General features: G+C 33.7%; 4 protein-coding genes across 4 annotated transcripts; 1 reads left to right on the top strand and 3 right to left on the bottom strand.

The window, feature by feature from the left end:
- Window positions 1-1,734: 1,734 nt before the first annotated feature.
- Window positions 1,735-14,576, top strand: LOC142537640 (vacuolar protein-sorting-associated protein 33 homolog). The gene is made up of 22 exons (XM_075643141.1): window positions 1,735-1,851; window positions 1,948-1,987; window positions 2,095-2,175; window positions 2,627-2,824; window positions 2,912-3,022; window positions 3,136-3,201; window positions 3,391-3,498; window positions 3,598-3,642; window positions 8,298-8,354; window positions 8,760-8,854; window positions 8,984-9,035; window positions 9,181-9,237; window positions 9,814-9,876; window positions 9,953-10,059; window positions 11,025-11,147; window positions 11,238-11,319; window positions 11,407-11,477; window positions 11,997-12,077; window positions 12,988-13,045; window positions 13,125-13,186; window positions 13,972-14,065; window positions 14,193-14,576. Exons 1-22 carry the CDS (start codon window positions 1,799-1,801, stop codon window positions 14,283-14,285), a joined length of 1,797 nt encoding a protein of 598 aa, XP_075499256.1. The 5' UTR covers window positions 1,735-1,798; the 3' UTR covers window positions 14,286-14,576.
- Window positions 14,577-14,774: 198 nt separating this feature from the next.
- On the bottom strand, window positions 14,775-18,322 carry LOC142537632 (U-box domain-containing protein 14). Its single transcript, XM_075643133.1, has 4 exons — window positions 17,815-18,322; window positions 16,874-16,990; window positions 16,360-16,785; window positions 14,775-16,098 (listed from the first exon to the last, which is right to left on the bottom strand). Exons 1-4 carry the CDS (start codon window positions 18,094-18,096, stop codon window positions 15,028-15,030), a joined length of 1,896 nt encoding a protein of 631 aa, XP_075499248.1. The 5' UTR covers window positions 18,097-18,322; the 3' UTR covers window positions 14,775-15,027.
- A 2,048-nt stretch (window positions 18,323-20,370) lies between these two features.
- Window positions 20,371-24,326, bottom strand: LOC142537625 (pentatricopeptide repeat-containing protein At3g22150, chloroplastic-like). The gene is given in 4 exon segments (XM_075643128.1): window positions 20,371-21,347; window positions 21,436-21,499; window positions 21,701-24,268; window positions 24,270-24,326. Coding segments are annotated over 2 exon segments (2,508 nt in total). The 5' UTR covers window positions 24,312-24,326; the 3' UTR covers window positions 20,371-21,347; window positions 21,436-21,499; window positions 21,701-21,802.
- A 9,241-nt stretch (window positions 24,327-33,567) lies between these two features.
- LOC142517119 (uncharacterized) lies at window positions 33,568-34,511 on the bottom strand. The gene is made up of 2 exons (XM_075619902.1): window positions 34,275-34,511; window positions 33,568-34,187 (listed from the first exon to the last, which is right to left on the bottom strand). Exons 1-2 carry the CDS (start codon window positions 34,407-34,409, stop codon window positions 33,699-33,701), a joined length of 624 nt encoding a protein of 207 aa, XP_075476017.1. The 5' UTR covers window positions 34,410-34,511; the 3' UTR covers window positions 33,568-33,698.
- Window positions 34,512-51,168: the final 16,657 nt, after the last annotated feature.

Below are 51,168 nucleotides of genomic sequence, written 5' to 3'. Positions count from 1 at the left end.
ATGCCCAATAGGTGGTAAGTGGGAAATGTCCCACATAAAAAAATAAACATAGCATTTGTGAGCTTATATTGAGTCGCACTTTATGGAGATGTAACAATGATTGGTCAAGAGGCTCTCTCTCGCGCACACAGGCGCAGGGGGTGCAAATCATGGGCCCGATTTGCAGTGAAAAAATGCGACTTGTGTGTGTAAGCGTACGAGCGCGACTTTGGTGCGTCGAATGTCGGACCGATCAAGGCAAAATTTCCCACCAAGGTTCACCTGGCTTTTGCTATTTTTATTTTCGAAAATTTACATTATGGATCAAGACCTTTGGTATTTCAGCTGACCGTTGGTATTCCAAACTGAAATGACCTTTGGTGCTCCAGCTGGACTGACTTTTGACTTTTGGTGCTCCAGCTGGGCTAACCTTTGGCCTTTCAGATGGCCAACCGTGACTGTCCATATGGAACCATAATGCCTATATATATGGGCAGCCTCAAGTCCTTCAAACACACCCAACACACTCTCCTGCATTCTGATATTTTCGAAGCTGTGCTTGTTTTGCTGTCTCGGTTGCTGCTGCTTCCACCGGCTGTTGCTCCTTTGTCGTTACTCTGTCTCGTGATAAAGTTCAGGTACATTTCAGTTCGCCGCAGTGGTACCTCGTGTTAGGGTATTGCTGGTTGTTCCGTTGTATCCTGGGAAACAGACGTCCAAGTTCATCCTCGAAGCACGTCCCGGAGGGGATGAATCTGTTTTAAGGACACTGTATTTCATACAGGCCTCGGTTTGCTTTATTTTAAGCATTTTCCTACTGTTTTGTTCACGATACTATCTCCCTGGTTTTTAGTACACCTTTCTGTCTCCTTATATATTTTGGATAACAAATATGACGATATATATAAATTTACGACGTATCAAATAATTATTTTATGGGTCATGAGATATTTTTATAAAGACATATCAGTGATCTTTTGATGTCGTTTTTTTTTCCACTTTAATACGTGTATGTCGTTTGATTTGATTGATCAATTGATTTGTTTGGTTGCATAATTAATTTCCATGTGTGGTAAATGAAGTTCGATATATGAAAAGCAACATCTCAAAAGCTTAAACCTTTCACATAGCCTTTTAAATTAAGTTTGTTCATGGTGGTTCAACCTCTGGTTTGCCATAGATCCACCATTGGCCATCATCTTCACTTAGCCTCAATTCAACACCTTGACTCCACCAATTCAGTTTGGCCTATGAGAGCAAAATTTGAACAACCAAAATTAATTTAATGGTAAATTTATGGGAACCATCACAAAAATATGTCTCTTTTATTTTAAAAATATATAAATTTTGAGCATGAATATTTATTGGTTTTTAATTTTTTAATAAGAAAAAAATAAAACTATTTTCCGAGTCAATTATAAAAAAAAAAATTTCATTTTTAGTTTCTTATTTATTTATCAATTGGGCAAAAACATAATATCCCTTATATAAAGTGACACGTAGGTCGTAACGCTTTCTTTGTTGTATGATTTAAAATATTAGAGTCATAATATTATTGTTTACTATATATTTTAGTAAAACGTTAAATATTTGATTGCATAAAATTATCACGTAATACTTAAATTTTATATATTTAATACGTTTAAAATATTACATTATATATAAATTTGATCAAGTAATAAATATTTGAATTTAGGTAAAAAAAAATTGGAAATCGAAATTTATTTTTATTAAATAATACCTAAATCCACATTTCAAGCAAAAACCCATAAAAATTAGCAAAAAAGAAACTTTGTTTGGGAAGGTCGAGTGTGAGATAATGTCTCAGATTCCGAACCTCGATAACGCGCCAATCAATCTCAACTCCATAAGGTACAATCGATGGATTTCTTATGCGAAATTCTACATCATGTTCGATTCTCGTGGAAAAAATGGCTCATTTTTTGTTTTCTTGATCGTGAAATGCAGAAGCAAGGCTAAGAATGAGCTGCTAAACATCGTTAAAAATGTAAACTTTCAATCATCGCGTGGATAATAATTGCATATTTTCTGGAGATATTTGCATACTAATTTGATGTGGTAGTTTGCCCAAAATTTGATTTTGATTTATTGTAGATACGAGGAAAGAAGTGTTTGGTGATTGATCCGAAGCTTAGTGGATCGATCTCTCTTATGGTACAAACAGCAGAACTGAAGGTATTTGACCATCTTTTCTTCCCAGTGTTGTTTTATTTTACTAAATTTATTTATCTCTGTTGGGTGGTTACAATATTCGGCATTTCAATTCCGGTGCTTGTGAAATAAATTGTTGGAGTACATACAGAAATGAACCCTCGCAACATGTTGGTTTTCCAGGCTTTTATTATGTAACGTGCGTGTGAAACATACCGCTGTTGTGAGGACAACTATCAAAATTACAGTTGTTAATGAGTTGTAATTTTTAGATGGGTTTTATCAGTTGACCATTCTTGGTCTTTGTATCTTTTAAGTTGTTTTAGGAAACACATATTCGAGTTTAAAAAGATCGAGACAAATATTAACGGTAAATAGCTTATTATGGTGGCATAAATATTAGATTACTGATGTTTCGTTTGCTAATTTAGAAGTGATAAAATCACCAAGGAAAAATCTTGCTACCTATTATCAGGATAATGGAGCTGAAGAACTGCGATATCTGACAGCTGAGCCAATTCAGACAGAATTGACTAAAATTATCTACATTGTTCGATCTCAGCTTGACTTGATTAAATTCATTTGCTCACACATTCATAACGATACATCAAAAGGGCTTCACAGGGAATATTTTCTTTACTTTGTTCCTCGTCGTGCAGTTGCCTGTGAGAAGGTACGAACAGATTGCTTAAAGAAATCAATAAAATTGAAAAATTAGTTGGTTAGTGTTGATTTAAATCTGTGTACATTGGTTGTGCAGATACTTGAGGAGGAAAAAGTATATGAATTGTTGAGTATAGGGGAATGCCCGTTATATCTGATTCCTCTGGATGAGGACATATTATCATTTGAGCTTGATCTTGCTAATAAGGTATACATGCTTTAGAGTGTTTTGGGAATTTTAGTGGAAATATTTAATACCGTACGGTTATTTCTTCATTCTTCAGTTGATTTTGTCTAAGGGTGAGTGGATCTGCCTGACAGGAATATTTGGTGGATGGAGATGCAACCTCTCTCTGGCATATTGCAAAAGCGATTCACAGCATGGAGGTATAATCAGTCTTGAGGTTGAAAAATTTCATTAACAGTGGTGAAACCTGTTGGTCCTGTTCACTTAATCCTACAATCATGTTTTGATGGGATTCCATGTTGCTGTCAAAATATGTTTTGTATTCCAATATGTTCTGCTTCCTTGTATCTGTTAGCTTTTGGATGATTCCGTGTTGGATGATCATGCAGTTCTCTTTTGGAGTAATACCCAATGTTAGGGCTAAAGGGAAGGCCTCCACACGCGTTGCTGAAATTTTGAATCGCATGCAAGCTGAAGAACCCGTGGATACATCAGATGTAAATTTACATCTTAAAAAATATATAAATACTATTTATGCTTGTGAATGTTCTAAACCAACCTAATGTATTCACAGTATTGATTATGTTTTTTCACAGGCTGGAATTCCTGAAATAAATACTCTTATTCTTCTTGATAGAGAGGTATACCTTGGTACCTTCTTGTGTATGTCGATCCATTTCTGGAATATTTTCTTCAGAGTTCAGACGAACAGTAGTGTGTGAATTTTACAAGCTGACTGTTTATGGTCAGTTTTTCATCAGTGAGAATAAATATCAATGATAAATCAGGGCTCATGGTTCTCGGTTATTTGTAACTTTGGCTTTGGGAAAAAAGTAGGTTGCAGGAAACATGATTTTAGGTCTGCATCTTTTTTGAGATATAGAGAATGATGAAAGCACTATAAGAGGGAAATATCGGCAAACTAGAAATAGCTGTGTACTTATATATAAGTTTATCATCAAGGTTCAGCTGTATTGAAAGCAATTTGATTTTTGTAACTTGGGAATATTTGGCTTATAAATATTAAATAAAAAACTATTGTTTGAGTCACTTCATGATCTCAAGCTTTTGGGGCAAGTAATTTATAATATTGTATTAGCGTACGAGGTCACAAGTTCGAATCGTATAGATTTATATACCATCTAATTGATCTTGAGCGTTTTTTTTGGGATTTTGTTGCCCAATGCATTTCCAAAAGCTAAATCCTCAGAACATTATACTGAACTACATTCCTTGTTCTTTATGCTTCTCCTCCAAGTCGGAACATGTTCCATTTAAATAGGACAATCATACATGTGAATAGTAAAGCATGGCAGTAATAACGTAACCAAAAGTGCATCACATAATTGCAAATGATGCAATCAGATCAAGTTGTATTATATCAATGTCAAACCATCATAGTTCAAGGTGTATCGAGTATGAGAATTGTCAAGTCACTGTTCAATAGAATCAGTGTATAGTGGATATCCCCTATAGTACATAGTATTCTGATCTGTTGGCACAATGGAAAAGTCGATCGCTGACCACATCCACCAATAGCTGATACAAAAATAGTATTATAGCGCTCTAGCCCATGGCTTACCAATACCGGTATATCAAATGAAAGCATACTAAGTAGTCCTTGACAGGTATCAAGTGTCATCAAGGCTTGCATTTAAAAAATTCAAGGTTCATACATGTATAGACATCATTATTCATGTGAGCAATTTACAATTAGCACAATACTTAGTACTTAAACGTCAATAACAACTCATGGACCGTACGCAAAAATCATCATTATTTGAAATTAATGTTGGATGTATGTACCGCTAAGACATGATGGTACGTTGTTACTGGGTAGGATTTACGTCCACTCTTGTTATCTAAACAAAATCAGAGTATTTATTGATTATTCTTCATCACAATGTCTTTACCATGCTAGTTCTAAACTTATAGGCTCCAAGCATAGAGATTGTTGTACACTTTTACTCTATGTTGTATAACCTCTACTAACATCTAGTGAAATTTCGGAAAAACCTCTACATCAAAAGGAATTAAAAGACTTGGCTTGAGTTAACACTGAGATGTAAAACCTTGACTTTTTGGGGAAGATCAACCTATTATGCCAAAGTAACTTTTATCCGCTGAACGACGAACCTTTCACTTGGTGCCATTGAATCACTAAGACCGACTTTTGTCGGTTTGAAATTTCATAATTAATGCTCAATTAAGGCGTTAGGGAATTGTGCCTAAGGTAAGGCTTCGGAAGTCCAGTAAGTAGAGAATTTGGCATACATGGATCTGAAAGGCCAGGGCTCATTATTTACAGGCCAAAATTCAGGTATGGATCTGACATTTGGATCAAGGCCCAAACCATCGTGCTTTGTGTCGATGTCTTTGAATTGGTTTGGGCGATATTTACTATTGTGGCCAATTATGGTTAGTGACTCATAGGCATCTTGTCCAGTTGCAAGAGTGTTTTGTGTATGATTCGAGAGCACCATACTTGCCATTTGGAGCATCTTATCCATACAACGTAAGACACGAGCATTTGAGAGCATGGTTAGGTGGTTACCTCCCTTGGTTATCTTTATGCACGGTATCTCATCTGCTAGATTTGACTTGCTATTTGGTATTTTTATGTTTTTGTTCTAGGTTCACTTGAGGACTTGTTTTTGTAATTTGATGACATTTTGACAACACTTTTTGACTTATGATGGATCTTAGTCATTATCATCACATGTGCTAATTATGGGTATGGATTCCGAGTCAGTACAACAAGGTCGTATTGTAATCAACACATGTAAATCTCAGGGCTCTGAGAGCTCATCTCAAATCATATACGTAACATAGTATGGCCTCAAAAGAATTAAATGACGTAAAATGTAAGGTATAAGTTAGCAAGTTAGAAGAAAGTTTGTTTGTTTTTTTTTTTTTGTCTGGAAGAGAAAGATTGACTTTGATCTCAGTAGTGCTGAATATTTTGTCAATGCACTTCATATCTTTATTTAGGATTCCTCGGGGAGTAGCCGTTGCCATGGAAAAGATTATGAGAGATTTTTTGTATGATGTATCTGACGGGGATCAACATTGTCATTTGATACCTTAGGACTAGGTATGTAGACCGAATAAGCAATCGGGCCATGGTATTGGTAACATTTGTTTAAGGAATCTGGCTTTACTTGGTATATGGTGATGAAGAGTCTCCTGTGAGAGAGAGTCATTATGGAAGAAGATAGTTGTTAGCAAATGCAACTATAAGATAATGGGTGAAATACGGGTCTAGCAAGGAGTGCAACTTTTAGGAGTCGCTGAAAATTTATTTCTAAGATTTATCCGGCTTTTCTTCAATCAGCAACGGTTGTGATTAGAATGAATAATAAGATTAGCTTTTGGGAAGACAGATGGTGGGGGGATTTCTCTTATATTCATATTCATCATTATTTCAAATTTCTACGGCTCATAATCAGCCTATGTCCCACTTTTTTTAGTCTGAACCTTAATCCAACTCTTACTTTCTTTTCATGGAATTTGCATATTCATTGGGATTTGACGGATGAAGAAGTGAACGTTTTGATTGTTTTGCTAGGGTCCTTGGATAGGGTTAGTTTGATTGAAGAAGCCGCAAATATTAGAATTTGGGTTTGGGACTCTTCAGAGGTCTTCTCAGTTAAATCTTTCTTCTGGTCGTTTTTCACGGATACCATTTTTCACTTCTTTCCTCCTATCATACCATTTGGAAATTGCCGATCCCATACAAGGTTCAAGGGTTCTTGTGGATTGCAGTGTTTGGACAATTACCAACTTGCGAGATGATGCAAATGAGGTTTCCACTTGTTCCCTTTGTTCGAGTTGGTGTTTGCTTTGTCGGCAACAGGTGGAAACTCAGGACCATTTCCTCGTTCATTGCCTTTTTACGAGCTGTCTCTGGTTCAAAGAAGAGTTGGGACTGGTTTGGGTATCTCCGAGAACTACGAGGGATTTACGCAGCAGATCTTGGTCACGACCTAGGCACGAGGGGTAGAATTTTCTAAGCAGTGGTAGTTCATTAATTTGTTTGTTAGTTTTGTTGGAGAGAAATATGAGGATTTTTTACAATCAAGTAGACTCGCTTGAAGATTGCTGGAAAAAAAAATTTAAATTTCAGGCACCATGCTGGATCTGGAACCACAAGGAGTTTGAAATATTTTCAGTGTAAGATCTTCACGGAGATTGGAGTCATATATGTTGTTAATATGATCCCGGGTTTTACTTTATTTTGTGCGGATCACTTGTCTGCCCTTTGTAATTTATAAGCTTTTACTAATATAATTTCGTATCTATCGAAAAATTTCTTAATCTTTATCAATCCCTTGTCTAACTAAAAAGAAGTAATAACATTGTCAAAACTTATCGGTTTTTGAATTTTAGTTGATAATCTTTGAGATAGGTGTTATAGTGACCTAGGTTCGGACCCTTGAGTTTCCCAGCCTCCAGTTTTTCATTCCGAAGTTCATGTGTTATTATTCGAAAACTAAAATGTTTCCTGTTGTGCAATTTGTTCTCTTATTAGCTCTATTCTCTAGCATGTTTCCATTGATGTTCTCTTGATGCCTTTGTCTATGTATTATGCAATTAGGCTGAATTTGGATGGTTATCACGTTGAGTACTCCCCCATGAGTGAGAAAGCACATCCTATGCAAATTAAGATTCCCTTTTATGATCTTCTATTGGATTGCTCTTGAGAGCTGGTTTATGTATTAATGGTAAAAGAGTGTGGAACAGGAGCTGCTTGGCCTGGAACATTCTTGGATTCTCCAACAATACTGAGATCTTTCATTTTCTTGCAATCATTTTTCCGTTATCATTCCCCCTACCCTAGAAATTCTGCTAGGAAACAAAACTTTGCGTCCCATCTCATTCATCCTCTTTATGGTTTTATTCTTAAATTTTGGGCCATGATGCTGAATAAGAATTCTATGGTTGGGATTAATGCGATCCAACCTGAGAGTTTGTTGCTTCAACTCTCTTCATCCCTCTCATAAATGCCTCCTCTATATATTATTCATTTATTCTTTAAAGATTTGGCAGGAGGTTGGCTGGGCGCTACCACATAATCTCTTGTTTAGCTGAAGTAGGCTTATATCTTCTATCTCTATTATGAATCTTGTTCCAATTTTGAATTTCAATCTCAAACCTCATCTATATTATTTTCTGAGTGAGTAATCGTGCTTACGCTCCCTGAAAATAGTCATATCGCACTTAATATGTGCTTACATATTAATACACGACATAGAATATATTGATTTTTCTGATTTGGGTTATCTCTCTCTTGTAGGTGGATATGGTCACACCAATGTGTTCACAACTGACATATGAGGGATTACTAGATGAGGTAATATCAAGATTAAAGAAAAAATCCGTGTTTCTTCCACACTGTCTTGTGCAATTCAGTCTGTCATGTGAAGATTAGTCTTTCTTTGATGAAATACGTTTTATATGTGGGTTTGCTTGTCCTACAGGGGTATGATCCATCACTAAATATCATTTGAAAATATAAATGTTTTTTATCTGCAGAGGCTATCTGAAAATTTTAATGCATTGTACAATGTGTAGATCCTTTTATCAGATTATCCTATGTTCTTTATCTTGCTAGTCTGTGATCAATGTAATGGTGTGCTGGCTGTGTTTAAGAAGCATGGTATGCCACCACTCACTTTTCTGTGAGCTGATAATAGAAGTACTTCTCTATTTTTGCTCATTTTGTGTTTATAATCTAGCTCTCATGGGTTTCATGCAGCTTCTTGGTGTCAATAATGGTGCCGTGGAGCTAGATGCTCCCATTATGGGCATTCAGCAAGAAGGGAAGAAGATTAAGGTTCCCCTAAACTCTAGGTAACCTATTCATGATAAGAGGATTTACTCTTTTTCTGTGGCTATACTTAAGTGAATGTCCGAAGTACCTATGACAGTATTTTTTCTGGCTCTTCTGTTATGTTGTCTAATCGTTCATCTTAACTGCAGTGACAAGTTGTTCAAAGAGATACGGGATCTGAATTTTGAAGTTGTCGTGCAGGTTGATCCATTTATGCTTTAGGTCGTGACAATTGCATGCAGTTATTCTTTTTCGTGCATTGCAGTTCCAGTTTTTATCCTGGCAGTTTTTTTGTGTTTTTCTTTTGAAACTGGTTTAATTAATTGCTAGTAGCAGCATGTTACAGGTTCTACGTCAAAAAGCAACATCCATGAAGCAGGATTATACTGAGATATCGACCACTGTAAGTCGTCTAAAAAACATGCTACTGATCTTGTCTTTTGTCGAAATACATTCTCAACTGGTATATCTTCATATCACAATCACTTTGTTATCCTTGGAAGTGTTATGAATTTCATTAACAGAGCTAAAAATGATGAAGTTGGATTGGCCAAATGAAGGTTAAATGTCATTATCAGTGCCCCTCAAAGCATGATTATGTTGTTCTGTACTGAGTAGATCATAAAAGTTCTTCAACTCTTTTCAAAATCGGAGAACTTCCTGAAATATTGATTACGGTTCGTGAAATAAAACCATCCAACGTAATTATCCTGTTTCATGTCACATGATTCATGACCCGTTCTCAATATTATGTCATCCTTTGAATTGGTGTAGATTAGTGAAGTTTTACTAAAAATTGAAAAACAGAATTTTCTAAAACAGATTTTACCTTCTTTAAAAATATGTTTGAAAATTTTAAATGTCCACCGTCAGGTAATGCCTTAAAGAGTATTCAAATAAAATTTTAAAAATTTGCTTATCAATATATTATGGAATCCCATTTTATCGTGAATGTCCTGAATGTCTTCCATATTTACAGACTCAGACGGTCTCTGAATTGAAGGATTTTGTGAAGAAGCTCAACTCGTTGCCAGAAATGACTGTGAGTTTCTTTAATTTGCGTAATTTCATTTTTATCCCTGTGTGAAGCACTAATATGCTATCCTTTATCCTTTCAGAGGCACATCAATCTAGCTCAGCATTTGTCTAGATTTACATCGAAACCTTTATTTCTTGGGAAACTCGATATGGAACAAACTCTTGTGGAGGCCCAGAGCTTTGATATGTATGTTTTGAACTTTAGAAACTGTCGTTTATTCATTAATGAGAAGTGTGGAATTGATCTATTTTCATACGTTCTTTTAGTTTTGAGGGTGGCAAATGATCGAATTGGTGATTAAAAATGACCGTGACTCAAATGACTAAATAGTCAACTGGTGCATTTATCTCCCTAGTCTAGGCATGTTAGATTAATACTGAGTTGACTCAAATCTGTCAATCACAGTCGGATCATATTAACAACATATGAAACTATGATCCCTAACTAAATCTAAAACTGAGAATGTCTTAAAGTCCTTGCCAAAAAAAATCTTGATCTATCTCAACACTCTTTAAACAATTTATTCTATATTATAAAAAATCCTTCTATTCCTCTCCAACTATCTACCATATACCTCAAAATTCTGTTTCCATTTCTGATATGTCCCGTGTTACAACTTACAGTTCATTGCCTCCATTTTGTCTTAATGCATGAAAATAGCTTCTTGAACATAAATTTTCCTGTGAATGTAATTAGTAAAGGATTTTCTGAAGCAACCACATGAAGTTGGTGCTCACGAGAGTATGGAAAGAGCATGTGCCTTTGGAGAATTCGAATCCAAGGCAAACTTGTCATTTGAGTTTTTAACTCTTTGTCCAAGTTTGAAATTTAAAATAATATATGCTTCAGATTAACGGGAAAGTTGGAAAGGATATCATCCTAATCTGTAATACTTACACGTACTTGGTAAATGTATTTAGGATCTCACTAATAATGTTAATTTTTTTTATTGTTATGTTTTCTGGTTTATCTAGAAGTTTTAATCTGTAAACAGACTTCTATCGTTATCGTATATATGCCAACTATAAATCTGATGGGCAATTCTATATTTCTATATTTGTTACAAAATTTCATCCATAAGCCTAATAAAAAATGTTATAAATATCTTCTATGTGCTCTATTAAGTGTGATTAAACTTGTCTATGGTGCAGTTGCTTTGATTATATTGAAGAAATGATTCATAAGCAAGAGCCCCTAATTAATGTGCTACGTCTTCTTATCTTGTTATCCATTACAAATTCGGGATTGCCGAAAAGGAATTTTGACTACTTGAGGCAAGTGGAATTTTTTTTATACTATCTTTTTTGACTAGTTGGATTCAAAAATTTTTTAAATCTTGATTGACCTTCGCTTTCCTGGTTCAGGAGAGAATTTCTTCATAGCTATGGTTTTGAGCATATTGCTACACTTAATAACTTGGAAAAAGCAGGGTTGTTCAAGAAACAGGTTAAAGTTGCATTCCATTGTATACTCCACCAAGTCAAACCGAACAATACCTTATTCAACAATATTAGTTTTTTGTTCATCTCGCAGGACTCAAAAAGCAACTGGTTGACAATCAAACGTGCTTTGCAACTTGTGGTTGAGGACACAGATACCGCAAAGTACTTTTCTTTCTGTTCATAAAGTTTCTTTTGGCATTTTCACCACCACCAACACTTGAAATATGTTGTCGGTAAAGTTGGTTGTGTAGTGGAGAAAACCAGCAATGTTCTGCTTTTGTACCGAGGATTATGCAGAACTTCGTAGAGAGCAACACACAATTTACTTTGTTCTACATGTCAACAAGCATTTTTTGTCAAAACATGGGGCACTAAACTTCTAAATTACGTATATGTCTCAGTTCTGTCCATATGTTGTAGTTGTGTTCTTGTTTCTTGATTGTGTTTGATGTAGAAATGCTTGTGACAAACTACTTTTGGCTTCTAACGGGGTTAACCAATTGTTATTGAAATCAACACTTAATGTAACAGTCTGCCTCTTATCTTTTTAACTGAATTTATGATGTGAATGCGAATTTTGTTTAAGAGCAGGACTTAAACTGCACAATATTATGATTTCTCTCTCTCCCCTACCCCTCTCTCCCTATTATGCTTTTGTCTTACCATTCTTGTCCTTATCAGTCCCAATGACATATCCTATGTCTTCTCTGGATATGCGCCTCTCAGCATTCGACTGGTACAGCAGGCGATACGATCTGGATGGTGAGATCACTTCCAAATTGTTTTGTTGTTCTAATGCATGGACAGTATGAATGTCAGATGCCTCGTTAATTATACTGGATGTGAACCTTTCCTTATGTTGGTTATGTCATTAAGCTTTTCATCTCTCCTGTGTCTGCTGATAAATAAGATATGTTGACGAGGGCAAACCGTTATGTTTTCACTATTTCATGTGCCAGATGTTGGGTAGCCAGTGAAGATATATGATTTTATTTTCTACCATTAGTCCATACTTGTAAATGTGTAGTTTCTCCTGATTAGTTTTCCTTAAGCCTGGTGAGTAGCTGACTGGAGAACAACAGCAATGACATAAATATATTTTCTGAAGCAAATAAACTATTTGGGTCTATTTCGTTTCTTGGGGAGAAACTGGGCCTGCATGATGTTAAGTTTATAGTATTTACATTAGGTTGTCTTAGGGATGACTTCTACTTTGCTGCTCAAGTATGAGAAAGTCTGTGCTGTGTTCCTATTAAAGTAACTTGTTCTGGCAGATGAATTACCTTGTGTGTGTAAAACTTTCAACATTTGCATTTTACACATTAAAAACATAGGGCATGTGTAAATATGTGGTTAAGAAATGAAGATGACATATGAGTGGAATGTATTTGCATTGACACAGTTCTGTTTCAGATCATTAGATTGGATGGTAATATGAAGGCTACTTAATTAATTTTTTTAGTGATGACTTCGTCTGTGAATTTAAGCCCAACATTCAGGGCCAGTCCTTAATTTTGCTTTTTGCAATCTTCTGCCTAGAGTCTCATCTGTCAACCATGTACTCTTTTGGAAGCCTTTTAGAATAATTAGTATTTATCGAAATTTTAATTGACTTTTTGCAACTGAAGAACAGATTTTAAGGTTACCATATGGCGGTAAATTTGTTTTGTAGGCGTCCCATTGAAGAAATATTAAAGCTGCTGCCTGGGCCACACTCAGAAATGAAGAAAGTTAGTGATTTTATACCCTTCCATTTTTCATGCAACACTACAAAGTATTGACTTATGCTGATGTGAAATTTGTCTACAGGGTCGATTTGCTAGCATCCCCTCTTATGACACACTCTCAGGATCTCTTAACACTTCAGAGAAGTACTTATCTCTAATTTCTCAGTTCTTAACTATTTGATTATGTGTCTGCTTTCTAACCCTCTCCACACCAAAAAAGAAAATCAAGCTCATCTGCAATCTTAATGTTTAGAATCAACAGTGTTACTTATAAATCTTAAATTTATGACATCCAGTTTGAAGACTGTTCTCTATCAGTCACAATCATATACTCTTTATTTGATTTCGGGTTAAAGCCAGAGAAAATCGTCTATCTTCACAGCTTGGTCATTGTTTCAAAAATAAATAGCAACAATGTTACACTTCGTGCGACCTTCTTTCTCATAACTCCGCTGCCTAGTCCTTTTTATATACTTGGCTGTTTCTCCCTACCAAAGTGAGGAGGTCAATGACTAAAGTGAGAAAATCACTGTGATGGTCGTAAAAAAAGACTTGTATCCTTTTCCCCTGTGTTCCATTTGCTAGAAATGACAATTTCTATGCATTCTAGGACTTGGTCTTGCCAATTGCTGAGTTGAGATAGAATCTCCAAAATAAAACTGACCGACAAAATTGGTGGTTAAAATGAGCATGAAGGTGGCATCTAGACCGCTGACCACATCAATTGTCTCGAAAATTAAGTGTGTCTACCAAGTATGTCAGTGTGAACCTTACCATCTTCCATGTCTCATGTCATCCACCAAGTAGTGGCACTCTATATCATAAGGCTGTCTTCAAATACCAACTGTTGACTACTTGGTGCTCATTGTACAGTTGAAGATGCCCGTCTTTTTCTTTTTAATGTAATCTTTCAATTGGCAATATTTCAGACTTGCAGATGGGAGACGCTCTTTAGTCCTTGTAGTTTTCATTGGTGGAGTGACATTTGCTGAGATTTCTGCCCTTCGTTTCCTGAGTTCCCAGGTACACCCGTGATCTTCCTCCATACGTTAATCCATGTATTATTCACTTCAACATTGCCATGGACCACTTTAGACGCCACCATATAATTGCATTTACAAACTTTGCATCTTGATAAAATTTTCTGCAGGAAGGAATGGCATATGACGTGATCGTGGGAACAACAAAAATTGTGAATGGAAAGACCTTGATTGAATCCTTTTTCGACAAGCTGGGCAGTTGATTGGGAGCGGTTCCTCAGTTGCAAGAACTGCATAATTTGTGTCTGTAGGTGAAGTAGTATTTGCAGCAACGGAATGATTTCTTTGATGGCTGTATAGAGGATCCTTTTTTGGTGTTTTTGGTTTTTGTTATTTCCTTGTGCAGTGGATTCAAGATGTTATTCTTTCACTAGGATTGCAGCAGTTCCCATTTAAATTTTTGTAGATCCATGTTTGTGTAATGTTTTTGGTGTTACATGAATATAACAGCTACACGAATTGGTGGGTCACAAAAATTCTTCAATTTGTTTCCATTGCTTCTGTTGAACGTTAGTTTTAATTTAAAATATTCAGTTATTCAAAAATTTAATTGACTTGATAAATTTTGCCATAACATAATGTTTATATGTGCATAGATATACCATTTTTTCCAATTTAATCAGCATCATCGAACTTATTAGCTTCCAAATAAAACTCTTGACACCATTCCATTTCTCACCAAATCGCATGCATTCATAAACATATACTTGAAATATATCCATATCAACAAATCTTTCCCCTCCCCATTCCACTCCAATCTCAGAACATCCAGTGTAAAATAGTTAAAGAAAGAAAAGGTGGATACTGCTCTTTATACACAACTACGACGTAACATTGTGAATATGATTTTGAGTTTTCAAAATCTGCCTTGCATTGCCAAACTACTCACAAATGGCAAAATCAAAGACGAATGCTGGAATTCATCCCCATTCGACCAAAAGAATTTCAAGAAACAATTGCTACGTCAACCCGTTCGAGCTGCTCCAAAACACTTCCAGCTTTTCTTTTAGCCCTGTCAGTGCCATTCTCCAACAATTCCTTCAATGCTTCCTCCGCCCCAAGATTTCGAGCGACCTTTAAATGATCTTGGTTACCTGTGCATAACGACCACAATATCGCAGCTGCGTTTTCCCGGTTACGTGGTGAACCTGTCCTGATTACCTCTACCAAAAAGGGGATTGGCCCAGCTTTACCGATCGCGGCTTTTCCTTCTTGATGACTGGCAAGTATAGCCAATATCGCAAGTGCTTCATCCACCATTCCTCCTCCAAGATCCTTCAGCAGTCTCACTAGTGGTGGCACTATTCCAGCTCTTACAGCTCTCACTTTGTTTCCTTGGTAAATTGAAAGGTTAAATATAGCGGTGGCTGCATCTTTCTTACCTCTTGGAGTGCCTTGACAGAGCAAATCAATCAACGGTGGTATGGCTCCTGCTGCCCCGATTTGTACTTTGTTTTCATCAACAACTGATAAACTAAAAAGGGCAGCCGCTGCATTTTCTCTGGCTTCCATGCTGCCATTTTTCAGCACATCAACAATTTCAGTAATCGCACCGGCATTTACGATAGTTGCTTTATTTGCCTCATTTATGGAGAGGTTGAGAAGTGCTGTGACGGCATGTTCCTGAGTCCTCTGATCGGTGGAGGATAGAAGTTCGACTAACAACGGTATGGCTCCTGCTTCGGCTATGCATACTCGATTATCGGCATTTCTTTTAGCGAGTAAACGAAGCTCACCGGAAGCTGCTCTTTGCTGCTCGGCGTTGCCATTCGCAAGTTTTTGCAGCAAGACATCTATAGCCGCACGATCACAGTCTAAACCCCCACCCGATATTTTGTTCCGGCCATTGCCTTGTTTTTTAGGAAGCTCAATACCGTTAGTTTCACACCACAGAGCAATGAGACTTTTCAACACATAGTTGGGGGTTAAAGCAGTATGCAATAATGACTGCTGAGTCTTGGGGCAGGTCTTATGCCCCGCATCCAGCCATTTCTGAATGCAGGACCGTTCATAAGTCTGCAAAGAATCAAACGAGCCAAAAAATTTTTTTCAACGTGAATATAATTTCCAGAAGATACGAACCACATAGGCTATGTAATAAAACTTTCATTTTTTCCCAGTGAGAACTCTGAAATACCTTTGCCTTCATATAAAATGAAAATTTTCCTAAGAAAAATATTTCCTTTGGTTTATTGATTTTACGAAATATCTAAGACACATACAATTCTAGTACGAAACAGAAATTGTAATTTATCGAGGGAACTTGAGGTTTCAAACCTGCCCGGTGGACACAATCACGGGATCTTTCATCAGCTCTAGTGATATTGGGCAGCGGAAATCATCCGGAATGACCGGAGATCTATACCGGAATGAAGTCTTGTCACTTTCAGTAGCATCAGAATCTGGATTACTCATCACTACACAATCCTTTAACTTCCGCAGAAGAAATGACATGGTCTCAAAGTACTCCTCCGAAACACCATCAGGAACTCCACCGCTAGTGATAACCATTTCGTGGATGGCAAGTGACTCCTTCTTTATATCATTCATAGTCATAAGATTTAACTTCTCCGAAAGCCTTCTGAATACTGTGGGGTCAGGATCGTCGTCCATTTGGACTGCAGCTAAGTCCATCACCATTTGCAAATCAGGAGATTCCATTCGACCTACTGCTCTTCTAAATTGTGCATGTACGAGTTCAATCTAAAGAATGAAACAGATTTCATTGTGAAAAAAAGATTACAAGGGAATCGACTTTTTAAATCTCAGCAACCATAATGATGTAAAGCACCTGTTCTCGAACTTCATCAGGCATTTTGAGTTTAGCATAGGGAATCTGGTCCAATGCTGCTACGATCTGTTCAGTTACATCATCGAACCTGCCAGCAATCTTGTTAATTTGTAGAGCCTGCATCACATTTGAATATTAGACAGAAAAACTTGAGCACAAAAATGCACACACTAGAGATAAGTCCAGAGGTTATAAATATAAATGAATCACATCATTAAGGGTCAAATAAAATCAACGACTTCACAGCCAAACAATTTCCATTAATATGTAAACTTAAAGAACTCGATAACTTTTTGCCAGAACAATAAGTATGTCATCCAGCAGAATTATTTTTCAGTTTCAGCACATTCAACCTTTAAATGACTGGTATTTGATCAACAAGCATATAATGCAATTTTAGATATAGTAAGACATGATACTTAGAATCCTAAAACGTCAATGGAGTCTCTTTGAAGTATACAGGTCTTTAATTCCAACATATACACAAATTAACTTAACAATTGTGCCGAACAAAATGATATACCTGGTAGGCTAATATCCAGAAGCTAATTCTTTCCTCGTCACAGAATCAAACCCATAAACAAAGGGACCCATAAATTTTCTTGCTTGTGGCAACCTTTACGCTTTCAGAAATATTACAAGACCCGTCTAATTTTTTTTTTTTTTTTTTTTTTTTTGTGGTGGTCCAGTAAAAATAAACGTTTGATCAATGATCCTTAATCATCAATAACCGTATACTCTAGAAAATCCAAGGAAATTAGCAACAATCCCCTGAATAAGCCATCAAATTATAACTTTTTAAGGCTCATAAGCTAAACTTAAATCCACATAATGATAAAGGATAAACAAAAGAATAAAGAGCAATACTTAGACCTCTCTCAGCAAAAAAAACAACATACTAACCAAAAAATAAAGAGAAAATCTTTCTACATATAAATTACCTGGAAAATCTTACTGCCTTCGTGGACCGATTTAAGAAGCTCAAGAGCCGATTCAATGGCAGTTCTGAGGGAGGCAAGCCCCTCAACGGCGTCGCTTCTGATTCCCTCCTCCGCACCACCCTCCTTCAACTCTTCGAACAGAGGGCTCAAGAGCTTCACCCGCCTCACCAGATTACCGTACATCTTCTTCGAAACCGTCCTGCAATCTGGTAACCCATAGATAGCATCGACCAACTCGCAGAGTTGACCCAGCACATCATCATCCTTGGAATTTTCCGCCATAGGAGAATCTCAAGAAAAAAAACGCGTTTTTTTTTTTGGAGGTTTTGAGAGAATTTGTGAACGACCCGGATGGAAAACAAGAATCGGGAGATCAATGGGAGACACTTCGATTCAGGTGAAAGTGATTGAATAAATAGTTTTATCGAGTGGGGATTGGTGAAAATTGAATTTGTGAAGGAACGGAGGCTCGTTGAATTTGTAGTATTCGAGTCTCCGTGGCGTTGCGTGCTTATTATCCTTTGATTAATTTAAATTTTTATATTATATAAAATATGGCAACTTATCATACAACAAAGACAACTATGTGGTGGTTACTATAATTGTTTTTATCGATAAATAAATCGAAACATGACGTTTGAATCACGTATAATTTAAAATATTTAAGTTATATTTATAATTTTACGTTTAATTTCTTTTTAAATTTTGAAATTTAATTAAAATTAGAATTTGAGCTTTCTGTGCAGAGTAGTTCTCTTGTAAGACGGTCTCACGAATCTTTATCTGTGAGACGGGTCAATCCTATCGATATTCACAATAAAAAGTAATACTCTTACCATAAAAAGTAATGTTTTTTCATGGATAACCCAAATAAGATATCTGTATCACAAAATACGACCCGTTGGACCGTTTCACACAAGTTTTTGTCTTCTGTGCATTATTATTGAGATTTAATTAGCCGATTTATTAATTTCTTTATCGTTTTGATTTATTTGATTAGATTAGTAGCATAATTAATAATTTAATCAGATTGGAAGAGGTCAATCTTGAACGCATGTTAGTTTTGACTTTTTAGAATAAATTATTTTTGTATCCCTTCTCTTTACCTTACCATAGATTTGATCCTTTTGTATTTACAACTTTCAGATTTGATATTTCGTTTGTTCCCCCAAATTTGATCCCACATTTTTTTAATGGATATGATCTATATCACCAACTTTTATTAAAATTTAAAGCTTCCCTAAAAAAAAGCTTCTTCTAATTATGAAGAGTTAATTATATTTTTGGTGCATCTTTCATTTCCTTCTCATTTATTTCGAGGAATCTATCGATCAGTTCTTTTTTTTTTTCATTTTTTTTGAACATAAAAAATAAAATAAAATCAATCCAGGAGATCCCGAAGAACGACACAAGAAAGACAAATCCGGGAGATCCGGGAGATCCTTTTTTGTGAAACATATTGCGACTTCGGACTTTGCTTTAGAACAATGTGAAGAGTCGTTATTTGAAAAAATAAACAATAAATAACGATTTTATGCATAATATCCAATAAAATATAAATAAAAGAATATTTAAAGTATTTTATAAATTTTAAAATTAATAATTACAATTTTTGGGTTAAATCAGTTTCGTGCATCTTCTTTATGATGTGGTAAAACTTGTCTGCTTATTTATTAAATTCAACCACGTATAATCCACATACTTATATGCAACTAACGCCAAATATTATAAATTTGCATAGTTTTCTAATTATTAAAAAATAAAACCTAAATTCCTTGTAAATTTATTCATTTATTTAATATGTGTTTACCAATATTGATTTTTGTTTGATAGGTTACAATGTTATATATCAAAATAGAGAAAAAGATGGAGACTAAAATCAATTTACTTGAAACATATTTGGGAGCCAAATTGATTATTTGAAAAATAGGATAACTAATCGACGTATCGTTTGTTTTTTTTTTTTTTAAAAAGAAACTACGAGTTATAAGTGGGAACGGAGGGTCGATCCATATCCAGAAACATCATAAAGCATGAAATTTTCAAAATCTATAAAAAAGATTTGTTACAATTAAGTCTGGAACATGAAACATTCTTTCAAACTTGAAACCGATGCCAAATATTTCACACCTTCCGCAGAACCGATTGATTTTAAACGCGTTAAGTAACAAATAATTAAGGTGAAATATCAAGTATTAAAACTAAATTTAGTTGTATATTTGAGCACAAAAACTTTGTTTTTTCCACAAAATTATTATAGCCATTCAGGTTGAGCTAATGACTTTATCCACTTAAATTTAGGGATCACTTTGGCACGTAAGGAACAAGGATGGACCTAATTGCAAAACCCTTAAACTATTGATATGAAAATATATATTATTTTAATATTTGAGAACTAAAATTTATATTATTACCATAGCATTTTAAGTACCAACAAAAAAATTTCTAGAAGCTACTATTTTAACTTTTAAAATCGAAGTGAAAAGACCAATCTCTCCCAAATTGAAGAAATAGTCAATAATACAAATCTCAGTTCCTCGAACAAACTGAAACAGATATTCAAGAGATACCCCTCAAGTCTTCATATTTCTAAGGAACAAAGTCATGGATAACACATGTCACTCGAGTCAAAATCACTTGGTCATTGCTTTAGAAAAAGAAAAGAAACCACTTCATCAGATTTTCTGATCTTCAACCTTGATTTTGTGAACAAGGGTCATTCCATTGACAAATGTATGAAGGATAGGATGGAGGAAAACGAACCCAGAAGCTTTGTCGATGCAAAGACTGCTCGATATAAATGCTAACAATGTTGTCTTGACCCTTCAACTCAAGTCCATATGAAACAACTTCTCTTGGCTTTTGATGTGCATTTTTTAACATCCTCTGTTTTACTCGAACCCAGTTGAGGTGACCTGGAAATCAACAGCTCCACTCATAATGACAACTCTTTCTTGATCAATTTAGGGGCCCAAAATTCCGAGTATTGCCTGAGCTGAACAGTACCTGCTCTTCGACTGTCCAACGCACCATCACAATTTTTGTAAAGAAGCCAGAGGTGTGTAGATGACACTTGTTTGGAACTTGGAGATTTCTACTTGAAATACATGATTTCCTATCGACACTCTCGGGCAACTTATTTTTCCTTGAAGAAAATTTAATGTCTTGTTCTTGCTGACCTTGTCATCTGCATCATCTTCTATACTCCCACTAGTATGAATTCTCAAACGGATTTGGGGAATCCTGAACTTTAAATGATCCATTGACCAAATGACAAAATAAAATTGTAGATACTATACTATTATTGGTTACTTCCAGCCCCTATATAATGAAGGCCACTGTAACAACCCTGTCTCTATTTCTTCAATTGATCTATACCAAGTCACTTTTGATACTTCTTATCTCATTCAGCTCGGCTGCAGGATATCAATGGTGGGTTATCATTAACGAATCCGATTCCCCAGTAAATCAATAGCATCAGAATATTGCGGTTTACAAAATAATCACAATGGCCCAACTATCTAAATTCATTCCTGCCATTTAAATACATTTACCTGAGGTGAATAGAGCACCATAAGAGCAAAATCACAAGCTAACCACAAAAATGAGCATGCCACTTACACATGAAACAAAGAGTCCTCATCACTTGCAGGACCGCAGATTAATAACTTCTTTAGATCTTTACCTGCACAAGAACACATGAAAACAAATCATTGAACTCAATATCTTACAAATATATCACATGCTAATTAAAGACAACCATCGTGATAAAGAAGATATCTTTTCTCGTGGGGATGGTGTGTGTGGGGGGGGTGGGGAGGGGGGGTTGTGATTCATGTCAACTTAAGCATGACACAATGACAAACATGCATAGTGAAAATCGCACAACTGCGCCAACTGATTCTTTTGCCCCATGCAAATTTGGTAAAATTAATTTGGTGTAATTCCATTAATGGAACACAAATTGTCGCTTTCTTCCAGCTTTCGTCTAGCATTCAATATACAGAAGCGGAGGCGCATCACCAGCATCCTTCATGTTTTCAGACAAAACCTTCAACAACTGATAAATCTCTGCACACTGGGGGTGCCTTCTATCTTTGGATGTAAAACAGTTAGCATAACCAGAAGCATCAATCCAACTGCAACCGACCTCCTTTGTCCAACCCTTTTGTAGCATTTCTTGCCTCAAACTCTTCACATCTTCCCAGTTTCCTTCTTCTGCATGCATGTTAGAAAGGAGAACATGATAACCTGTGATCCTGCCAGCCCCCTCAATTTCAAGCAACTTATTAGCCACAGATTTTCCCAACTCAAAGTTTTTATGAATTTTGCAGGCAGCGAGCAGTGACCCCCAGATTCCCGACACATTGCCTTCTTTACCCAATCTTAGTGCAAAATCATATGCTTCAACGACCCTCCCAACTCTTCCTAACATGTCCACAATACAAGCATAATGTTCTCTTGAGGGTCTTATCCCATATTTGCACTCCATCAACTCAAATATTTCTATGCCTTCATCGATTAAACCAGCATAACTGCAAGCGGATAAGACTGCCACAAAAGTAACAGCATCAGGGTCTACGCCCCATTCCTCCATAGAATAAAATAGCATAAAAGCCTTCTCAACCATTCCATGTTGACCATAACCCAGTATCATATTAGTGCAAGTGACTGAATTTTTTCCAGTGGTAGTCATAAAAACTCTTTCGGCATAAACAATTGCACCTGATTTTGAGTACATATCCACCATAGCAGAGCTCACAAAGACATTTTGGTCCATGAAATTCCGAATAGCAAAACCGTGGAGAAGCTTACCCAGACCTATATTACCTGACTGACTGCATGCTGGAAGAATCGAGACCAAGGTCATGGCATTGGGGATGACATTCTCCTCCATCATCTGCTGAAAAATAATGAAGGATTGACCAATCAACCCGTTTTGCATGCTCCCAGAAATCATGGCGTTCCAACTGGCTTGATCACGATCGTCTTTGCAATTGCTATTAAAGATTGTTTCTGCAGCTTGTGTTAAACCTGATTTTGCATACATATCTATGAGATAACTCTCCATACCACTGAATTGAATACAATGCCTGATCAGATAAGCATGGGTCTGCTTGCCGATTTCCAGGTCTCTAAGATTTGATGCAGCCGAGAGCAAAGCAGTAATTGTCACATCATCAGTGGAAAATCCGTGCTTTTGCATCTCATAGACAAGCATCAACCCTTCATCATCCAACCCATTCTGCACCAGAGCAAATATCATGGAGTTCCATGACACAACATCTCTTTCCTGCATTTCACTGAAAACTTTGAATGAATCGCAAATCCAATTGCACCTTGAATACAAAGCTATAACTGCATTGAGCAGAACAATAGAAGAAGCGAAGGAAATCTTAATTAAATATGAATGCAGCTGCTGGGCAACATCCAAGCATTGCAACTGTGAAGCTGCGGTTAATGCCAGGAGGAATGTCACATCATCTATATCATCATCATTCTGATACTCCAAGGCATTACAGAACAGCTCAAGTGCATCGATCGGGCAATTATTCTGAACATAACTACCTATCATCGCGTTCCAAACATGGGCGTTTTTCTCTGAACAATTATTAAAAATCTTCCTAGCTGTATCAAGGCAACCAACTTCGGCATACATGGAAATCGCTGAGCTCACCACAAACAAGTCATTTACATACTCATCCCCCAATTTCACAACCATCCCAAAAACCAAATTAGCAATTTCAATATCCCTTAAACCAGCCACAGCCGGAAAAAGATTCACAAAACTAACAACAGTAGGCTTAACATCCGTTTTCATCATCATCAAGAAAATCCCAACTGCTTCCACAAATTTACTAGACTTTGCGTACCAGGAAATCATAGTGTTCCAAGAAACCACGTTTCGCTTCCGCATGGTCTTAAACAGCCTCGCCACCATATCACACCTCAGCAAATGTACCTCACTCAAAAGACAAGCCAGATACATATTCAACAAAGAATTGTAAACAATCCTACTGGGATTTACATGGGAACGTAAAATATGACAGTGCAGCGCTTTACCTACCACAAGCTGCTTCGTCTCAGCACAGGCTTTAAGCACGGAAGAGTAAGTATAAGCATCACACATTTGAGGGGTCGAGGAGGAGCTTATAGTAAAGAACATGCTGGAGTAGAGGGAGATAGCTTCATGTGGCATACTGTTACAAATGTATCCGATAATAATAGTATTCCAAAGAACAGTAGTTGGCTGGGGAATTGCATCGAAAAGTTGGCGTGCGAGGTGGACCTGCCCTTGTCTGCAGAGCTCACTCAATCGGAATCGGATTGTTTTTTGTTTTCCACGTGGATTTTGGTCTAACTGGTGTGTGCCTAGTGTTGTCGAGTGTTGTTGTATCGGCGAAGCCGCGGCTGAGCAATTCCGGTGGCATGTTTGTGCGACGGAAGAAGTGGAAAATGGTAGGGGGCAATGGTGAGGACAACATTGCCAGACGCATGGCTTTGGATATTTCCGATCTACATTTCCTTTGGTTCCTATTATTTCGTTCCATAAATAAATAAATAAATATATATATATCTTTTAATATTATAAATATATGAGTTTGAATTATGAATTTACATGTATGTTCTTATCTTCATTAAATTATATTTATTAATACATATTTTTTGTTTGTTTTTCCTAACTATTAATGACTTCTACAATAAATTGAAGAAAATTGAAATTTTGCTACTATTTTTTAGAATGAAAAATTTATTTACCATTTTTAAATTGAAATCTAAATTTATTTTTCATTTTTTGGAATGACATTTGCACTCCATTTTTTTAAAAAATATTTGTCTTTAATGAAATTTAAAATAATAGTAATAATTCATTTTCTAAAAAAACTTATATCTTTAATGAAATTCGAAATGATAATAATAATAAATATATGTTTTTTGTCTGTTTTTTTAAATTTTGATTTTACTATCTTGTCCATAAATTGTTGTTGTTGAGATATTTTGGTAATCACTGAAAATCGAAACATTTGAATTGTGTTTTTAGATTCCTGATAATTTGTTTGTCAACATATTATTTTTAATTTATTTTTCAGTATCGTGAGGGATAAACACATTTATTACAATATATAAATATATTATCATATCTTAAAATTGATATTTACTTTCATTTTTTACATGTTATGAGTCTTGGCCAAATGAGCCAACAATAAATTCAAGCAAACGAATACATAAAGTCTGGGGCGAAACCAGAATTATGTGATAACCATAATTAAAATATAAATCAATAAATTTTTAGTGAATTTATCGATGTTAAGATGCATAAAAAATCTTATATGATAATGTATAAAATTTTGTGATGAAATTTGCACACCATTTTTTTAAAAAAAACTTATACCTTTAATGAAATTCAAAATGATAACAATAATAAATATATGTTTTTTTTTTGTTTTTTCCTAACTATTCTTGAATTCTAAAATAAAAACAAGAAAAATGAAATTTAGCTATCATATTTTAGAATGAAAAATGTAGCTATCATTTTTTATAATGAAATTTAAATTTATCTTCTATTTTTGGAATGAAATTTGCACTCAATTTTTTTTTTTATAAAAAATATATATCTTTAATAAAATTTAAAATAATAATAATAATAAATATATATTTTGGTTTTTTTTCCATCTATTAGTGAATTCTAAAATAAATTGAAGAAAAATAAAATCCAGCCACCACTTATTGAAATGAAATTTACACTCTATGTTTTTTTAAATAAAACTATATCTTTAATCTTTAATGAAATTTAAAATAAATAAAACAATAACGAGATTTACATTTCATTTAAAAAAAAACGAACTATTTTCTTATTTTAAAAATAATTATTTTTGTTATATTTATCTGTTGGGTGCAATAATTGTCCCTGCTTGGTAGAGCCATCGAAACGTGATGCTTGAGCTGTTGTGCGGTTTAAAAATATTTGAGTTGCACCATTACCACTAGCTATGGCTTTTGGTAAAGCGACAAGTGCTCGGTCCTACAATTGATATCAGAGCTAAGGTCACGGGTTCGATTCCCATTGATTGCAATGAGTGCAATTATTGGGAGGGGAGATTGTTGGTTGCAATAATTGTCCCTGCTTAGTAGAGCCATCGAACCGTGGTGCTTGAGCTGTTGTGCGGTTTAAAAAGATTTGAGTTGCACCATTACCACTAACTATTGCTTTTGGTAAAGCGGCAAGCGCTCGGTCCTACATTATCTCCTTTTTTGTTAGAATATAATTGAAGTTTACGTTTTTGTTCAAAATTTTATAATTCTCCAATATTTTAGTAGGTATTTGTAGGACCGAGTGCTTATTGATTTACCAAAAGCTAAAGCTGGTGATAATGGTGCAACTCAAATATTTTAAACCGCACAGCAGCTCAAGCACCACGGTTCGATCGCTCTTCCAGCAGGAACAATTATTGCACCCAACATTCTTTTGTAAGACGGTATCAAGTAAATATATCTCAAAAACGAGTTGATATTTTTTTATTAATTAATGTTAATTCATTTAAAATAAATCAAAGAAAAATGAAGTTTATACACTTGTCAAAATTTTATACTTCTCCAATCTTTGAGTAGGTCTTTTGTGAGACGATTTCATAGATATATATACTTGATACGTGTCAACCCAGTCATTTCCATATTGAAAAACAATGGTTTTTCATAATTCGGGTTGGATATGAAACATGTTTCACAAAATTGACTTACGAAACAGCCTCATAGGAGTTTCTGTGCTAATTTATTTTTAACTTGAGTAAATTAACATCCATGAATAATGTAGATAATAATATTAATTAATACATATCTATTTGTTTGTTTATTTGTTTTTTTCCATCTATTAATCAATAAATTCTAAAATAAATTGAACAAAATGAAATTTAGCAACCTCTTTTTGGAATGAAATTTAAATTTTGCCTTCATTTTTTGGAATGAAATTTACACTCTATTTATTTATATATATATATATATATATATATATATATATATATTGAAATTTAAAATAATAAAAATAAATACATGTTTTATTGTTTGTTTTTCTAAGCTATTAATAAAGTCTAAAATAATTTGAAAAAATAAACTTAACAACATTTTTTGAAATAGAATTTATACTCTATTTTTAAGAAAAACTATATATTTAATAGTATTTAAAATAAATAAATGAATAATAAAATTTATGCTCCATTTTTTAAAAATGAATTATATCCTATTTAAAAAATAAATTTTTTTGTTTGATTTTTCTCTCTTTTTTTGTTTGATTTATGAACTCTATCTTAATTATTTTTGGATGTCATCTTTGTTTGATTTTTTATTAATTAATGAATTTAAAATAAATCAAATGAAAATGAAGTATACACTTTTGTTCAAAATTTATAGTTATCTTAATTTTTGAGTAGGTATTCTGTGAGCTGGTATCATGAATATATATCTGAGATATGTTGACCCGGTCAGTTTTCGGAGTGAAAAATAATTTTTTTCACGATTCGAGTCGGATAGGAGACATGTTTCACAAATTTGACCTGTGAAACAGCCTCAAACGAGTTTTAGTGCCAATTTTTATTTTTAACTTAAGTAAATTAACATCCACTGAAAAACGTAAATTATGTGAATTTACATGTATGTCTTTATTTTTGTTAAATAGTATTAATAAATACACGTTATTTTTTGTTTTTGGGTATTAATTAATGAATTTTGCAATAAATTAAAGAAAAACCAAATTTTATTTTGGAATAAAATTTACAGTCCATTTTTTTAGAAAAATTATATCTTTAATGAAATTTAAAATAAGCAATATGATGTCAGGAGTACGCACAAAAACTTCCTAAGAGTTCATCAATCTCAGTACTACTCTCACTCATGCACGCTTAATCTAACAAAACTGAATGATAGTGAAAGATTAATCTTTTAATTCAAACATTTCTTGATCTTCAGGTCAAATGTTATATTTGTTATCCAAGACAAGACTTTTATTTCTTATAATTGTTATATACCGTGCAAAGCCATATACAAACCTAATTATGAACATAATGAGAATTGCACTAACGTGGGTGTCAATGGGCCAAATCGTAAAAATTTCAGCATGTCAAACCCAAATAATTGTTTGGTGCCATGAGAGAACACTTCAAAAGAATGAAAATGAGTTTAAATTGGGTTGACGTGTAATAATTACTCTTAAATTGGTTTGACGTGTAATAATTACTCTTATATACATCAAAGTGATAGAAAATGAGGAATAAGAATGAATTCATATCATTTTTATGTGAAACAAATTAGTCTTATATCTATAGTTAAAATGATTTTATAAGATTTTAAAATTTTTCTTATGTTTTTTAAATATTTTTTTGGCTCAAAAAATAATTTTTTTAAAAATATTACAATTATCTTCATGTTCTATGCCCCGTCAAATTTCTTTCGATGAATACTTGTTGAACTTTTAGCTACTTTTTCAATGATATGATTTATGTATAGAACTTTATAATTTAAAAATATATCATGAGAAATTCAGAAATTACGGTTGTTGTATGTTCCACACATGCAACCAGAGCCGTACCTGTGGTTCACAGGACCTGAGGCGACATGTTGAAAAAAAATCTTGTTGTGATAAATAACCGTAGAATTTAGTTTGAAATTTTAAAATAATCAAACAATAGATATAAGGAAAATATAATTTACGAATTATATATTTATTTCTTAACGATTTTTTTCTTCGTGCGCCACAACATCAACATGGCTCTAACGTAATGCAGTGTCATATGAACAATTATATTAGAAAAAGATTGAAATTGGCAAACATTGTACTGTATGTTACTAAAATTGAAATTTATCAACATAAACTACCAAAATAACAAAATGATAAATATAATGAACCAATATTGTAAAAATATATAATTTGTTTTAAATAATGAATATAAGATTTTATTCAAGAAAACGGAAAATAAAGATATGTAAAATAGATAAGTATTACAATTTTTTGTGTTTTATTTTTTGAAATGAGTCCAATTACATAAATTCAAGAAAAGAGGCCAAATAATCGATAAGTAAAGCATAAAATTTTAACACATGAGTTGACACAAAATAAAATAATAAATATATTGGACAAACATTATCATTTTATGCATACAAAATTTTTAAAAATTTAATTAATGAGCCATGTAGCTTTATTGTTTGGGCTCTACATAATTTGATTAAATCTCCAATGAACACAATAATCATATTTAATCATGTTTTCAATGAGTCAATGTCCAATTTTTTTAAAAAAATGTCCAATGCACATACTATTTAGGTGCAGACCCTAACAACATGAGACCAACGATTTTTTTTTTTTTGGCCCCTATGAAAGCCGGGCCCTGAGTTATATACTATGTTTATACTAATATATTTTAAAATATTTAATTTAGTCACGATGATTTACAAAATCATATAAAAATATTGATTTAGTAAACATAAATGAAACTGGAAAAAACAAAATTCACATTTTATTTGGTATTCTATAGAAAATCGAAGTCATCTTTAATACCTCTTGTTGTGTGTCTTGCTGACTTGAATATGTCAGATAGTTGATTGAAGTTGAAAGAGATTCACGAGGACATTAAACATGTATCAAACAAATATTTTAAAAGTTTGAAAAATAAAAGAACATTGCATCTCCTCAATTTATTATATATGGCAAATGCACTCCAAATTTTGTACTCGCACGTACATCACTTGCATTCTTAATCTATACTAGTATATATATATATATATATATATATATATATATATATATATGACTTACTATATAAATATATTTTTTTATTAAAATTTTATATTGTTATTAAAAAAAATTTATGTTAAAAATATTATTTTATAAACAAACGGAATTAACTCTTAATTCTATGTAGCTCTGTTTTAAGAGTAGGTCTCTTCTGAAATGATTTCACGAAAGTTTATCTGTGAGACGGGTCAACTCAACCGATATTCACAATAAAAAATAATATTCTTAACATAAAAAGTAATATTTTTTCATGGATAACCCAAATAAGATATCCGTCTCACAAAATACGAACTGTGAGACAGTCTCACACAAGTTTTTGTCCTATTTTAATATAAGTCACTAAATATCGATAGAAGCATCCCATAAAATCCCATATTGGCCTTGAAAATGTATGTATATTCTCGACACTAATATTTAATCTCAAAGTAGAACAAAAATTTTATGAAACGTAACTTTATCTCAATTCTGCAACAGACCAACCATCAAATGTTTAAGGATCCATGTCGTACAAAAACCTAAAGAAAAAGGAAAGAATATCAGGCAAACAGATCAAACCAGAGTTGAAGGATAATCGAAGCAATTATCCCTTCGGACATGGGATTCTTTTATCGTTGATCTACTACTGATCTTCAACTCTTGAACGGATTTGTCGTCCCCACTCGTTCTTCAAGCGTCTAAATTCTTTTCTACCGATCTTTACATCTCGAGAAAGTGGCGGGAAACTATCATCATCAGTGAGTCTCAGATCGTCGTCCACAGCGCCGTCTTCGGCTTCGTCGACGTCTTGTTGAGCCTGATCATCATTGTTGATCACTTGCGCGTTTATACTACTATTATCTTCTGCTTCTTCTTCGTTCGTCTCGCCCTGGTGTTCGATTGTTCCGTGGATCTCATTGCCATCTTCCATTTCGTTGTTGTTGGTATCGACATCCTCTGTTTCTTTCCCCTCCATAACATCACTTTTTTCCATCTTTTCGTCGATCGTGTCTTCTTTTTCGACTTCTTTCGAGCTCGTATGGTTACCCTCTTCGATTTCTTTGTCGATTTTATCATCCCTTTCTGTACATTCGTCTTCCACTTCTTTTCCCTCCGTATCACCACCGCCTTTGATCTCATCGTTCTTCATGTCATCATCTTCGGCTTCTTTCCCCTGCGTATCATCACCATGTTCTACGTTTTCGACGAATTCTTTCGTGTTTGTATCATCGTCTCCCACTTTTTCATCCTTCCTTTCATCACCGACTTTGAATTCTTCATCAATCATATCATCATCTTCAATTTCTCCACTCCTAGCATGATCACCATCTTCGACATTTCTGATGTTAGCAGCATCATCGCCGTCAATTTCTCCAATCCTCGCATGATCACCATCTTCGACATTTCTGATGTTAGAAGCATCATCGCCGTCGCCTTCTTCGACTTCTTGATTCTTGGAATCATCTTCCATAACCCCATTTTTCTGATCATCCTTAACTAGTTCTCCAACTCCTCCGCTGCTCAAACGATCAAATATCATCTTAACTTGAGTCTTTGATCGAAAGAAATTATCACGATCCTCGTCTGTGATCGGGCTGTTGCGTAAAGTGTCGCCCAACCTTGATACCGGAGACTGAATTAGCAAAGAGAGGGGTGAAACCCCAGATTTCCGAGTTCCTGGCGGAGAATCCATGCTAATACCATTAAACCCTTTCGTTTTTTTCGTCTTTCAGAACTGTAACTCAGACTATTTCATCCAGAGAGAAGTTAAACTCGCCCCCCATTTTTCAAAATCAAGACTTCAAGAAATTGATTCATGACCGTTGGGTTTCTAGTTATGGTGTTTTGGGCATCCGCCAAAATATTTTACTTCAAATAATTTTTCATACATACATACATACATACATACATATTACTTGAAATTTATATATAAACCGGACAAAACCGAAATCCAAAAATCGAACCTAATCGGATAGCAATTTGGATTGGATTTCGGTTCATCACAGTTTTATAAACTTTAAAATCAATTGGTTAGGTTCAAAGTTAAGACACGAAAATCCAAACTAAGCCGATCCGAAGCAATTTTGACTATATAAAAAGTTATATAACAGACTGTTAAATAATTGTTTTGCTATATTTTTACGACATATATATTTTTTTAATAAAATTATTAGTATAATGATTATCGAGTAAATTCTCGGGGTGTGTTTGGTTGCGTGAATTAAACAATGATAGATTAATAGTCAAATATTTATCCAATGTTTGGTTAAAATTTTAAGATGTTTTAATAATCATTTTGACCCGATTTAAGATCCAATTTTATGGATAACTATTCGATTATTAATCTAATTAAACAAGTGGGATACACTATCGAAACTCAATAAATTACATTTTTCTCCTATTATTGAATCCAAGTGGTGGGTTAAGTTATTTAATTTATTGAAAAAAAGAGTGTTGTATGTTAGATGTCAATCCTGATATTTAATATATATCATTATTATTTAATTTGATTTAAACTTTAAAAAATATAAAGATATATTTTTATTTTGAAAAAATAATATATTTGTATATATTTTAATAAATAATAAAAAATAAAATTTAACGTTGATTATACTAATCAATAATATTTTTATTTTTATTATATTTAATTTTATGATATTTACACTTATTAATTCAAAGATTATTAATATATTTATTATTAACATTATTATTATTATTATTATTATTATTATTATTATCTAATATTATGTATTGCTTCCAGATGTGTACAACAAATAAGTAAACTTAGCAAGAGTATAATAGTAAATTTATTAATATTTAAAAGCTAATCACATATTAAAAATGTTAAACCAAACAATCTTAATAGTATCACGTAATGTTTGATTAATAATATATCAATTTTGTTATATATAATATAATCAATCATTTATTTATCTCATCATTTGTACCAAACACACCTTCGATGCCTAATTATATAAATATTTTTTTTAATTAAATATCATATCAAAAAATTTTAATTATAATATGTTTATGTTAAATGATATTAATTAGATAAAATTTTAAAAATTATTAATATAAAGTTGTAATTATTTTTAAGATAATGATGTTAAGATAAATTGTTTATAATATTTTGTTATTTTTTATTTAATATTTAATATATTAATTTTATATTTTTTATTTTATTGTTCACAACAATTTAATAAATATTTAATTTATTTGAAATAATTAAAATTTGAAAAAATATAATTTAAATTGTAAATGATATTTAGGTGAAGTATAAATATTCACTCATCTAATAGATATGCAATAAAATTGAATATAAGATCAAGATGAATATAATAAATGAGGATCAAAATGAAATACATGAATGGAAAGTATAACTTATAAGTCAAAATTATCAAACGTATTAGCTACTAAATAATCTTTTACGAGGATGATTTTATATAATTTTTTTTTAAAATAACATATTATATTATCTCTTTACGGCATACACGTGTACTTAAATATAATATAGTGTACTTAAAAGACTCTAAACTACTGCCACGTTCGACTTTTATCCACTTATTATTATATTTAAATATATGAGAAAAAATTATACCTTGTAACCATGTAAATTACATAATACTGAATAATTTATGGTTTTTGTCAATTTTATTCATTTTTAAAAAAATTTCTGAAAAACCCAAAATTGAACTGAAATTGAAAGAAGAAAACGAATATATAGATACCTAAAATCATAAATTGACCAAATGAATACAAATTACATGATACCAAAATATGATTTAAACCTAATCTAAATTGCAGTGTACAATAGAATATGTAAACAAAACCGACACCAATTGTCGGAGTTACTATCAATTTTGGGTCATTTGCATGCAACATTACTCAAAATTTTAATTTATACCATTTTCAAGAAACTCTATAATTTGAGAAACTTGAACTAAAAAAAATAGACCACTTGCTAGAAACAGTACTAGAGAAGACGAGAGATTACCTGATTCTGAAATTTAATTAATAATTATGTTAATAAACATTACACCAACCCAAAGAAAAATTATTACGACAGTGTTGAATGTCGCATTAAGTATACAACCCAAATAACGTCGGCGTTATCCAACTCCGCCGCTTAACGCCTAGACTGCGCTTCATCCGCCTTCCCCGTCACCGTATCTTTGATATTCTCCGCCGTCTGCCTCGCCTTGTCTCCTACACTCCGTGCTGCGTCCGCCACGCCATCCACCACATTCTCGGTGTTCTCCTTCGCTCCATGAGCAGCGCCCTTGGTCTTATCAGTCACCGACCCGACCGCTTCCTTCGTCTTGTCCATCACCGTTCCCGCAGCTCCTTTCCCACTTTTCTCCGCGTCATGTGCGTAGTCCTTTGTTTTGTCGGCCACATCTCCGGCTGAGTTCTGACTTTTTCCCTTTATCTCATCAGCTTTATCTGAGGCGCCGCCGAATGCCTCCTTCGCGTTCCCCTGGAAGTCGTGCAGTGAATCGGCCGCCCTGTCTCCAGCTTCGCCCACCTTGCCCGACACACTTTCGGCGGCGTTGTTAGCCTTATTCTTCCATCCCTGGACATTCTCTTCGGCTCGGCTGTCGGTTGCATGCGGAACCTTTCATCACCCAAAAATACTAATCAGAAAAAAAAAAAAAAATCCCACAACGCACACAAATAAACCCATGATTCTTACGACTCTTACCTTAAGAGCAGGATATCTGGGAGTAATAAAGCCAACCCTGGATACTTTAGGACGAACAGGAACGGAGGGGTAATTTTTAGACAAAGAACTTGAGATATTAAGGACTGATGTGTTAGCTGCAAACATGGCTGCCATTTTTCAACGATGAATAAAAGAACTTTTGAACGTTTAACCAAACCTTGTCTTGAATATCTGTAATTTCTTACGATTGGATGAAGAACAAGGAAGAGGGGAGCACCATTTTTATAGGATTTGGCTTGGAAAGAAACTACTGGAGAAAGGAGAGGTGGCAGCCCAGAAGATATACAGCTATGGTCTCGAGTTACCACGTGTAGGATGGTGCATGGGCTGAATATGAACGATTCTCCACACGCCTTGATCTTAGCAATTTTTCTTGGGAAATTTTGGGAGCTGTCCGATTTTTTTATTATTAAATTGAAACATGTAGTCGACCATTTTGGGTAAAAATGCATCTTTTTTGTATATTTGAAATACAACGTATAATTTGGTTTTGGAAGCCAAATTTCTTTACGATTTTCATATCGAGAAAATCAAAGCTATTCGTCCTCTGATTTGGTTTGTTTGGGTATCAAAATGTAGGTTTTTTAATTTGAGTTTTCAAATGTCGCCAATTATAGTTATTATTTTACGTTCAATCAAATGTTAGTGGCATGTTCTATCGGATATATCAGAACGAAAAAATGATGCATGTTTCGTAAGTTATTATTGACCTAGAATAAAAAACGTTAACGACATATCCCAGCTCTATGTCATCAGCTTCCGACTAAATAGAATTAAATACAATAAAATTCCTAATTTATAGGATTTTGATTAATAAATCACAAAAATTTTACGTTATTTCAAATTTTCTTTAATCCGTGCATGCTTACACAAGATTAGATCACGTGTAGAATGATCTAGGACGACTTTATTACGTCCACCACTTGCAAAACCTCGAGGCCCAATCTTATCCACTGGTAATCCTATACGATTCAGTTTGGCGATTCTAGAATATTGATTTATCCAATATTCCATGGATAAAGTTTCAGCCATTTATTTACATTAAAAAAAGGAAAGAAAAAAAAAAGCTTTCAGCCATTTAGATTAATGGGGCACAAATCTGAAGGCCATCTCTACCATGCATGCACTCACATGGGCAGTGATCGATACGAAAATTGTGTTTTTTAGTATGTTATGTTTATATTTATACGATTTTGATATGTTATATTGTTAAACTAGAGTTTTATTTATTTTTTATTTCAAATTTGTACAATTCATATGACTAAAAGTCTAATTTTCCTCGACTTGACGGAACATATAAGACATCTAATAGTTGACATGTGTATCCCCTGCTACAATACATAACGCAAGCTACTCGAAGTCGAGTATGATCAAAATTTTCAAACATATTCGCAAGCTACTCGAAAATAAAATCTTGAAAGATAATTTTTTATATATATAATTGTATTAATAAAATATTAAAGATCATGAGTGGCTTGCGAACTATCAAACAAAATTATTTGGACTCATGTTCGGCTCGAAAAAAGTTCGAATGTGTTTCAGTTTGGTTGTATTTGATAATTTCGAATACAAATCAAATATTTTTCGAGTCAACTCAAAAAAACTCACGATCGGCTCGATTCGTTTAAACACTCTTGGTATGTACTGATGAAATGCAGCAATGACACATGAACACAAGGCCCGAGCAAGTTGAGATATCTCATAATAGCTAGGCTACTCACCAATCATGTAAAGGCGTTGAGAGTGCAATGCACGGATAGGGCTAGTTCGGTACGGTATACCGATTTTTTTCAAAAAAATCGTATACCGTACCGAAAAAACAGATACCGATATTGTGCCGAAATTTCGGTATACCGAAATGTCGGTATACCTAAATTTCGGCATGATATATAATTCATACCGTTCTTACCAATATATTCGGTATACCGATTTTTTGATACGGTATCGGTAAATACCGACTATACCGAAATTATTTTAAAAAAACTGTAAAATATAAACTTCCTATAAAGAAAACGAATATCCAAGACCAGAAATTATAATATGAAACAATCATATGACTCAATGTAGGTATCTTGTAGGAGATAAATGATTAGTAAGAAGTATAAATCTAGGATCAAATAACCATTAACATTGAGCAGTAATGAGGAAGAAGACATCACCACCCTCTGGAGACAGGAGCCACATTGTAGTTACCAAAAAGCATTTCAAATTAACATGATTTCTTCTGTTCTTCTGGTCGAACAATTACTTACCATAAACAAACAGTATTACACTAAGATTACCATTGGAGACAAAAGTACCCTCGGACTATTTGTTTCATGCCATACCACTTTCAAATGAGAAGTACCCGAGGTTTCAAAAAATTGATTATAGCTTGGACTTCGTGGCAAGATTCCTACAAATAACATAAGAAAATACAAACAAGTTAAATTTAGTTTCTTTTGATCTCCATTTCTACACATAGCCAAAGAAAAATATGCACCAACTCCAAATATTTTTTTCTCGTGTGTAGTCAAAAGACTTGCAAAAGTTCAAAACTAAATTAACTTATAAATATAGTCTTACTCTTTAAGTTAGACCAAAGTGGAGGCAGAAGATGGAATGTTGGCACGGTCTTGAGTGGCGTTTGCAGCTGCAAAAAGCATTATAATTCATGTTAGATTAATAATGACAAATATTATATGACTTTAAACTTAATTAAATAGAAAAACTCTCACCCTTTTCAATTTCTTCAATTTCCTTATATAATTCAACGTCATCATCGGTTGGATCTTTCCAAAAACTGAACTCCTCTGCTCTTAGCCAATCATTGGTGCACACCAATGCTTCTACCATTTTAGGACTCAAACTGCTCCTAAAAGGATCCACAACTCTTTTGCCCAAGCTAAAAGCAGACTCACTAGCAACGGTTGAGCATGGAATTGCAAGAATATCCTTGGCAATAAGTGAAAGGATGGGGTATCTAGTTTCACTTGCTCTCCACCACTCCAAAAGATTGAAAGATTGATTAGATCGTTTTTCAATCTCATCGGCTAGGTACTTATCCACTTCATTGGATATCTCTTAAAGTTGTTCTTCTTCGTTCTGTGCTTCCACATCATCAAACAATTCATCACAAAGACCACCACCACCACCACTAACATCACCATATGCACCATCACACTCTATTTGCATACTTTGATTCTCAACATTCAATACATCATGTATTCCCTTGAACTCAATCCACAAAGCTACCAAGTTTTGTTTGACTTTATCAACGAACTCTTGGATCCTTGTAGGAGTGCCTCCTAGTTTTTTTATGGTGACTTTAATCATTTGAAGTTTGTTCCTCGGGTCCAAAACATTTCCAATAAATATCAAAGGGTTCAAATCATCCAAATTCTCCCAATACTTGTCAAACTTTAACTTCATTGCACTTGCTACCTTTTTAAGAGTTTGATCAGAATCATCACTTTTCTTTCTCTCAATCTCAACTTTTAGTGCAACCATCGATTGATAAATAATTTGAGAAGTAGGATTTTTAGATGCACTTAGCTCCAAAGTGGCATCATAAAATTTTTTTAGAAAGTGTACGAAAGCCTTTGCATTCTCCCAATCATCAGTATTTGGAGGCCCTACTCTTTCTTTACCATTTTCATCTTTTTCACAAAAATAATTCATAAAAGGGAACCATTCTTCGGTCATTCTTTCGAACACCCTTCTATACTTTAATGCAACTTCAAGCATTTTATAAGTTGCATTCCACCTTGTTTTGACATCCATTGGGACTGTGGATGTACTAGAAAACTTGGCTAGCACGGAAAACTCCCTAAATTTATTCAACCTTGATGGTGAAGAATGAATAAAAACAACTGCATTTCTTATAGCTTTAATTGAAGCATTAAGCTCTTTCAAGCCATCCTTAACAATCAAGTTAAGTATATGACAAGCACATCTCAAATGCAAGTATTTTCCTTCAAACAACAATGAATTTTCACTTTTCATTCTTCTTTTCAAGTAATCAATTGCAGTGTTATTAGAGGAAGCATTGTCGACTATGACTGAAAAGACTTTTTCTATCCCCCACACTCTCAAACAAACCTCAATCATCTTGCCAATTTCTTCCCCGGCATGACTAGTGATTGTTGTGAAGTTAATTATTCTTTTATGTAGCTTCCAATCACAATCCAAAAAATGAGCTGTCACTACTATGTAATTTATGTTTTGAATGGATGTCCAAGTATCGGTTGTGACACTTACCCTTTGGCCTCTCATCGCACTTTGTATCTTAGCTTTCTCAACTAAGAATAGATCATAAACCATACTTGCAACTTTCTTTCGATCGGGAATTTTAAATCTCGGTTGTAATTCATGCAATAATTCTACAAACTCATTCCCTTCGACAGCCCTAAAAGACACTTCATCAACAATCACATACCTTGTCAATTTCAGCTCACATCTTTTCTGATTATATGCACTGAGGAACCAAGGCATTTCCTTGCCCCATAGTCTCATTTGTCAAAATAGTTTGGCTTTTATCATCTGTACATGCTTCGTAGAGAGGACTCGACTTACACCTCTTTACTAAGTGGTTTTTTAACCCACTAGTACTTCCATAAACTGTTGGGATCTCAACTTTGCAATATTTGCATATCCCTATTTGTTGTATGCTCTCATTAGCCAACTTTCTTGTACTCTTTTCACAATGCTCCCAAAATATACTCCTGGAATGCTTAGGAGCTATAGGAGGCTTTTCTTTCAAAGAGTTTCTTAATCTTTTTCTAGCTGTAGACTCTTGTGTTTCAGATTCTGTTGCACTTGATGTTTGGGACGGACTTGGAAGAGGCATATTAAACTCCATCTTGAAAAGAAGAAAAATTGAACACTTTTTCGAGAGCATATTTAAAACTTAGAATAATGAGCTTGTTAGTTAATAAATGATAGAATAATATACATAAGGATTGGGTATAAAGATGATATTCTGGTAAATTTACTAATTTTTTAAAAGTATTAATACAAGTTATAGAAAATTTGGAATAATGCAGCTTTATTCTTATATAATGGAGAAATTATTTTGGAGATACCGAAAGAACAAAATAGGTGAGGCAGCGTAGAGTTTTCTCATCGAGACATAAAATCTCCAAAGTTCACTAACATCAGCATAAAATATTTTTGACAGGAAACAAATTATCTATCATCACAAGAGCATGGTACATTTTGGTCACAAAACATGGGAAATATTTTTTCGTTTCAACTAAGAAAAAATTTAATACACTACATATTCTTTCGTTTCAACTAAAGAAAAATTTTCCCATGATTAATACACTAATCATAGGTACAGTATCGGTATCAAAGTTTCCCATGATTAATACACTAAATATTCTTTAATTTCAACTAAGAAAAATTTTATACATGATCTGTCATCTGTCCCCTAACTATATAAATCGGCAGCTCCAAATAGTCCAATCTCCTATCAAGTAAATCAAGAAACAGTCAAAATAAAAAGGGATTTACCTCTCACAATCATCGATTTTTCGTTTCTTTGTGTAGATTTTCCGTTGTCTTCGATTCAAAAGTAAGGTTAGGGTTTTTTCTTCAGAACGAGGCTTTGAGTTTTCTTTGTCACGACGATGAAGAAATAAGAGCGGGTGAGTTTTCTTGTTGGGTTCTTTCACTGATTGACTATTGGTTTCAGCCCACTATCAAATTTAAAACAAGCCCAACACATAATAAAATTACAATTGAAATTTTGGCCCAAATAATTTTATCATAATTAATTTTCGGTATTTACCGAAATACCGAAAATTTAAAAAACAGATACCGATACCGAAAATTTCGGTACGGTACGTTAATATCGATAAATGCGGTATATTTCGATATGGTATGTGCGGTATACCTGAAATTTTGGTATTTTTTCCCTGCCCTATGCACGGATAAATACATTTCATGATGGACATCTTGAGAACAATTATATTTCAAATAAACTACAACAATATCAAGATATTAATCTATGCAATAGCATGTTTCAAAAAAAAAAAAAAAATCTATGCAATAGCATTTTGCATACAAATAAAATAGTAAAAAAATCTTAATTATCATTGATTCGAAAAAAAAAATGTTTACATAGAAGTGATCTACATCTCGTGATCATTATTTGGTTTGTTGATCATTTACTCTTATAAGAGCTCGGGCGGGCTTATCCCAACCTAACTCTTACCCTTTACTTAATGGGTTAAACCCATTAGCCTTATGATTTTTTTATTTTTTTTATAAATATAAAAAAAAAAACCTTATGATTGTTTTATTAAAATTTTGTAGCTTCAACCCAATATTATTTAATTCTTTTAGCCCTTATTTTATTTTCAAATTATTTCATTTGCCTCGATTTACATAGACTTTAATTTCTTATTTTAAATCATTATATTGCGCTTATTTTAAGTTTTTTTTATTAGAATATATATGATAATGTAAATATAATTAAACATAAGTTTGTTTAATACATGATAACTTTTATCATAGAATTTTTAGCTTAAAAAATAGTTCTATATGAAATATCATTTTTAGTTTGTTTTAAGTATCGTGTTGTTAAATTTGGATGTGGAAAATTGATAGCTTGATGAAAACAAAGAAACAAATCATCATTTATATTTAGTTTAGCCCCTGGATCAAAATTTCTGGCTACGTCTCTGCTTACATCTCTACCTCGTGAGCTCAATCTAAATACGGAATACCGAAGATGAAATAAGATCAAGGCCTTAATTGATCAATGGCAAGACAAAATTACCTGGAGCCAATTCATCTCCGACCTAATTAACAATAATTGGCACAAATTTGAAGATACATGTTATATTCGTGCATAGATTATGTCCAATCGTGCATTCGACGATCATTTTTGTCGAACTCGAAGCAGAAAACTTTAAAAGGATGAATTTTGTACACAAAAAAATTCTTATTCATGCAAAAAAATTTGTCCATGTTGGTAGCTAGGGTTTCATATTGAGTGATGTTCATTGCATTTTCAATCAGTCATCTAAGATTCCAATATTTTATTTTGTGAATTTACATATATATATATCGTACGTGTGACTATTAAAAGTAAGTTTGCACGTTTTTTTTTGGTGTGTGTGTGTGTGTGTCTATATATATATATATATATATATATATATATATATGTGAAATAATCTAAAATAGACAAGGTTTTTAGTTTTAGACATGCTCGCAAATCTTGCCTTGGTCTTTCCGAACTTGATTGAATGGACATCTTAATTATCATAACATTATCCTACAAATGTAAGAAGTGATTACGCCCAACCAAACTAAACCAAACCAAACCAAACTTTTAAAGAAAAGTCACGGAAAAAGATTTGATAATATATTTTCATATCTTTGGTGGGACTCATGCATAAGGGATTTGGATGGAAGGATTGAGAGATGTGGCAGGATTTCATATGAATGTTTTGAAATCCGTGGATTTCAAATGAATAGGTAGAAGGACGAGTTTGAAATTTGGACTAAAAAATATACTTTAGCAACTCAAAGGATTGCAAATCATTCATTCTATTTTTGAGTCAAAAACATACACTATATTTGAGATATAGATTTGAAATCAAATCCACTCAAATCGTTATATCCAAATATAAACCAAATGAATTTGAAATCATATCACTGCCTAGGTCATACGATTTCGATAATAATCGATATGAATTTCAAATACAATCAAAATGAGTGTAATTGATATTCATTATTCATCAAATTTTTCCGCAAATCAAATCCATTGATCCAAGGGTAACCACAAGAAAGCAATCACAACTAAAGTTTAACATTAGAACCTACTAACACACCAATTTCAAAGTTTTTTTGCAACAAAATTGGCACAATGTTTTCTCTATATAAAACAACTGAGTGCTTTCCGGCAGCTCTGCTGATCTATATATCTTCTTGTGGAAGGATTTCCAAAAATATGTTTTCCCTTCAAATCATTAACCATAAAATAATTAATGTCCTAATATATTAAAAAGTTACTACATTTAAATAAAATAACTGACACCTTTGTCTCCTACGCTTAAATCATTAAAAGTTTCATTAATGCTCATAAATTCGAGACAAAAAACAAATGCAAAATCGTACTTATTGCTTGAGAAACTCAAATGGACTACGTGGTGCTTCAATTAACTGAATAATTCATGCTACGTTATAAGTAGTTTAGTAATTCATAGATTTTTATTTGAGTAGGTCTCTTATGAGACGGTCACACAAATCTTTATCTGTGAAACGGGTCAACCTACCAATATTCACAATTAAAAGTAATACTCTTAGCATAAAAAGTAATACTCTTTCATTGATGACCCAAATAAGAGATTCGACCCACGAAATTGATATGTGAAATCGTCTCACAATTTTTAGTTTTTATTTGTGAGATGAGTTAATAATGGCAATTTTTAAAATAATATTTTTTTGGCAAAAAAGCAATAAATTTTTATAATGATTCAAATAAGATATCTGTCGACTAGTAAGATATTCCACAAAAGTTTTTGAGTAGGTTAAAATATTGTTTGTTTTTAGTAATGGTAAAATATAGTTTTGGATGTCATTAAATTGTGATTTACTTTGCAAATGCATGAAATGAAGGCATTTTAGTCTTTGACATAAAGTTTTGGGCAAAATCAAGAAATTGGTCCTGTGATTTGATATAATTTTGATTTTGGTTATGAACAAATTTCAGTCTTCTATCCAAATTGTCAAAAAATAAAGATTTGAAAACCCTTAAAAAATATATCCGCTACCTCCTCTTTTTTTGAAGCACTGATATTATATAAAGCGTTAGACTTTAGCGTTTTATGACATTGTTTAAGATTAAAAATTTTTTTAGGGAAAAAAAATAGAAGGAGAAACAAGTAAGCAAACATAGTTACTGAAAGTTCTTTTAGAAACTACAAGAGTAATAGTATATCAAATAATCAGAATAATGATCTAAGGATGACAATGGGACCGAGCGGGTTGCCATCCCCGTCCTCATACCCGCCCAATATCCGTTTTTTCGGGTTCAGGGTCGCTGGGATCAAATCCACATCCCCGCCCTCATCCATGTTTAAAATATTAATGGGGTGGAGCGGGATCGCCGAACCTTCATTTATTATTATTATATATTATTATTTGTGATAATATTAATATCAATACCAGTATTAATAATAATACTATTATACTATTAATAATTAAGAATATTATTAATATTATTTTTGGAACATGTTCGATGATAAAGATAGTATCTCTATTCCATCCCAAACTATTTCAGGGATTTTAAAAAATCTCTGAATCCGAATCCAAAAAAATCAGGTATCTCCGTTTTCGTTTCTGGATTTTCCCGTGGAGCCCGAACCCATTAAGAAAATTTTCATCCCTAATCCTTACTTCACAATACATTTGGATTCTTGTGGTAAGCTTAACACATAACTTATATTTAGCTCAATTTATAAAGAGATAGAGAAAGTTATTAAGTTGTAGGTGAAGTTGGATGTGTGATCGGGTTTTGGCATGCCTCCGATAAGGTATGATTAATTGACATCTTTGTCATGGCAAAAATTGTGTGAGACGGTCTCACGGGTCGTAATTTGTGGGACGGATATCTTATTTGGGTCATCCATGAAAAAATATTACTTTTTATGCTAAGAATATTACTTTTTATTGTGAATATCGGTATGGTTGACCTGTCTCACAGATAAAGATTCGTGAGATTGTCTCAAAAGAGACCTACTCATTTATTATATAACAAAAGTGTTCAGGTTTCGCCGGACTGATCTCTGGAAATGGCAAGTATTACACATTTTTTTTATAGGACTTCATGTTGCTAAAAAGCAAGGGTTGGTGACGCTAGTTCAATTCTCAAGTAATCGACTTGTCATTATGTAAGATCCGGTCGACCCGTCATTTCAAAATTTCAGATATAGATTGAGTCGATCCGTTTCATATTAAATCTACTCATAACATATTGTTAATTTTATTTTTCAGAAAAATCAAGAACAGTTCAATTGGGAAATCCACCTCCATTATTATGAGAAACCGTGTTCCTATCAATATCAACAATGATTAAAAAAATAATTGGACTGATAAAAAAAATACGCACAAAAAACATATATAATATTATACAAATCTAAAAAAAACAAGTGAAATTAGCATATAATGGAAAATATTTTTTTTAACATCTATTAATTACATGATTATGATCCAAATCTTAGTGGCAATATTTTATTTTATCTTCTTACTGTAAAATTACAACATTTTTTCGTATATGTACGCGCGTATAGATATTTTTGCGTGCGTGTGTATCAATAACAAATTATTCAAGAAAGTTCCCAATTTTAGTTTTATATTATCATTCGACCAACAATTTTAGTAGCATAAATATTGTAATTTGCTAAATTCGGATGGAAAATTTATGATATTCATTCATTCTCAACAGAGAGTAGATCTCTTATGAGACGGTCTCACGAATCTTTATCTATGAGACGAGTTAATCTTACCGATATTCACAATAAAAAGTGATACTCTTAGCATAAAAAGTAATACTTTTTCATGGATGGCCCAAATAAGATATTCGTCTCACAAAATACGATTCATGAGACCATCTCACACAAGTTTTTGTCCTCAAACCGAAATGATTGTTTTTCCCATTTGGTATTATTTGCATATAAGTAATCGAAATATCACACCTCATAATATATGGAAAAAAAAACAAAACAAAAGTTATCAATCTAAAACGGTTTCGCATAAATATAATATTCTAGCTAAGCATGCGTTCAATGGAGCATAGGATTCTATACAATTCTAACCATATACACATATAATAGATGTTTTATGAGACCATTTCATGAATTTTTATTCATGGACGGGTTCATGATCATATTTACAATGATAAAAATTACGTTTGACATAAAAAATAATAATTTTTATTGGTGACCCAAATAGAAGATCTGTCTCATAAAATTAAGTCGTAGTATCGTCTCTTAAAAATGTGTGTGTGTGTGTATAGGAGCGAAAAAAAGAAAAATCATAAATTAAGATTAAAGATTAGTAGTAATCCATATTTGATAAAGACTACTAATTGCAATCTTGCCAGCAAATTAACATGATTATGCAGCGACGGAGGATGTAGAATCTCGCCCTTTGCTCTTTCACCAAACGGCTGCATCTCCACCAAGATGGTTTCAACGTCTCTTCTTTTTCCTTCTTTTTTTCTTTCTTCATGGATATGATCATTGGTCCCGATGGCGGTTGCGTTGATGGTACTTGACTGGCGGTAGCCAGGGGTTTAGCTCAAGGTGGTGTGGCGGCGACGATTGCGTCGGAAGTGGCGGAGACTTGGTGAATCTATCTAGTGGTGGATTGCAGTGATATTGATGCCCATTAAGGTGGTGGGATTTTGGAAGTTCTATATATATAGACTTGGACTTGGGGACTTTGATCTATTATTCAAGTTAGTGGGTTCCACTAAATTTAATAGATTGATTTTGTCTCTAAATATTCAATTTTTTTTAATTATGTTATTATTCATTTTGGAGTTTTTTTTATTAAAGTTGTTTAAGACAAAAACTTGTGTGAGACGGTCTCACGAGTCGTATTTTGTGAGACATATTTCTTATTTGGGACATCCATGAAAAAATATTATTTTTATGCTTGGAATATTACTTTTTATTGTGAATATCAGTATACTTGACCCATGTCGCAGATAAAGATTCGTGAAACCATCTTACAAAGAAACCTACTCTTTGTTTAATTGGTGTGATTTAGCAAGTCTAAGGTTTAAAATTAAATTATGCCACGGAAAGATGCTCCAGCATAATTTTTTTATTACGTGTTATATTTTTTATAGTTTAAAGTATAAAATGAAGAACAAGGTTAATAAAATTAATCTCATATTATAATTTTTCTTAATTGGAATTTACCAATGAAATTTTATAGAGAAAATTTTTAGAATTTTTTTAAAAAAATTAGGTAATTTTTTCCACGATTTTATATTGATTTAATTATTTAATATACATACAAACTAATTTGATTAAACTATGTGAATAATAATTTTGTATAGATTTTAATACGTATGCAATTATTTTCAGTAATACCTCTTTTTAAATTTGTTTTTTTTTTAAAGTTACTTCTTCCGATCAAGTTGATCGAGGGTGTCTTGGGTAAATTTTTGCAGATTTCAAGAAAATGTTTCTTTTTCTCTTTCAAATTAATTGTTAAAATATTTTTAAGAAATAATTCTTAATCCACAATTCTTGAGAAAGTGTTAATATACTCTCGCACATGCGTGAATTAGCCTCTCAAATAATCCATAATGAGCATGTAGAATATAGAAAAAATAGTTCCCTTTTTTTTTGAAAAAAATAATACTTTTTTAATAAATTTAAATTGATTCTTTCATTTCAATTTTTTTTTAAAAAATACTTTCTTTAAAAAAGCATAAAAAATGAAATTCAAATATTAAAGTCGCACGATACGATATAAGTTGTATGAATAGTAATAGTTTTTATTTTTATTTTTTTTAAAAAAAAATCGATGTCCATATCTAAAGCTGTGGTCGGCGTAATCAGGACAGCACATTATTATATATTAACATACTATTAAAATATATATTCCTAATACTTAATAAAATCTGAGTTTAGTTTTCAATATAATAATTATCTATGTCGAATAAAACAATCGAAACATGATACTTGAACTATTGTAAAAATAAAAAATTTGAGTTGCACAGTTACCACAAACTATAACTTTTAGTTAATGTAATGCTCAAGATTTAATTACTGTAATCAGACGTTGATTAATTGACAGAATTGAGGTTATAGGAACTCAAATGAAGAAGCAGGGCATCGTTACAGTATAAGCCAAGATGTTGGACCGAACATCTGGCGCCCGAGCGGTAGAAAAGAACCGCCCGAGCGCAAATAAACTCATTGGACAGAATGTTTGGCGCCCGAGCGGTAGAATATTAACGCCCGAGCGCCAGGAGATGATCGGCTGAGTATCTCGACAGAAACTGCCGCGCCCGAGCGGTAAGTTTTAACCGCCCGAGCGCCGAACAAGCGCCCGGGCGGAAGTTCATGACCGCCCGAGCGCGAGACGTGCAGTATGCACAATGTTCCACTTGCCTTACATGCAACGTATATATGTATATATATATATATAGCAAGCACGAGTTGTTCCTCAGAATTCAAGGAAAAGAAACGGAGGGTTAGGGGAGTTCTAAATTCCTTCGAAAAGTTTAATTCGATTTGTGAGAAATCTGCCCGTCTGATTTTGAATCCGAGTACAGTACTGAGTTCCTATCGACGCAGGCTTCAAATGGACGTAAGCTTTCTTATGCTCTGATAGGATTTGAAAATATGATGTTGAAGGAATCAGATATGATTCATACATGGTGTTTCTGATATGTTAGACAACGTATAATCGAAATCGGATCGAAGGACAGATACCGTATGAAATTGTTATGAATTTTCAGAGTTAATTTGATTGTGATTAGACCGATGTGATATCAGAATTATGTTGTTATCGATTATGAAGTGTTGGAATTGATATCTGATTTATACTGTATCGCTGGGTATAGTGATATTATTCAGATTTGGATCAAATGAGTTGCTGAATTGTATATACTGATATTGTATTGCCGGTATTACGAGTTTGTACATATTTGAGATTATGATCTGTTATTTATTGTTGAGATTATGAGTTGTACTGATATTGATTATGATCCGTGTTATTATATCTGTGATGTTGAGATTGACGGGGTTATTGAGATTGTATTTTTATGCCGTCGAAACATCAGTAGATTAATATTGATCAGATTCAGTATTGATTGAGATTGTAGCATGATATTATTGATAGGGATCAGATTATGTTTGATTTGAGTATTGATCAGAACAGGTCTTGAATTGAGTTATACATTGATACAGTGTATTCGATATTGTTATTGATAGATTGATTTGATAGGCAGGGAGTTCGAGAGTTCGACAGAACGAAACGAAAGGTATAAATTGATGTTGATGCGGGATTGCACAACTCGAGTTAGATTGGATTGGAGTTTCCCAAAATCACATACTTCATCTTATTGCATTGATATTTGCAATTGATGTGATTGTTATCTTTGGTCTATTGATTTATGTATTGAGTCATAGGCTGATGAGTCTAGTCGTAGGCGATTGATCTCGTGACAGAGGGGCCTAATAGTGATAGAATAGTCGCTGGGCCATTGCACATTGTCACAGAGGTTCGGCAAGATATGCCAGGGCTGATGGTGCCTAGTCTTGGACAGAACCGCTAAGACACCGGACGTTTGGTCATATCGATGTGACTTAGAATAAAAGCGACTTCTATTTCCGATATTCGGTATAGCTAGAACCAAAGTCCGTAATAAGAACGTACCGTCACCACGACCGAGGGAGTAGGTGAGAGATTGTTACGTTCTTATTCAGATCGGGATCCCTATATTAGGATGAGTCGAGTCAGAGTCTAAGAGTCACAGAGTGTGATTCAGAGTTTGTATTGATTCATGTTTCTGATTTTGATACATGTTATGAATATCTATTTCATGCTTTTATATCTGTTATATGATTGCATGTATACATGATTTATACTGGGAATGTAATTCTCACCGGAGTTATTCGGCTGTTGTCTTGTTTGTATGTGTGCATGACAACAGGTGGGACAGGATCAGGATCAGAAAGAGGATGAGAGAGGATAGTTAGCGTGGAGATCCGGGCCCAGAAGCAGAATAGGATTCAGCACTTGATGTCTAGTCGTTGAACCTAGTTATGATAGATACATGTAGTACATGACTTGTACTTTTATATTGACATGTATATTAGATAGATTATTATTACGTTTCCGCATTTATATTAAAAAAAGAAAAAAAAATTTAGTCTCACTTTTCTTAATTGTTATATTGGACATTAATAATGATTAAGAAATGAATTAGCGTCCGGGTCCCCACAGCAGGTGGTATCAGAGCTTTAGGTCCTAGAACAGTAGGTTTCTTAGACTGAGATAGAGGAGAATGAGCGGGGTAGATTGAGTTTTCTTTCCTGCTTTTGCGATACTAGCATGTGATTTGTTGTAATGTTGAATTACATTGTATATGCTAGCATGATACTATGTTTTACTGCCTTATAATACATGTTACTTGATTTAACTGATTTGATTTGATAACGTGTATTATGGAGTATGAATCAGACCTGATTCTTGATCAACAGTAAGATGATCAAAGGAGGATTGAAACAGATTTGTTGTATTTGGTTTCTAATTATTTTGTTAATCAGATATTCCTTCTCGAAGAATCCCAGAACCGGGTAGTATTTCGACTAGTCAGATGGATGTGTCAGAAACTCCGATGGAAATACAGTTGAAGAGGTTTCAGTCATTGACACCGCCGATTTTGAGGGGTACTGAGACGACTGTTGATTGTGAGAGCTGGATAGATGATATAGAGATATTGTTTGATTCACTTGAGTACTCGGATGAATGTAGAGTTAAACTGATTGGGCATCAGTTACAGGAGGTCGCAAAGAGTTGGTGGATTACAGCCGAAAGAGCTTTAGAACAGCGTGGTACAGTGATTACATGGGAACTCTTTAAAGTGGAATTTTATCGAAGGTTTTTCCCAATTTCGTACCGAGAAGATAAGAGGGCAGAATTTGAAAATTTGAAACATGTTCAGTTAAACATTGAAGAATATGTTGCTCAATTTTCTACCTTGCTACGTTTTGCTCCTCACGTGGCTGAAAATGATGAAGCTGTGATTGATCAGTTTGTTAAGGGATTGAATCCTGAAATATTGACATTGGTAAACACAGGCCGACCCTATAATTTTGTTGATGCTCTGAGTAGAGCCAAGAGAGCCGAAGCCAGTCTGATGAGACAGAGAGGAGCTTCATTTGTGCCTCCAACATCTAGACCACAGCAACCACCTCTCGGACTTGAGACTGGTAGTAGCAGTGGTGGAAAGAAAGATTTCTTGAAAGCCCGAAAGAAACAGTTCAAGAAGTTAAGAAGCGGTTCGTCTAGTTCCAGTGGTTCTAGTCACAGTTACACCGGGGTTTATTGCAGAATTTAAGGAGGGAGACATCCCACCGAGCAATGCCAAGGAGTCTTTGGTAGTTGCAACGTCTGTCATCAGCCAGGACATTTTGCGAGAGTATGTCCACTGAGAGCTTCCCGACGATCTCAGGGAGCAGAACCATCTGGATTAGTGGCACCGTATGATAGACCATCATCGGTTGTTCACTCTTTCCAACCACCGACGACTCCTCAATCACAACCAAGGCCAGGACATGCCTGACGAGGTAATGGCAGGTACTTATTTATTGTATGGTTATTTTGCATATGTATCGATGATACTAATGCATTCCATACGATTATTCTTAAATGAATTACATTGATATATGCGTTGTCTATGGAGTTAGTATATGTTGTAGTATTGATCTCTTTTCTGTTTGGGAGAGGTTTTGTATCAGTGACATCTGTTAGATCTTGTATGCTACAGTATGACAGATATGAAATTGAGTTAGATTATATTGTACTTGGGTCATCCGATTTCGATTTTATTATCGGTACTGATATGTTGATCAAGTACAAAACTACCGTTACTTTTTCCAAAAGATTGAAAGAATCAGATAGATATGATTGATGAACGGAAATTACGGTAATGATTCTAGATTTAGAATTCCTTTGGATATAAACGATGTTGATAACCTGATTATTACATAAAGGAACGGAGGGATTCCTTATGTATTCAGTTGACATACTGAAATCAAGCCTATCATGGGCTGATTTGCCAGTGATATATGAAATTGCTGATGTGTGCTTAGATGAGATGTCGGAATTGATTCCCGTCATATAGATAGATTCC

Source organism: Primulina tabacum, chromosome 1 (genome assembly GCF_025594145.1).
Source record: "Primulina tabacum isolate GXHZ01 chromosome 1, ASM2559414v2, whole genome shotgun sequence".
In the NCBI taxonomy this organism is placed as follows: domain Eukaryota; kingdom Viridiplantae; phylum Streptophyta; class Magnoliopsida; order Lamiales; family Gesneriaceae; genus Primulina; species Primulina tabacum.
This window is presented reverse-complemented; position numbering and strand designations above follow the sequence as displayed.

Bases quoted from the DNA above. Each gene is read 5' to 3' on its own strand.
- LOC142537632 (XM_075643133.1), bottom strand. From the start codon at position 18,096: ATGGCGGAAAATTCCAAGGATGATGATGTGCTGGGTCAACTCTGCGAG. The intron at 16,991-17,814 runs GTAATTTATATG...AATGTGATGCAG, and splicing joins AAGGCAGTAAGATTTTCCAG to GCTCTACAAATTAACAAGAT. The intron at 16,099-16,359 runs GTTTGAAACCTC...GATTCTTTGCAG, and splicing joins TGATTGTGTCCACCGGGCAG to ACTTATGAACGGTCCTGCAT.
- LOC142517119 (XM_075619902.1), bottom strand. From the start codon at position 34,409: ATGGCAGCCATGTTTGCAGCTAACACATCAGTCCTTAATATCTCAAGT. The intron at 34,188-34,274 runs GTAAGAGTCGTA...GGGTGATGAAAG, and splicing joins CCAGATATCCTGCTCTTAAG to GTTCCGCATGCAACCGACAG.
- LOC142537640 (XM_075643141.1), top strand. From the start codon at position 1,799: ATGTCTCAGATTCCGAACCTCGATAACGCGCCAATCAATCTCAACTCC. The intron at 11,478-11,996 runs GTACTTTTCTTT...TGTCCTTATCAG, and splicing joins GAGGACACAGATACCGCAAA to TCCCAATGACATATCCTATG. The intron at 14,066-14,192 runs GTACACCCGTGA...AATTTTCTGCAG, and splicing joins TTCGTTTCCTGAGTTCCCAG to GAAGGAATGGCATATGACGT.